General features: G+C 43.0%; 1 long non-coding RNA gene across 1 annotated transcript; it reads right to left on the reverse strand.

Annotated features, from left to right (window-relative positions):
• Positions 1-21471: 21471 nt before the first annotated feature.
• LOC307196602 lies at positions 21472-33492 on the reverse strand. The gene is made up of 3 exons (XR_013831183.1): positions 33027-33492; positions 29168-29274; positions 21472-21536 (listed from the first exon to the last, which is right to left on the reverse strand). It is a non-coding gene; the product is annotated as an uncharacterized lncRNA (long non-coding RNA).
• Positions 33493-72089: the final 38597 nt, after the last annotated feature.

Genomic DNA, 72089 nt, shown 5'->3' on the forward strand with positions numbered 1-72089 from the left:
GGGACCTGGAGAAGCACAGCTCGAGCTGACTGACAGTGGGAGCATGTGTGCTTCGGATCAGTGAGAACTTCACTGCCTCTGGGCAAAGGCTTCCGACATTATTTGTGTTGACATGCTTTATGTCAGTACCACATGAATTATGAGATGACAGGGCTGGGAACTCAAGGGTTCTGGAGCTCTCACCATGTGCTGGGGGACGTGCTAAGTGCATCACAAACTTGGCAAGGGATTTTAAGCCTTGAGTGGAATCGATGTCTACACCCGCTTTACTTTTCACCAAATTAAATATCTTCTCCTTTTCTTAGGAAAGTAGATAAAAATGTTTTGAAAAGACTTACTCTCCACAACAGCAGTTAATGGCTTAACTGGTTTTTTTTTTCCTTCGTGCTCTTCCAAGCCCTGAAAGGAATGGATTTCACAGTAAACAATATTGAAATATCAACTCCAAGTAGTAATGCTTAGTGAAAAACATTATGGGCTTTAGCAAACCTGGCTTCAGTCCCACATTCATCTCTTATCACTGGCCTGACATTAGGATTTTAGTCTTTCAGAACCTCTGTTCCTCATCGGCTAGAAGAGAATTATAATCCCTAAATATTGGGTTTACTATTAATAATAACAAGTAGTGAGAGCTAACACTTACAGACTGCTTACTATTTAGCAGAGCGCTTTCTCCATGTTCCATCTATGGACGCCTTAATGTTCCAGACAAGCCTGGGGAGTGGTGGGACATCTGACGGCCACCCAGACCACGTCCTCCCCATCTCTGGGTACACAGGCACTCTGTCCCCATCTCCCTACATGCTAGGGAGGCCATGGCTTCATGACACAGAGTGTTCGTGGAAGTGATGCGTGCCTCTCCAGACCTGGCCCATGAGACAGAGCAGCCCACACACTCCCCTGTGTCCGCTCTGGGGAAGGAGGAAGGACGATGGCCCAGAGAAAACTGGGAAGCACGTGTGGAAGACGGCAGGACATCCATCACCTGGGTTCCTGGATGATCACACAGAGGAGGTGAGTGAGTGCGAAATAAACTTCTACTGGGCTTGAGCCATGATGTGGTTGTTAGTCTACTGTTTGCCCCTCTAGGCTGAATGAGATCAGGTTTGCAAGACTTCTGGCAAAGAGTATGTACTCATTACAGACCAGCCGTCATTGCACCCTGTCTTCACTTCGAGATCAGAAAGGTGGGTGCATTGAAGAGGACCAAACACCGAGGGTTTAAGGGCCCACCCTTCCAGTGGGAAGCCCATCTCCAGTCCTGGGCTCGGGGCACTGCATGGCCCAGTTGGGGAGCTCCGGGCAAGGAGTAAAAAGGTCCAGAATGGATGCTCTTGTATTGCAAATGGGGTGCAGCTGGGACGACAAGCTTTCTTAAAAGCCAAACCAAGAAGATGATAGAAAAAGAGAACCAGTTCACTGGAGCCAACTCCTGGGGAGAGAGAACCAGGCCACTCTCCTGGGAAAATAATGGCCGATTCCAAGTTATACCTTAGCTGACAAATAAAGCTTTTGCCTGATTCAATGAGTAAAATACACAAGGCCAGCTGAGCCCTCGCTCTGCATGATTCACGTTTCTCAAGTTCCTGAAATGGCACAGCTGGCTCATGGGAGGTTGTTCCCAAATGCTTTTGCTAAGCAATAATAATATTTTCCTTATTTAGGGGAGTTTTGAAAAGTTATTAAAAATATATTAGTTGGGGCTTCCCTGGTGGCACAGTGGTTGGGAGTCTGCCTGCCGACGCTGGGGACACGGGTTCGTGCCCCGGTCCAGGAGGATCCCACATGCCGCGGAGCGGCTGGGCCCGTGAGCCATGGCTGCTGAGCCCGCGCGTCCAGAGCCTGTGCTCCGCAACGGGAGAGGCCACAACAGTGAGAGGCCCGTGCACCGCAAAAAGAAAACAAACAAAAAAAAAATATATATATATATATATTTTATATATATATTTTATATATATATATATATATATATATATTAGTCGGGACTTCCCAGTCAGTCCAGTGGTTAAGACTTCACCTTCCAATGCAGGGCGTGCAGGTTCGAGCCCTGGTCGGGGAGTTAAGATCCCTCATGCCTCATGGCCAAAAAACTAAAATATAAAACAGAAGCAATATTGTAACAAATTTAATAAAGACTTTAAAAATGGTCTACATCAAAAAAAAAATATATATATATATATATATGTCACAGAAAACAAATGTTCCTGCACATGTCCTGGAAGAGTCCTCACAGAACTTTATAATAATAAGACTTGACAGGGTCACAGCTCTCTCCATTTCACACATATCAATAAATGGTTGTCATTGACAAGGAGACACCCCAGGCGTCTCTTATCTCCCAGGCTGTTCAGCATTTATGTGGAGCCCCTTGATGAGATTTTCAACACCAGGAAGTGATGGTCCCATCTAACCTCCTACCACTTTGCCAAGGGATTTGAGACACTCGGTCCCTCCTGCCCAGAGGTTCTCCAATGTGGCTGCCACTGGGGCTGGACTGAGTTCCCTCATCAAAACCCAAGGAATAAATAAATATAGTTACCTGGAAATGTTAAGTAAGAGTGATATAAATTCCCCAAAACTGAAACAAATAACATGAAGGTTGGTTCAATAAGAAAGTTGCTGTTGAAAGCTATGTTTCTGATTCAATGTGTAAGTATAATTTGCACGTCTACACTAAGCCATTCTTGCTTGTTTGGTTTCCGCATCCCCCATAAAGAGTTCCTGCTATAGTTGAGATCACTTAGAAAACAGATTTTGAAGTTTTGAGTTCTAGCCTAAACCCTGAGATGTGTGACCACTTTACCATAGTTTCCTAGACTATGAAGTAAGAGCCAGCAGTTTTTGAGAACTAGGGTTGTAAAGTTATAAAAGTTGGAAAGCTGAAATGTAATCTTTTATAATATCTCTAACAGTGTGTATCCTACTTTTCCTATAAGTAAAGTGGGAAAACTTAGCTGTCAATGATAAAATAAGGGTTGCTGTTCGAATTAAATGAAAGAACAAATATTAAATTTACTTAGCAAACTATAAAACACTCCAGGAATATTTCTAATCTCGCAACGATAGTTACTTACCATGGACAGAATCAAATGGAAAAATATTTAAGTTTTCAGAGAAAAGCTAAGGCATGTAGAAGAGCATTTTCTATGCTCTACAAAATTGTTTCTGAATGCAAGATAAGGTGTATGCTGTCATCAGTATTATAAAAAGAAATGGTCCCTAGCATTGGGCCCCTGCTTAGTTTTTGCTAACGATGGACTCTTCTCCAATCCTTGCAGCCTGGCCCTCAGAGAGTGAGGAATAACTGTGCAAGATATTCCTTAGACCTCATGATGAGATGGGGAATCAGAAAAAGAGGAAGCCCGAGGGTCAGTCTTTGCAGACCCGTGAGCTATTTCATTTTTTAAATGAAGAATTCTGAGGATAGTGTAGTTGCTCCCAATGAGTCAGACAGGGGAGACTGGCTGGTTGCATCTCAAAAGGTAAGAAATGAAGGGCAATAAGACACGGCGACATTCACCCGGACCTGAAGGAAACGGGTGGTGGAAGGGAGATCTCTGTGACTCCTGTTGTCTGTGGATTTGGCTGTTGTCATCACTCCATTGGCAATTCACTCACAAATAATAGCTCTATTGAGCTCTGGCAGTCAATAGTTCTTACACTCTTTAATTCAGGCAAAGCTCCAGGAGAAAGTGTTGTGTGTTTAATGTTTTCAAATTCTATTCAGTTAAACCAGATTTATAAGGTGACGCTACTCCCAAGCCACTCCAGAGCACTCTCTTATGTCGTGTTCCGTCTTTGCTGAAGAAATATGCCTATCAACCTAAGTAGCGTTTTCTTAAAGAAGAAAAACTGCATTTGGTCAATTGGGTTCAAACTCTGACTTCCTAAGGGTTATCATTACAGCATCAACATCATTAGGCCACCCAGTTATCAGGCCACAAGCTACATACTATAATTCATGCAGAATCAAGAAATGCTAAGAAAACAGCATTTTAAGGCACCTCCCAGCCTAAAACAACAAATAGGACATAAACTCTGTTGCCAGGTTATAAATAGCTAACAGAAATCTCATTGTACTTGAGGCCTCAGATCCAGAAAAGAGTGGCTAAAGGTGAGAGGAGACCACATATTTATAACTCTTTTTCTTATTACACAACAATATAGTCTCACTGTAAAAACAAAATAGAAGCAAGTAAAAAGAAAATTTAAAAATACAACACCAGATAGAACCACTGTTGGCACCCCAGTATATATCTCTCCAGACAGATTTTTATTATCACACATACATATCCTTACAAGAATGGGATTGTAACACACATAATATTTTATAACCCACATTACCTTTTTTTAACTTACAACTTTGTGAACAACATTCTATATCAATAAATATTCATCTATAAAATTTTAAATGGCTGGATAGTATTTCAGTGTATAGGTGGACCATATTTATTTAATCAGTTCCATATCATTAGACAATCTTTAGTTTCAAATATAATAAACAATGTAAAATTAAAAGTCTTTTTTCTTTAAGCCTCAAGTACTTCCTCAGGATAGTGCCAAGTCACAGACTTTGTAGATACATGGCTAATACCTCTGACAGACAAATTTTCCACCAGGAAAACTGCACCAACTCACTCCCTCCCACCAACTCAACACAACCTCCTTGAAGGGAGTGTTCATGTCCCTATGCTGGAGACTATTACTTTCTATTTCCCAATATTGTAAGTTAAATATGCTAACACTACTGGCTTAATTTTCATCTGTTTACTGAGTAGCAAAGTTGAAACCCCTTTCCCTACTTCTCTTAGCTGTTGCATTGCATCTGGGTGTAGCCTTTCTCCAGAAAGCAGATTAACTTCACAAAGCAGGAAGGCTGTCTCCTGTGCCCACACTTCGTATGAATATAGAATCATTAAAAAGTAAGAACCACAAAACATACTGGACCTTCTGGGAATTCAGCAGGTTTTGTAAGCATAAAGGAGGCTATAGTTTAATGTATTCCCACTTGTCTATTTTTACTTTTATTGCCTCTGCTTCTGGTGTCATACCCATCAAATTAAAAAGCTTCTGCTCAGCAGAGGAGACAATCAACAGAGTGAAAAGGCAACCTACGGCATGAGAGAAAATACGTGCAAACCATATATATGTGTGACAATGGGTTAATTTCCAAAGTATACAAGGAACTCCTACAATTCATTAGCAAAAAACCTAATGACAGGATTTTTTTAATGGGCTAACAACTCAAATAGACATTTCTTCAAAGAAGACTTACAGATGGCCAACAGACATATGAAAATGTGCTCAATATCACTAATCCTCAGGGAAACGTAAAGCAAAACTACGATGAGATATCACGTCATACCTGTTAGAATTGCGATCACCAGAAATAAAAAGGCAACAAGTATTGGTAAGGATGTGAAGAAACTAGAATTCTTGGTAGGAATGTAAAATGGTGTAGCCACAATGGAAAACAGTGTGGAGATCCCTCAAAAAACTAAAAATAAAACTACCACATGACCCAGCAATCCCACTTCTGGCATTTATCCAAAATAATCAAAATCAGGATGTTGAAGAAATATTAGCATTCCTATGTTCACTGCAGCACTACCCACAACAGCCAAGGTGTGGAAACAAACTAACGGACACATGAATAAAGAAAACGTTGTACAGGGAGACCTACAAGATGGCGGAGGACTGAGACACGGAGATCACCTTCCTCCCCACAAATACATCAGAAATACATCTACACGTGGAACCACTCCTACAGAACACCTACTGAACGCTGGCAGAAGACCTCAGACCTCCCAAGAGGCAAGAAAGTCCCCACGTACCTGGGTAGGGCAAAAGAAAAAAGGAAAAACAGAGACAAAAGAATAGGGATGGGACCTGCACCAGTGGGAGGGAGCCGTGAAGGAGGAAAAGTTTCCACACACTAGGAGCCCCTTAGCAGGTGGAGACTGCGGGTGGTGGAGGGGGAAGCTTCAGAGCCGCAGAGGAGAGCGCAGCCACAGGGGTGCAGAGGGCAAAGCAGAGAGATTCCCGCACAGAGAATTAGGGCCGACCAGCACTCACCAGCCCGAGACGCTTGTCTGCTCACCCGCCAGGGTGGGCGGGGGCTGGGAACTGAGGTTCGGGCTTCGGAGGTCAGACCCCAGGGAGAAGACTGGGGTTGGCTGCGTGAACACAGCCTGAAGGGGGCTAGTGCGCCACAGCTAGCCGGGAGGGAGTCTGGGAAAAAGTCTGGAACTGCCTAAGAGGCAAGAGACCATTGTTTCAGGGTGCAAGAGGAGAGGGTATTCAGAGCACCACCTACATGAGCTCCAGAGACGGGCACGAGCCGCGGCTACCAGCGCAGACCCCAGAGACGGGCATGAAATGCTAAGGCTGCTGCTGCAGCCACCAAGAAGCCTGTGTGCGAGCACAGGTCACTCTCCACACCCCCCTTCCTGGGAGTCTGTGCCGCCCGCCACTGCCAGGGTGCTGTGATCCAGGGACAACTTCCCCAGGAGAACATACAGAGCACCTCAGGTTGTTGCGATGTCATGCCAGCCTCTGCCGCCACAGGCTCACTCCACATTCCAATTACGACTACCATATCCCTCCCTCCCCCCGTCCTGAGTGAGCAAAAAAGGCCTAATCAGCCGCTGCTTTAACCCCCTCCTGTCTGGGCAGGGAGCAGATGCCTGAGGGCGACCAACATGCAGAGACGGGCCCAAAGCCAAAGCTGAACCCCGGGAGCTGTGCGAACAAAGAAGAGAAAGGGAAATCTCTCCCAGCAGCCTCAGGAGCAGCGGATTAAATCTCCACCATCAACCTGATGCACCTGCATCTGTGGAACACCTGAATACAACGAATCGTCCCAAATTGAGGCAGTGGACTTTGGGAGCAACTGTAGACTTGGGGTCTGCTTCCTACACCTGATATGTTTCTGGTTTTTATGTTTATCTTACTTGAGTTTTTAGTGCTTGTTATCATTGGTGGATTTGTCTATTCGTTTGGTTGCTCTTCCTTTTTATAAAATTATTTTTTATATATTTATTTTACTTTTTTCTCTTTTTGTGAGTGTGTATGTGTATGTTTCTTTTGTGATTTTGTCTATTTAGGTTTGCTTTTACCATTTGTCCTAGGGTTCTGACTGTTCATCTGTTTGTTTGTTTTCTTTTTATGAGTGTGTGTGCATATGTTTCTTTATGTGATTTCGTCTGTTCAGTTTTTCTTTTACCATTTGGCTTGGGGTTCTATCAGTTCGTTGGGTTTTTATTTTCCTTTTTTTTCTTTCTTCCCAGCCATGTGGCTGGCAGGGTTTTGGTGCTCTGGCCAGGTGTCAGGCCTGAGCCTCTGAGGTAGGAGAGCTGAGTCCAGGATATTGAACCACCAGAGACCTCCCAGCCCCACATAATATCAATTGGTGAGAGCTCTCCCAGAGATCTCTGTCTCAAAACTAAGACCTACTTCCACCCAACGGCCAGCAAGCTCCAGTGCTGGACACCCCATGCCAAACAACTAGAAAGACAGGAAGACAACCCCACCCATTAGCAGAGAGGCTGCCTAAAATCATAATAAGGTCACAGACACCCCAAAACACACCATCAGACATGGTCCTGCCCACCAGAAAGACAAGATCCAGTCTCATCCACCAGAACACAGGCACCAGTCCCCTCCACCAGGAAGCCTACACAACCCACTGAACCAACCTTAGCCACTGGGGGCAGACACCAAAAACAACAGGAACTATGAACCTGCAGCCTGAGAAAAGGAGACCCAAACACAGTAAGTTAAGCGAAATGAGAAGACAGAGAAATATGCAGCAGATGAAGGGGCAAGGTAAAAACCCACCAGACCAAACAAATGAGAGGAAACAGGCAGTCTACCTGAAAAAGAATTCAGAGTAATGATAGTAAAGATGATCCAGATCTTGGAAATAGAATGGATAAAATACAACAAATGTTTAACAAGGACCTAGAAGAACTAAAGAGCAAAACAAACAATGATAAACAACACAGTAAATGAAATTCAAAATTCTCTAGAAGGAATCAATAGCAGAATAACTGAGGCAGAAGAACAGATAAGAGACTTGGAAGATAAAATAGTGGAAATAACTATTGCAGAGCAGAATAAAGAAAAAAGAATGAAAAGAATTAAGGACAGTCTCAGAGATCTCTGGGAAATTAAACACACCAACATTCGAATTATAGGGGTCCCAGAAGAAGAGAAAAAGAAAGGGTCAAAATATTTGAAGAGATTATAGTTGAAAACTTCCCTAACATTGGAAAGTAAAGAGTCAGTCAACTCCAGGAAATACAGAGAGTCCCATGTAGGATAAATCCAAGGAGAAATGCCCCAAGACACTTATTAATCAAAGTATCAAAAATTAAGTACAAGGGAAAAGCAACAAATAGCATACAAGGGAATCCCCATAAGGTTAACAGCTGATCGTTCAGCAGAAACTCTGCAAGCCAGAAGGGAGTGGCAGGACATATTTAAAGTGATGAAAGAGAAAAACCTACAACCAAGATTACTCTACCCAGCAAGGATCTCATTTGGATTCAATGGAGAAATTAAAACCTTTACAGACAAGCAAAAGTTAAGAGAATTCAGCACCACCAAACCAGCTTTACAACAAATGCTAAAGGAACTTCTCTAGGCAGGAAACACAAGAGAAGGAAAAGACCTACAAAAACAAACGCAAAACAATTAAGAAAATGGTAATAGGAACATACATATTGATAATTACCTTAAATGTAAATGGATTAAATGCTCCAACCAAAAAACACAGACTGGCTGAATGGATACAAAAACAAAACCTGTATATATGCTGTCTACAAGAGACCCACTTCAGACCTAGGGACACATACAGACTGAAAGTGAGGGGATGGAAAAAGATATCCCATGCAAAAGGAAATCAAATGAAAGCTGGAGTAGCAATACTCATATCAGAAAAAATGGAGTTTAAAATAAAGACTATTACAAGAGACAAAGAAGGACACTGCATAATGTTCAAGGGATCAATCCAAGAAGAAGATATAACAATTGTAAATATTTATGCACCCAATATAAGGGCACCTCAATACATAAGGCAAATGCTAACAGCCATAAAAGGGGAAATCAACAGTAATACAATAATAGTGGGGGACTTTAACACCCCACTTTCACCAATGGACAGATCAACCAAAATGAAAATAAATAAGGACACACAAGCTTTAAATGACATATTAGACTACTTGGACTTAATTGATATTTATAGGACATTCCATCCCAAAACAACAGAATACAGTTTCTTCTCAAGTGCTCATGGAACATTCTCCAGGATAGATCATATTTTGGGTCACAAATCAAGCCTTGGTAAATTTAAGAAAATTGAAATCATATCAAGTATCTTTTCTGACCACAACGCTATGAGACTAGATATCAATTACAGGAAAAAAACTGTAAAAAATACAAACACATGAAGAACCTAGGGGCAGGACAGGAATAAAGGTGCAGATGTAGAGAATGGACTTGAGGACATGGCGGGGGAAGGGTAAGCTGGGACGAAGAGAGAGAGTGGCATGGACTTACATATACTACCTAGTGTAAAATAGGTAACTAGTGGTAAGCAGCTGCATAGCACAGGGTGATCAGCTCAGTGCTTTGTGATCACCTAGAGGGATGGGATAGGGAGGGTGGGAGGGAGACACAAGAGGGAGGCGATATGGGGATATATGTATACATATAGCTGATTCACTTTGTTATACAGCAGAAACTAACACACCATTGTAAAGCAATTATACTCCAATAAAGATGTTAAAAAAAAGAAAAGAAAATGTTGTACAAACAATGGAATATTATTCAGCCTTAAAAAAGAAGGGAGTCCTACAACATGTGACAACCTGGATGCACCTTGAGGACATTAAGCTCAATGGAATAAGCCGTCTCAGAAGGACAAATACTGCATGTGAGGTCCCTAGAATTGTCAGATTCACAAGAGCTGAGAATAAACGATGGGTCCAGGGGAGAAAGAATTGGGCAGTGGTTCAACGGGTATGAAGTTTCATCTGAGCCAGATAAACAAGTTCTCGAGATCTAGTGTGCAACAATGTGCCTGCAATTAAGAGTACCGTTCCTTACAATTAAAAATCATAATAATTGGGCTTAGTACAATAAACTAAACTTTTTAAAAAGTAACAAAATCAAGGAGGTTATCTATTTTGTTAAGTATATAAGGACATTTGAAAGACTGAAAAGCCATCTTGAACCCGCTCTGAGGTGAGAAATGTTTAATAGAAGTTTCATGGGTTCAATAGCATGCCCTCCACAAATTCCTATCTCAGAGCCTTAACCCCCAGTAACCCCAGTACCTGCGTGGAGACGGCCTGTTGGAAATAGAGATATACTACAATGCAGGGCCTTCCTAAAAACAGATTCCTGAAAGTATGAAATTGTGTGTGAGATGAAATTCAGGCCTGAGAAGCATAAACATATTAGCTCTAGACCCATAGATACAGAATTCGGCCTACGAAAAAGGTTCCTATTTCCGTGTTAACTTATCTCCTGACCAGGCCTGTCTATGAGCTGCCTGATGCGTGCTGATTGCTTTTCTCCCTATATGTCTTTTTTTTTTAATTTATTTTGTTGAAGTATAGTTGATTTACAATGTTGTACAGCAAAATGATTCAGTTATACATATATATACACAATATTTTTCATATTCTTTTCCATTATGGTTTACCACAGGATATTGAATGTAACTCCCTGTGCTATACAGTAGGAACTTCTTGTTTATCCATCCTATATATAATCATTTCTACCTGCTAGTCCCAAACTCCCACTCCATCCCTCTGCCACCCCCTTCTCCTTGGCAACAAGTCTGTTCTCTATGTCTGTAAGTCTATTTGTGTTTCATAGATAAGTTCATTTGACTCCCTATGTGTCTTAGTGTTTCAGATGGAAGATCAAAAAATTAGGCCCATAGACACCAACACAAATGGAAACTCACGAAAAAGATCTTATACAATATATCCAACATTGGTATTTTCCTTATTTGATTGAATAACCTGTCACTTTACCCAGGAGATATCATTATTTTATTAAACTGAGATTTATGCTATTCATAATCTCTTTATTGAATTCATATAAAATTATTAAAAAGCAATACAGCATAGCTCATCCTTTTCTTTAAAATATACGTATTCAGTGTTTACACCCTTCAGATGAAGGGGAATGTTCTGAGCTTGAAATGAGCATCATCGCCCCTACCTCACGTTATGTATATACTGCTGAGGAATTGAGAAACTTCCTTAATAAAGACCATGGCAGGTTGCAGAGACTGACTTATGAGTTCTAATAACCACCATTTCAAATATTTGCATATTCAACTTGTTCAGAAGTTATGGATTAGTTTGCCTTTTATTCTTAATGGAAAACTGATCTGAAAGCATGATAACAGGATTTCCCTTCCCTGTTCGAGATTGTTTTAGGCTTAGGTGGAAGGAAGTGAAGCTCAGGGGCAAGGATGCTGGTGGTCACGGCAGGGAATATTCCAGGCTGCCGACGGGCAGTAGGCTGTGTCCTCTTCAGCCCAGCCTCGCTCCAGCCCCCTGTGAGCTGACAGCTGCCCGAGTCAGATGCCTCGAAACTCACCCTGGGCTTCCCTCTGACCCCTGTCCCCTGATCACCAACCCGGTTAACGCTGGCACCATGGTCCTTCCTCCAGCCTCATGGCCAGGGCCCAGTCAGCGGCTTCAGTCCCCGCTGGGGAACGGCCTGTGGTGTCTTCTTGTTTTCACTCCTCTCCATTTAATCCAGCTGTCCACACAGTTGCCAGGTCTTTAAAGTTAAGTTCAAGGGATAAATCTGGTCATACCGCATCCCAACTGGAAAATATCCAATGATGCTCTGCTGGCCATCAGTACCAGATCCACACTCTGCTGGCCCCTGCTGATCCTTTGTCAGCTGGCCCCAGCCTAGCTTGGTTAGTCCAAACTTTATCCATCCGTTTGGTACATGGGCCCATAGGATGAAGGGGCGTTGAGTTGGCCAAAAAGTTCGTTCGGCTAAGGAATGCATTGTTCAATAAAGTTCTTGGTGAAAATGAAAAGTGTGTCTTTTATTTTTACTTAACCAAATGAACTTTTTGGCCAACCCAGTTTGACTCTAATGTGTTCATATTTTGTAAGTTTTTAAGTAATTTGAATTTTCAACAAATATTATACAGTTGGAATGGCTTCTCTTCTTCAAAGAGAATACTGTATGTACAGGAAATAGAATTAAAACAAGGACAGGTTTTAATTACATGTTTAAAGATGATCATGTATGCACATGGATTTAGGAGGCAATAATTTACTACCAATAAAATGATATAAAACTTTAAAAGATTTTTATATTATGTGACAACTGGGTTCTTAACAGATGAACATACTTTTTATGCCAAGCTGCCGCATGGTTTGTACAGTTTACTTTGGATAGAAACCCGCTTTCTATACCTGACAGTGTTCTTTTCTGTTGTCTTACAGGGGTGGGTTATTGTCACAGAGACGCTCAATTAACATTTGGGGAGTTAGATTGCCAAGTTTTCCTTTTAAAATTCTCATACACATTCTTTATTCAGTTAGCACCAGCACTTCATTTGTTCTCTTTTCCTGTAGCAATCTTGGAGTAATCATTAAAATACTTTGTACAGTGGAAAGAAGAGGTCCTCGGCCCTGTGGGACGTAATTCAGTTGTTAATAAATGGTTCTGTGAGGATAGAAATGGTTCTGCTAGATTCTATCCATTGTGGGTGCAAAGCCCCGCATGTAAAATTGCACTATGATTGTTTTTATTAGAAACGAGAATAATTTAAATGGGAGACTGACGCCTCACTTGGCAGATTTCGACCACGGAATCTGAAGTTCTCACATGGGGAGTGACCAGTTAAGGTCCAGACGCCCTTGGGGTCAGGAGAGCGATGCTCAGAGGTCAAAGAGACCAAGGCTGCCTTCCGTGGGTTCACGAGGACGGATCCTGAGTGAATGCCATAGTGGGTGTTCAGTGGTCAGCGCGGTGCCTGGAACCTGGAAGCATTCACCAAACATCAGCAATTTTATACCTAATTTCTCTTTCTAGTTCATGTGAAAGGAAAACATATTTTCACAAAATTACAAAACCTCCACCTAATCAGTCTACAAGTTGACAAGGGGATTTGAGGGTCATTTTCTTTTCTTGAATATTCGAGTTACGATATCACTTTTGCCTTGTCCTTTCTATGTGAAGTGGCTGTGGGCCTGAAAGTACTTAAATAATCATTTCATTTGCCATATGTAGATAAAGATGTTGGTTCCACCCACAATTTTTAATCCTGTAATAGTTTCCAGATCAATTTTGAGTAACATATATTATTCCGTATAATAATCAAAGCAGACCCCATTTAGCACCAAAGATGCATCTTGAGAGGTTTCTGACGCTGTCAAAGCCACAGCCTCCAAGCCGGCCTCGTGTGGATTTATAGTTATAAATGGACCCTTAGGACTCTGACCTCACGTTGGTGCTGAGGAATCTATATAGATTTGACACGGCAATTTAAAATATAAATTAATTCCCAATCAAAAATAACTTTTAGGGCTTCCCTGGTGGGGAAGAGTGGTAGAGAGTCCGCCTGCCGATGCAGGGGATACGGGTTCGTGCCCCGGTCCGGGAGGATCCCACATGCCGCGGAGCGGCTGGGCCCGTGAGCCATGGCCGCTGGGCCTGTGCGTCCGGAGCCTGTGCTCTGCAATGGGAGCGGCCACAACAGTGAGAGGCCCGCGTACCGCAAAAAGAAAAAAAAATAACTTTTATATAGGGGTAAAATAGGCATTACTTTTGTTAGAAAAAAAGAGACTTGTCAGGGTTAAACGAAAAGGAGGCATTTTCACCTGTGCTTCCTGGAATTCCTTAACAGTGATCCCGTACCAACTGCTGCACTGTGCTGACGTGTGCTCATTTCCCAGGTGAGCATGAGACCACGCTATGCAGACAGCATCAGGGCACATCCCTACCAGCATTTGGTGCCTAAAACCGTCCTGGGAAGCAAGCAGAGCTTGAAGGCTTTGAATGTCTGGCAGCAGGAAAGCCAGGACTGGAGTTAAGATTTCTGAATGCTTAACCCTGTGTCCTTTCCCCCATATCACCCGGCCTCACAAAATACAGAGTCAATACAAATGTGTGTAAATCTTTTTCCTGAATTAAATTATATGCTCAAATTGATTTTTTTATTTCAGAGATGATTTATCTTAGTGCATGTTTGTTCTGTACTATTGGAGTCATTATTTCAGCTGTGTTGCCCTTTCTGTCTTCTCAGCCCCTTTTGTAAGCATTCAGGGTCTGTAAGTAAAGGAAAAAGATCGAGTTTAAAGAATCATCTCAAGCCCAACTTCCTCTCTTTAATCAGTCTTTATCAGAGTTTCTTAAATAGGGACATACCTAAAATTAATATGATCAGTAATAAGATAATGATAATAATTAACAATTAAATATAATTAATTACAATATATGTTAATATGACGTACATTAACATAGATAATACTAAGCAGTATTATATTATATATTAGAGGTATGTATAATACCAATACAATGCATTATATAAATATTGATACACAATAATTGTGTATAGTAATGCATTATAGAACATTAATATAGGACATGTAATATCAACATACTATCAACAGCATATTAAATAATGAATATAGTTAATTACAATAATAAATTAGTGTTTCTGAAAAATATCAATATGATTAATAATAATATGGATAATAATTAGTGTGGTACTCTCTCTTTGAAAAGTCAAATGGAACTTTTCCACCTTATTTCATACACCCTCTCAGAATCCTTGTCAAGTTCCTGGCTGGGGTGGGAATGGTTACAATGGGACAAACCAAAAAACAAAGGCTTCTCTTAGGGCGCGTCTCATGGACGAACCTGACCTCGAACCTGCGTCTCCATCTCTGAGAGCACAGAGCCTGACGCCAGCCCTTGAGCCTGCGCAGTGCGGCTCAGCACGCCTGCCTGCTTCTCCTGGGTGGTCTCATGCCTGCTTTGAAGGAAACGACCTCACCATTTACTTTTGAACACCAATTGCTAGACCTTAACAATACTGAATGCCTTGCTTTTTATAATCCATTTGAGCATTCCATTAATCCCATCTCGCCGCCCTGCCGCACCCATGTCAGACTAAATAGCTTTCGGTTTGCTTTCCCAATTCAAGTGCCCAAAGCTGGTGCCTTCACGTTTTCTTTGGACTGAGAAAGTTTGCACATGAGTTATTTTTCCTCTGGCTGGTTAAATTCTGCTGAAATAGTGCAAATCAGCTGTCAAAGTTTTTTTTTTTTTAAACAGCAGCATTCAACGAAAACCAAAAGAAGTAACAGAAAACAGGAATACTACTGGCAGGTTTACCTCTCACGGCAAGTAGTATCTTCTGCTAGGACGAAACACTCACTTCAAGTCCTGAACAATTAGACAACTTTGGGAAGGGGAAGGAAGGGGGAGCGCTTGGTTTAGTCTGGCTCATGGCATTAATGAGACATTAGGTGCAAGGACTCGGGGGGGGAGTAGAATAAAGTATGTATTTGTCATGTGTAAGCATGTGCGTGTGTGTGTGTGTATGTTTGATCCCAGGATAACACATGTATCCAACACACTTATTTAGAATGATTTATTTTTTAATTTAATTTTTTTTACATCTTTATTGGAGTATAATTGCTTTACAACTGTGTGCTAGTTCCTGCTTTATAACTAAGTGAACCAGCTATACATATACATACATCCCCATATCCCCTCCCTCTTGGGTCTCCCTCCCTCCCACCCTCCCACCCTGCCACCCTCCCTACCCCACCTCTCTAGGTGGTCGCAAAGCACAGAGCTGATCTCCCTGTGCTATGCGGCTGCTTCCCACTAGCTATCTATTTTACATTTGGTAGTGTATACATGTCCATGCCACTCTCTCACTTCGTTCCAGCTTCCCCTTCCCCCTCCCCGTGTCCTCAAGTCCATTCTCTACGTCTGCATCTTTAGTCCTATCCTGCCCCTGCGTTCTTCAGAACCTTTTTTTTTTTAAGATTCCATATATATGTGTTAGCATACAGTATTTGTTTTTCTCTTTCTGACTTACTTCACTCTGTATGACAGACTCTAGGTCCATCCGCCTCACTACAAATAACTCAATTTTGTTTCTTTTTATGGCTGAGTAATATTCCATTGTATACATGTACCACATCTTCTTTATCCATTCATCTGTCGATGGACACTTAGGTTGCTTCCATCTCCTGGCTATTGTAAATAGAGCTGCAATGAACATTTCGGTACATGACTCTTTTTTTTTTTTTTAAACGGGATTCATATGACAAAGTAAGCTTTACTGAGATTACTGAGGAAATGGTGGCAAGGCAGTGGTTTCTTTTTTTTTCTTTAATAAATTTATTTATTTATATTTTTGGCTGTGCTGGGGCTTCGCTTCTGTGTGAGGACTTTCTCCAGTTGCAGCGAGCGGGGGCCACTCTTCATCGCGGTGCACGGGCCTCTCACTGTCACGGCCTCTCCTGTTGCGGAGCACGGGCCAGAACTTGTAAGTGCCCTGCGCTCACTGCTCCAGAAAATGAGAGCAAAGGGAGGCTCCAACTGGAGCATAAACGCTCGGGAAAAGCAAGCGCAGGCCCACAGCGAAGGAAGATGTCGCAGAGAAAAGAGAACCAGAGGTCACTCCACGTACGGAAAGGTGGACAGGGAACGGGTGGCTTTATTGTCATCTTCCCACCCAAAGCCTTGGCTCTAAGCTTGGCACGCATGCCCCTCGATGACCTGTTGCACAAGCGCCAAGCTCATCCACCTTCACCCACATACTCCACCGTAATTACTCCCTGGTTCTTTGTCACCCTCGCTGCTCCAAGTGTGGCTAGTGGGACAGCATCCCACCGCAGAAAAGCCGACCCTGGGGCTGCACCTCAGACTCACTGAAACAGTCTGCTTTCACAAGACCCGGGTGATGTGTGTGCACAGTGACATTTAGGAAGTGCTCTGGAGAACGTCCTTAAACCCGGGGGCATGTGCACCTGCTCCAGCCCCAGGGCTGGGACCGCTGTCTCCTCTGGCAAAAGCTCTGTGGGTCTCCGGCCAGCTTGCATGTGTCTGGGACCCTCAGAGCCACGGAACCAGTGTCATGGGCTGGCCGTCATTCAGGTCCAGGGCTCTGATCCACTAGATGAGGGAAACGAGGCCAAGGGGCTTGGACGAGGTCCCAAAGTGGGGATCCAGGAGAGGGAAGCCTTCCAACCTCCTGATTCTAGTTTACGCTGGGCTCACAGTCATGAACAAGGCTCAGGAGAGGGTGTGAGAAGACCCATAGAGAACAAACTAGTGGTTACTAGTGGGGAGAGGGAAGGGAGGAGGGGCAGTATAAGGGTAGCGCATTAAAGAAAAGCGTTATTGTGGGATTATATGAAATTATGTATGTGAAACTTTTGAAAACTGTGAAGCACTATAGAATTTAAAGAATCTTCCCTTCAATAAAAAAAAAAAGTTACCAAAAAAAAAAAACCCACCTGTAAAGGTGACTAGATAGATAAATCCAACAGTTGGCATAGATATACTCTGTTACCATTTTCTTCTCCTAACTCACTTGAAAAAGAGCTTCACAAAAAGCATAATTTTAAAACTGTGTTGATTATTTTGGATATTCTGAGTCCCTGGCATTTCCATATGAATTTTAGTATTAGTTTGTCAGTTCTGCAGAAAAGCTAACTGGAATTTTGATATGAATTACTTTAAATGGTGAGTTGAAGGGAAGGACCCAAGAGAAAGTGTGCAGGAGCTGGAGATGTGGAAGAGAAGCATGTGTTGGCGGAGGGAGGTCTGCTGGAGGGTGGCTCAGAGGACACGAGTTCCGCCCAGGACAGGAGGAGAGAGAGGGACAGACGTGGGAGTGAGTCGGCCGAGGTGACGCAGGGCACACCAGCAGCACGAGCAGCAGTCCCCTCTTCCCTCCACAAATGTCATCCGGCCCAAGCGGGGCATCCCATCTCCCTCCAGGCACCACACACACAACCGCGAACAAAACAAAAACCGCTCCCTCCTGGAGCTTATGTTCTACTGATGGGGGGCTGAGGAGAGGGTAGGAAGGAGGTGGGTGAGGACAGGCACATTTTAAAACAAAGTAGCGAATGCTCAGCATCATTAATCATTAGAGAAACGCAAATCAAAACTACAATGCAGTATCATCTCACACCAGTCAGAATGGCCATCATCAAAAATCTACGAACAATAAATGCTGGAGAGGGTGTGGAGAGAAGGGAACCCTCCTGCACTGTTGGTGGGAATGTAAACTGACACAGCCACTGTGGAGAACAATATGGAGGTTCCTTAAAAAACTAAAAATAGAACTACCATACGACCCAGCAATCCCACTCCTGGGCATACACCCTGAGAAAACTATAATTCAAAAAGAGTCATGTACCACAGTGTTCACTGCAGCTCTGTTTACAATAGCCAGGACATGGAAGCAACCTAAGTGTCCATCGACAGATGAATGGATAAAGAAGATGTGGCACATGTATACAATGGAGTATTACTCAGCCATAAAAAGAAACGAAATTGAGTTACTTGTATTGAGGTGGATGGACCTAGAGTCCTTTATACAGAGTGAAGTAAGTCAGAAAGAGAAAAGCAAATACCATATGCTAACACATATATATTCAATCTGAGAGAAAAAAAAATGGCTCTGAAGAACCTAAGGGCAGGAGAGGAATAAAGATGCAGATGTAGAGAATGGACTTGAGGACACAGGGAGGGGGAAGGGTAAGCTGGGATGAAGTGAGAGAGTGACATGGACATATATACGCTACCAAATGTAAAATAGATAGCTAGTGGGAAGCAGCCGCATAGCACAGGGAGATCAGCTCGGTGCTTTGTGACCATCTAGAGCGGTGGGATGGGGAGGGTGGGAGGGAGGGGGACACAAGAGGGAAAAGACATGGGGATATATGTAGATGTATAACTGATTCACTTTGTTATAAAGCAGAAACTAACACACCATTTTAAAGCAGTTATACTCCAATAAAAATGTTAAACAAACAAACAAAGTAGCTTCTATAATATGTTAGAAGGTGAAATGTTACATGTAAAATAAATGAGCAGGTAAAAATAAATGACCCGGATGTGGGTCATTTTGGAATTTTGGAAAAGATGGTCTGGATGGGACTTTCTGGGCAGGTGCCTTTTGCGTCAAGTCCTGCAGGTTATGAGGCTGAGCTCTGGGCTGTTCTGTGCCCCTGCAGAGGTTGGAGGCGACGTCGTTCTGGGCAAGGAAACCCCCGCTCTGAACTATGTGTGTCTGGGGTGGGCACCCTTGCTGCTGTTGGCTGTAACCCAGGCTCCCTTGCCCGGAGTGTCACCCTGCCCCAAACCCCATCCATCTAACTAGCTAGCCCTCTTCCTTCAAGACTCAGGAGGACAGGCAGGTCTCCCAAGAAGCCTTCCCACCCCTCCTCAGGGGGATCTGCACTGGGGGCCCTTCTGTCTCCACTCAGCACCCACTCTAAAATCATCGGCACCTGGATCAGTGCAGCAAACACTTGGGGTCGGGATTCTGTAGGAAACTGTGGGATAGACAGATAAGAGAGACAGAGAGGAAGGGGAACAAGGGGAAAGAGGCGGGGGAGAGAGGGAAGTTTTGAGAGAAGGAGGCTGTCGGTGACCTGTGAGATCACGAACCGTGGGGAAGGAGTATAACAGGGAACCGGCTGTGATGGGAACCCATCTTCCTGACTCACACCATCCCAATCCATGCTCCAGAGATCGACCCACCTTTCCAAATGATACCTCTGATGCTTTCTGTCTCCTGCTCAAAAATCTTCAGTGGCTCCCCTTCGCCTCCAGACCAAATTAAAAGTGCTCAACCCCAAAGCGAGACTTCCGTAATTCGGCAAAGCTCACCTCTGACAACGACTACGGCTCAGGTCACGCTGGGTCCTGATTGATTTCACTTTCCACGGCCGGGACTCTTGCTCTCACTTCTCCTACCCCCACCCCCACCCCCGCAATGTACCCTGAGCCGACCCTGAAACCCTATCCCTCCTCTTGACCAAGTTCAAATAACTGATGCTTCCTAAGCCTCTAGGAGCCCGTCCTCCTTCCCAGCCTCACTCCACGTGTCTCTAACCTCGTCCTGGCCCTCGTCCGACTCAAATGCAGCCTACGTATCTCTGATCAGTCACAAGATCCAGAGCGATGAGCACACTTCACTCACCTTTGTTCTCCTTCGAGGCTCAGCATAGTATCAGATATTCGATAAGCGCTTTGTACATGAATGAATGAACCAACGTGATTCAAGGGAGACAGACTGGTGGATTCGCAGAGACGGCACAGAATTAGAATTAGGAAGACATGGCTCATGGCTCTTCCTTCCTTGAACAATCACTTCATCAGTTCTAAAAAGTAGCCCCTCTTGCATAAAGTGTAGTCTCTGTAATATATATTCTCTAAGGTTCTAGTCTTCGAAAATTTTCTAATCCACATGCAGCAAATACTCCAGATAATTGAAAGTTGGTCTCACAACAACCTATTTCAACATTTTTTACAAGGTGGGTTTAATCACTCTGCATTACAGGAAGAAAATGAATATGACTCCATAGATGTATAAAATCTATGAGGCCAGGAAATCCCCAAGGCGTGTGACAATCCCAGGATTCGTATATTCTGATCATCAAAATCATGACGATAGCACCCAGACACAGAATTACCCAAAGCACAGAGAGCAACATTGTCCACATTCAGGGGGTGGGAAATGAAATGCAGCCCGACATTCCCTTTCCAGGAAGTGTGCCATTTATCACAAGCCAGCACGTGACCCTGGGGTGCACCTCACTGGGGGGGGCGGGGGATGGACGGGGAGGGATGCTTGAGGGTCACACTTCTGCTACATCTGTGAGGTTTCCCAGAAGCCTGGGCTCAGCCACCCCTGGAAGCAACAGAGGCCAAGGCTGCCAGCAGGAGCTTGCAGACCTTCGAGAGCAAGCCGGAAAGCGGAGAGCGGCATAATGATCAGCCTGCAGAGGGGATGCTGGTCCCCCTTCCAGCCTGCCAGCTGCAGGGACCGTCATCTGCTCAGGACAAATGAGGGGCTAAGACAGAAGGCGTGAGAGATTCTGGGGAACCTAATGAGGAAAGGACAGATCATAGGAGGAACCTCGTGCGTTCATCTTCCAGGCAGTAACTACCAGCACCGGGCTCCTCCTGCACACCCAAAGGAGAGAGAAGAAATCCACGCTCTCTGTCAGCCAGGAGACAGTCTCCATATTCTGTGACGGGAGGAAATAGGTTCCCTTGGGAAATTAAACCAGCCATTTGGTGAATCTTCAGGAGAACATGCAATTAAAATTACCTTTTTTTGAAATGAAGTTTCCATCTCTGTGCTCTGTAGCTGGCAGCTGGAAAAACCCCTGGAGGCAGATGTGCCTCCTTTCCCAGTCATTTCGTAACCGGGGAATCATAGCCCTCAGTGGGAAGGAGAAAGCCTGTGTGGTTTCTCTCTCCATTAAGACCCTGGGCTCAAAACACAAGCAAAAGTGATCACATCACTACATTAAAGGAACAAGTATTAGCAAACTCTTATTTTCCCAGGATGGAGATCTGTTGAAACTCTTGAAAATAAGCATTCCAACATTTCCGAGATACCATCTAAAGATTTGCAATCCTGAGGAAGTTCCAGAGAACTGTAATTACAGTGAATGTCCCATTCACCGAATTTTAAAGTTGGCAGTTAAATGACAAAAGCCCAGGAATTCCGATATGATTAAAATCTTGATGGCTGTCAGAGCAGGAGGGAAAATATGAATAAGGATAAAAATGGAACCGTTTCTGCTCTGTTTAAAATCTTATTTACTCTTACAATTGCTTCTCTTTCTCCATCTTTCTCTTTTTCATTCTCCTTGCAAATTTTACAATTTACATTAATTTTTATCAGATTTTAGCAAAATTTTAGAAGTTAGCATAACCAACAAAGGAGGTGGTTTCCATTCATACGTTGTTTGAAATGACCATTAGCTGCTTTAAATTTTTTGAAGATTATACTACAAAGTTATAATTCTCATGTGTACCCTAGTTTTTTAATTCATTCATTTTGATTCTGATACTATGTACTTGCACAATTGCTATCATTAAGTCTAATTATATAATTAGCATAACATGTGTGATCATGTAATTAGAATGTGCAATTACATAATTACAATGTGTAATGGCATCAGGGTGTAAATATCCTTCTGAAATGTCAGGAAGAAATATCTCCTGTTTGCTCAAGAGGTAGTTCTTAAAGTTCAGTTTCACATATTTTTTTTCCCCAGGTTGGAAATTCAAATATTATTTGAATCAAGCACTTCAATTATGCTTAAGGAAATAAAAGCTCTATTTTCTCTTCTTTTTATATCTTTTCTAACTGAAGTTCAAGGTAAGAAACTTTGCAATGTATCAAAATTATTCAACTGATCATCCCACATTATTTCAGTTGAGAAAATAAAATGATTAGAAATCCTAGAAAAATGAACCAATCCTTAAAACGTAAACACTTGGGTCTAGCAAATTTCTATCTAAAAATGTCATATTTCTTTTAATCACTGGTCATGTAATAACTGCATGCCAGGCATTGTCTGGAGGCATCACAGTTTTCTCAAAGCCCAAAATATACGATCAAACAACTTATTATTTTCTCCCAAACCTGCTCTTTCCCCTGCATTACCTATCTCACTAGTTCTTAGACTTTCGCTTGCATCAGAATCACCTTGAGGACTTGTTAAAACAAATCTCTGTGTCCCCTCCCCAAAGTATCTGATTAGGTCGCCCTGGAGTGGCCCACAGCATTGGCATTTCCAGCAGCTGCGCAGGGACCCTGTTGCCACTGGTCCAAGGACCACACTCGAGAACCCTTGTCTTATCCATCATCTTATCCATCAACAAGCTTCCCAAGCAAGAAGCTTCGCAGTCATTCTTGACTACACTTTGTCGCTCACCCACCACGTGCTCGCTTGGTCAAGTCCTATGGCTGCTAACCCAGGAAAGTACATCCTGAGTCACCTCTCGACCCTTCTCTCCATCTCCACTGACCCTGGCTTAATTCAGCCGTCATGCTCTCATTCCTTCCCCCTCAAACCCACACTGACACCAACTTGACGACACTTCATCACTCCCTTTTTAAAAATGTGCGCTGGTCCCTCATGGCCCAAAGGATAGTTATACTTTCTTAGCCTGGCCTGAGAGGCCCTTCCGTCTTGGACACTAGCTTCCCTTACCACCCTACTGTGTTCCAGCCGCGTTACAACACAGCATCCCCTGCATACATCACTTCTCTGCTCCTTTGCTAATGCTGCTTCCTTTGTGCGGGTTGGAGATCTAGGTGGACCCTGACCTATCACTAGAAACTAAGAAACGAGCAGATCAGCATCACTCCAAGGATGTAGAAACCTTGATTCCAAACAAGTCCTTGACTGAGTCAAGGCACGGAGACAAAATGAATAAATGTGGTGAAAGCAGTGGGGGCTGATTAAAGAAAGGGAAGGAAGGGAGGGCAGTTCTTTTCACCACCGCTGTGTGCCAGGAGCTTTACCCCTGACTCCACTGGGACTTCACGAGCCTCTGTTTCGTAAGTTGCATTTGCTACAAGAGAAAATCGAAAGCTGAAGAAAACGATGCAACTTGTTTAAGGTCAAATCCTTAATAAGTGGCACAATCAAGTTTGAAATTCATACCCTTATAGCAAATACACTGCCTGCGTCCGTAACTCAGTTATTTAGCAAATTTCCACTGTGAGTGAACTCATAGTCCACGGAAAAAACACACTCAAACAGTGCCGAGGTGCCAAGTGGTGTGGACCAGGGAAGCAGTCTCTGGGGGACCTGTCACAGGGCGCTGTCTCATGCCCTGCCCTTGTGCAAGTTGTAAGTCCTACAAAGACACAGAGCCTGTGGTTCAAAGAGCTTGGAGTGTCTGCTAAAAAACTCATGGGAGGGCTTCCCTGGTGGCGCAGTGGTTGAGAGTCCGCCTGCCGATGCAGAGGACACGGGTTCGTGCCCCGGTCTGGGAAGATCCCACATGCCGCGGAGCGGCTGGGCCCGTGAGCCATGGCCGCTGAGCCTGCGCGTCCGGAGCCTGTGCTCCACAATGGGAGAGGTCACAACAGCGAGAGGCCCGCGTACCGCAAAAACAAACAAACAAAAAAACCCTGCCTCACGGATTGTAGACTCACTAAATAAAAAAAGAACACACATCCAACATCCTATGCGTTTGGTTTATTGCTTTAAAAATCCTCAGATAGGGCTTCTCTGGTGGCGCAGTGGTTGAGAGTCTGCCTGCCAATGCAGGGGACGTGGGTTCGTGCCCCGGTCCGGGAAGATCCCACATGCCGCGGAGCGGCTAGGTCCATGAGCCATGGCCGCTGGGCCTGCGCGTCCGGAGCCTGTGCTCCACAACGGGAGAGGTCACAACAGTGAGAGGCCCGCGTACCTCAAAAAAAAAAAAAAAAAAACTCATGGAATTTCCAAACACAGTATCAAGCTGGAACAAGGACAAATAACATAGCACATTTAGTTCCAACATCACAGGACACTGTGCAGGATTAGAAGAAATTTGGTGTCGACAGCATTTAATTTGTGAAAGATCTAGGGATTTCTCTCAACTGTAAATTTGGCAAGAGCCAGCAGCATGACATGACTCCTAAAAAAATAAATAAAAATAAAGTTGTGCTTGTTTTCAAGATGGCCCTGTGTTCAATCTTTAAAATGGCTATTCACCAAGGCAAACATTTTTTTTATGATAAAGACTTATCCATACTCAACCCTGAGAGAAACATGCCCATAGTTTAGAAAGGAAAGAAGACATCGGGTGATGAAGAGGGTTAAAGCCATGAATCTGCTGGGCTGTCCATCCAGACACATGAAAAAGCAGGTACCAAACAGGCACCAGCGCTGCCTGACATGAACTGAAGGGCCAGAACCAACGGAGATGATTTGGCTCCTGGGATGGGGCTGCTTCACTCTGGAAACAGAAGGAGAAAAGGCTGCAAGTACTGCCTGTGGCTGTAATTTACATGATAATTCATACCTGAGAGGTGAAAGGGAGAATAGATACAGCTGAGGCATGAGGTCCTGAGCCACGTACCTGGCTCATTCAAGGATTGCTCTGACTAGAACATGAAGCTGGCCACTTTCTGTGTCCCTTCAGTTCTAATGTCTGATTAGAAAGAACCACAAGACATCTAGGGAGGGGTAAGCACAGATGGAGATGGGGAAAGAGAGAGCAGGAAACTAGAATTTCAAGACAAAAAACAAAACAAAAGAATACTAAGAAAGATAGCCACAAATATCAATACTCAGGCTGTGAGTATTGTAAACAAAATGCAAATAAAAGGGCAATAAAAAAGAGAGTGTAAAATTAGCATATTTGAGATCCTGAGGAGGTAAAGGAAGGCGTAACAGCCATAAAAGTAGAATAAGAATTTAAGAAACAACTAAGAAACAAGCAGATATGAAAAAGAACCAACTGGAAATATTGAGAATGTAAAACATGTTCATTAAAATAAAATTTTGTGAAAGTAGCCTACCTCTAGACTGGATATGTCAGAGAAATAGCCAGTAAAAGTTAAAGCTACCTTTGAGTCATTCACCTAAATATGGGATAAAAAAATGAAAGCACAATTAGGAGATGTGGATGAAAGTTTAAAGGGTTCCAAAACTCATCTGATAAGAAGTTCCGGAAGAAGAAATAAGACAGAATCTGCAAGAAGGATATTTGAAAAGACAAAAGCAAGTGTTTTTTTTTTCAGAATCGAAGATGAGAATCTTCAGATTGAAAAACCACCAGCTATTGAGCATTATAAGATAAAATAAATTCATATCGAGGTATATTCAAGCGAAACCTCAGAAAATTAAGGGTGAGAAAATCATGAAATCTTCCAGGGAAGACAGGCTGCCTTCCAAACAATGACAATCAGATTGTCAGCAGAAATGTCATCAGTAAAAAATAGATGCCTCAAATCTTCAGAGGGTTGAGGGAAAATAGTTTCAACATAAAATTCTATACCTAGTTAAACTATTTTTAATATAAAGAGCAAAAAAAGGCACTTTCAGCATGCAGAAGTCAAGACGAGTGGCTACTTACACACTCTTGCTGAAAGATTTCCTAAACAGACATTTAACGAGAAGAAAAGTGGACACAGAGGGAGGAAGTGGGATATAAGATACCACGGTGAGCGCATGGTTTGGAAGAGTATATTAGTATCCATTTAATTATTAGATGAAAACCAATCATTTAAAAACTAAATTTTGTGTTAAGAATATGGAACAACTTACAAATAACAGCAACAAAGAAGATGGGAAAATATATTTGATAGATAAATCAGGCTAAGAGATTTTAAAAATTAAGTATGATGTTAAAATGCAAAGGTACCCTAAAAAGGTAGAAATACAGCTGATAGGTTTTAAGAAAATAAATAAAACAAAAATAATTGTTTAAAAACTATAGCAGCAACAATAAAAAAATTAGCAAAGGAGAGAAAAATTACAGTAGTTTGGTTAAAATATATAAGATGTTAGAAGTAATTAATTTGTCATTAATCATAAAATATTCAAATTTTTAAAAACCCATTATCAACTTGGACTTACTTTATAACTCAGGACTAAGATGTTTACAAAAGACACAAAGATAATAAACCCACAAAAAAGGAAGAAAATGTAGGAAATGGATGAAGATTAACCAGGCAAATAATATACCAAGAGAAAGCCAATGTAGTAAAATTAAGGATCAAAATTAAAATTTAAGTAAAAAAGCATGGAAAGTCATGAAAAAAACATGATAAAACAATAGAACAATAAGATATAGCAATTATGCCCCTAACAGCAACTTCAAAATATATCAAGGAAAAACTGACAGAATTACAAAGAATAACAAAAAAAAAAATAATCATGAGAAAATTTGACACATCTCTATCCAAAATTGATAAATAAAGCAGACCTGAAAAAAATAAGTAAGGATCTGTAAGATGTGGGGAAACAAATGAAATTAACAAGGTTGTTCTAACAGTATTTTTCATGGAACTTGACAAATTGATTCTAAAGGTGAGATCAAATATAAAAAGTTCGAGAATAGCTCTGAAAATTCTGAATAGGAAAAATGAGGTCAAAGCTTTCCCTCCAGATATTAAGAATAATTGAGATAGACAAATGGATCACTGGTACAAAAAAAAAGGTCCCAGACTAACTCATGTGGTTTACTGGAGTGCAACAGAGGAAGTATTACAAATCTTTGGGAAACAGTGTTAGCATAACAATTACCCACAGGTAAAAAATATAATACTAATAAAATTAAATACCAACTTCACATTATACAATGAAATAACTGCTCAATGGCCGAATGAACTATAAATGGAAAGAAACTTAAGCTATCAGAACAAAATATTAGTGAATATTTTTATTTAACATGAATGAGAACGGTGTGTTGTTGTGAGCCCCTGAAAATTTACAGGCTTTGTTATTGCTAAATAACCTAGGGGAACAGTCCTATTCAGGACTGAACCAGGGAATATCGGGAATTTCAATTATATCCACAATGTGACACAGAATGAGACCATGACACACAGGAAAACCAGGGCGCACGTTGAAGGATAGTTAAGCAAACCAAAGCCATTTCGCTGGAAAGAAAAGACTCAGGGGAAACCTATCACCAAAAAACTACAAGCTGTCAGATAAAAAGGGTTCAATATTTTCCATATTGTGTCAAAAGGCAGGACCAGAAGTAGTGGGTAAAAATTGTCACAAGGCAATTCAACATAGTGTAAAGAAGAACTTTCCAACAAACAGAACTATTGCAAACCAAGGCAGCCCTCACCAGTCCCCAGGAAACAAGAGCTGGTGGGATTTTCTTAATAACACCTCACAGATGTGCTCACCATCACTCTCCCACATGTAACATGTGCATGTTACATTGTATGTGTACCACACACCATTTCCATTCCCCACCCAGAGAGTGTGTTCCCTAAGTCAATCTCACACAGTTGCTTGGAGAAATAAGAAGAGACTGACTCATGGGTATAAAACATGTCAAAAGACTGAAAATTCATCTCACCTTTTAATGTAGAAGAGGCCACTGAGAATGAGCTACAATTCAAAGACAAATATGGAATTTTGAGGAATGGGTTTGGTAGATGCAAAAGATGCAAAATATGGGTTTTAACTCTCTGTGGTCTTGCACTGAAAAAGGTCAAAACCATTCATAAATAATAATCATCATGGTACCTGATGGAGTAAATGCTCTAGAAATGTGAACTATTTTTACTTGAAATCAAGCAGATGTCACTTGTTAGGGATCTACCCTTGGTCTACAACTGTTATAACACCCACTGCTATGATTTGTTGAGTTCTTGCTGTATGTCAGGCACTGTACTAAGTGATCTGCATATATTATCTCACTTAATTCTGTAAATGACACCATTTGACAGGCGATGAAACCAAGTGTTAAATGAAGTAAACGATGCAAAGGGTGCTGACCAGTGACAGAGCCCTCAGTCTGGTTCTGAAACAGGTGCTTTCACCAGCGCATCACTTATACTCACGAAGCCCTAGTTACCTCATCTACTGAAATGGCAAAAATACTGAGGCTGTGAAGTAGATTACATGCCATGAGTCCTCAGAGCCCCTGGCTGCCTCGCCCCTTTTCTCTGCACCTGCGGGATTTAAGGTAGCCTTTAGCACAGGGGCAGGACCTGTTGTTTTCACTCCCTCATCTGAGACCCGCTGGTGGTGGCTCCGCACACAGGAGCCACGTGAATTCCCCTCAATGACGAGGACACATCCAGGGCAGGACCGGCACACGTCCACTCTTCCCATCCCTGTTCAGTTCGCCAGAGCTCATGTCCTTCAAAGCAAGTAGAACAAGTGAATTTCTTCTGAAAAGATGGTCCAGACCAGAAATGGGATAAAATGCAAATGGGATAAAATGCTGCCAAACCCATTTCAGGTGGTGAAGGTACTGCCGGTGGATACATCCCAGAGCACGATATCTGCTGTCAGAACTGAGGAGAACTTTTGCCTGAGGCTGTAGCAGTTTTGATCAGCCCAGCCTCCAGATTTTCACAGACACAGAGGAAAGAAGACTCTTCTCATAGGTGATCATATTAAATCTACTAACAGCTTATTACCTGAGTCTGCAACCAAGCAGTGAGAGTGGTAGGCTGGTCATGATTCTAGGCTCTGCTCTAACACACAGGTCTCCTTGGTTGAGACTTCTTCTTTCTGGGTTGTTTTCCTATAAAAGAGGAATTGGACGCCATCATGCCTGAGCTTTTTTCTAGTCTGAATGTATAGGATTCCAAATGAATACTTATAACAGACTGAGTAAATAGGCCATAAACAGACATGCAAACCTTTAACTGAGGTTTGTCTGGAGGGATCTTAAATGCCATGTGGAGTGGAGCTCTTGGTGACAGGCAAGGGTACTGTCTGGTTTCCGTGGTGGACAGTAAAGGAGGAACTAGTGGTCCTCCGAGGCCAGTAGGGCAACCAGCCTGGTAAGGCCAGGGCGGGCCCCGCCATGTACTAAAGAACCCTTGAATGTCACAGTCTACTGCTTACAAAGCAAAGGGCCTTGGCAAATCAACGTGTCCCAGGATGGGGGAGAGGAATAATTTCAGGTGGCAGAGTGATGGAGGGCATTTTAGAGCAATTTCCTAAGGAAATGTGCTCTTTGGCAATGGGCGTTCTGCTGAGACCAGCAACCCCTAAGTACCCCAGTGACATTCTGGGACACTTGAGCAGCTAATGCTCTTCCAACACCTGATCTGCTAAAGGACCATTGTGCAGGATGACAAATGGGCATAGGGAGAAAAAAAGGAATATTCAGTAGAATGCACTCCTCCATGACAAAAACCTGGCTAGTCATTCGGACACCCTGGGAAGCTTCTTAAACATCAGATCCCCAGGCCCCGGCTCAGTAGAATTCCTGGAGGTAAAGCTCATGAATCTGTTGGAAGGGCCTGCCTCCCAAGTACTTCTGGTGATGAGCTGTGGGTACTTCTTCCCCAGATGCCCCAGTCTTCAAGTGAAGGATCTCATTATAGACGGCACCTGGCACGTTCATCCACACTCAACAGGGAAAGCAAAATGGGTATGCCAGGGTTCATACCTTCCTAAAATTCTTCCTCAAGAACCCTCCACATTTAGGAGTAGAGAAAACTCTGGGTCCAACCCACTTCCTTACCCCTCCTGGATGACCCTGCTCTTCCTGTGTGCTCTCCTGAATCCCCCAGCATCTAACCTGCCAATTTCAAAACACAGTGTCCTCAACATCAACAGGTTGGGAATGAATGAGTCTGAAAATGTGAGAGGATACATATCTGAAAATGCCTATGTGCTTGCTGCTATGTGCTTTCTTGCCTTATAGTCCAGAAAAACTGACATTAGGAAGACATTTTCACACAACTCTTGGACAAGGCTGTATTCCTTAGCCCTGTCTGTGGGTCCTGGGTCACTAAATTATGGGGATTAGAAACCACCCCCTCCCTTACAAAATATATACAAGCTTCCATCTCCAAATCAATGCTTTTTTCCCTCTGAAACGTTTGCATTCAATCTGTCTACACTGGTTCTTTATGAGCTTGTTCATGGTCCTAAGACTTCCTTCAATCCGCTAATTCACTGCCCCCTCCCTCACTCTTCCATCTCATCAAATGCCTCTTGTTGGGTAGAAATTTAACAAAATGCTGGGAATACAAAAATAAAAGTATTATTCCTCTCTTAAGAACCCTACAACCAAGATGAACAGAAAAAAGAAAAAAGAATATTTTTTAAAGTAAAGATAGTGTAAGAGACTTCTGGGATAACATCAAGTATATTAACATTCACATTACAGGGGACCCATGAGGAGAAGAGAGAGAGAAAGGGGCAGAGAAATTGCTTGGAGAAATGATAGGTGAAAACTTTCCTAACCTGGGGAAGGACACATTCAACCAAGTCCAGGAAGCAGAGAGAGTCCCCAACAAGATGAAGCCAAAGAGTTTCACACCAAAACACATTATAGTTAAAATGGTAAAAGTGATAAGGACAGAATCTTAAAAGCAGCAAGAGAAAAGTAACTGGCTACTTACATGAGAACTCCCATAAAACTTTCAGCGGAGTTTTCAGAAGAAACCTTGCAGGCCAAAAGGGAGTGTCATGATATATTCAACGTGTTGAAAGGAAATAATCTACCACTGAAAATACTCTGCCCCACAAAGCTATCATTCAGATTAAAAGGAGAGAGAAATAGTTTTACCAGCAAGCAAAAGCTAAGAGTTCAGTGCCACAAAACCAGTTTTACAAGAAATGTTAAAGGGACTTCTCTAAGTGGAAAAGAAACGACCACGGCTAAAAATGTGAAAATTACAAAAGGAAAAATCTCATTGGCAAAGGCAAACAACAGTAAATATAGTAGATCAGCCACTTATAAAGCTAGTAGGAAGGTTAAAAGACAAACTAGTAAAATCATCTATAGTCTCAGTAAGTAGTTAGTTACGAGATACACAAAACAGAAGATGTAAAATATGATGTCAAAAACATTAAACATGGGAGAGAGGTAAAAATGCAGGGTTGTTAAATGCATTTGAACTTAAGAGATAAACAACTTAAAATTATCATGTATATGATTATTTTATATAATCATAGATAGATCGATAGATGACAGAGATAGAGAGATAGATAGATATAAGCCTCATGGTAACCAAAACTATATAATAGATATCAGAAAAAGAGGAGGGAATTCAAACATAACCCTAAAGATAGTCATCAAATCACCAGGGAAGAGAGCAAAAGAAGAAGAAAGGAAAAAAAGAACTACAAAAACAAGAAAAAAATAAACAAAATGACAATGAGTACATACATATCAATAATTACTTTCAATGTAAATGGACAAAATGCTCCAATCAAAAGACAGAGTGGCTGAATAGATACAAAAATGAGACACATATTATGCTGCCTACAAGAAATTCATTTCTGATTGAAAGACACACACACACTGAAAGTGAGGAGATGGAAAAAGGTATTCCATGCAAGTGGAAACAAAAAGAAAGCTGGAGCAGCAATGCTCTTATCAAACAAATAGACTTTAAACAAAGACTGTGACAAGAGACAAAGAAGGACACTGCACAGTGATAAAGGGGTCAATCCAAAAGAAAATATAACCATTGTAAATACATATGCACCCAACATAGGAGCACCTAAACACATAAAGCAAACACTAACATGAATAAACAGAGAAACTGACAGTAACACAATAATAGTAGGGGACTTTAACACCCCACTTACATCAAAGGATCATGCAGACAGAATTACACTATGGGTATTTACCCAAAGAAAATAAAAACACCAATTCAAAAAGATACATGCACACCAGTGTTCATTGCAGCATTATTTACAATAGCCAAAATATGGAAACAACCTGTTTCCATCAATAAATGAATGGATAAAGAAGACATGGTATATATGTACAATAGAATATTACTCAGCCATGAAAAATGAAATATTGCCAGTGACAACAACATGATGGATCTAGAGGTCATTATGTTAAGTGAAATAAGTCAGACAGAAAAATACAAATACCTCATAAGCTCACTTATAAGAGGAATCTAAAGAACAAACAAAACAAAATGAAAACAGACTCATAAATAAAGAGAAAAAAATGAGTGATTGCCAGAAAAGAGGGAAGTGGGGGTGGGTGAAATAGGTGTAAGGGATTAAGAGGTACAAACCTTCAGTTACAGAATAAATAAGTCAAGAGGATGCAATATACAGCATAAGGAAAATGGTTGATAATATTGTAATAATTTTGTACAGGGACAGATGGTTACTAAACTTATCATGGTGATCATTTCATGATGTATGCAAATGTCAAATCACCTGAAACTTATATTTCAACTGTATTTCAATAAAAAGAACCTTATAACTTCTCTTCTCCAAGTCTACCAGGTTGAATCACGTCATTAAAATTAAATACACTCTCTTGTGTAATACATAAAAAATATTCACCTCCTCTTTCTGGGCCTCAGGGAGTGTGTCTAAGGAAGTGGTTCTGAAAGCATGTTCTTCGCAGACCTCGTTCAGGGCACAGCTGGAAAAGACAGGTTCAGCTGAGCAGCTGACTCCCAGCTTCCCTCCACGTTATCATCTTTACCAACCAGTGTATGACCTGGAGCTGATTGTTTATGATGTGCTTTCAAAATTACGGGTGTAGGTTAGATGTGAGGATCCTTCCAGAGTCTGCATTCTATAATTTTGAGATCATATAAAAGGGCCAGATCTGCAGGATATCTGCATGAAGAAGAGTTTGGATTGATGATACAGGTAAGAGGCAACCACGGTAAAACACAATTTTAGGGCTACATATGCTGAAATGACAGTATGAGTTTTGAATTACTCCCTTGAAGCGAAGCATGGGAGGCTGGGGGAAGGTGTCCAAATGGTTTCACGCTACCAGAATAGATTCTAATGATCACCTGGCAGCTTCCAAAATTATGGTTGTAAATGTGGTTATTTTTATCAGTTGACACTCATCAAAAGGAAATTCAATGTGCTCTGTATTCGTTAAATGCTGATATACACATTCCATGACTAAATTATTCATCATTCTATTATTTTAAGTATCCACGTGAATACTGCATGCCAGATACTTAACAGAAAGCAATCAAGTATTTAAATGTTTGACCTGTTCCCATCACTGCCAAGAGAAAACAGCATTTTTAAGTTTTAAAAAACAGAAAAAGTAGAGCTCAAAGTAATACATACATTAAAAATTATTTTTATTAGTTTCCAAATGGCAGGTTGAGAATTTGTTTGTCAAATGGCTTTGATGATATAAATTCTAGGTAGAATATTTGGGATTCTCTGGTTCCCAATATCACACTGGAACAGAAATTCATCAGAGTGTAATAGATTTGCAAGAAATTTTCATCAGTCTTAAATTACCCATGCAATTTTTAAAAATAAGGAAACATGCGGATGGGTAAAAGTGTTCCCATTGCCATCATTTTGAGGGCAAGCCTACCCACGTTGCCAAGGCTGGTGGCTGAAGTATTCTGCCCATTCTTTGTTCTATGAGTGGACACAGTCTCAGGTAAGGACTTTATTTTTATGGAAGATTCAGTGATTCTGACAAGGCAGTCTTTTTTTCCCCTTCCATTTATGACAACGTGCATAAGATGAAAATTAGAGAGAAAAATGGATTTTGACTGAAAACTAAACTGGCAAATGTAATTACTGTCTCCAGTGCAGTATGGGCTTGGATGCCCTCTGCCCTAATCGGTCAAAAGTCGCTGTCAGACCACCGCCGGCCCCTACCCTGCAGGCTCAGCCCTGATGCGAGGCTCCAGGCTCCCGGGAAGGTGCGTGCTGATGCCAGTGGGAAAGGTGGACACGATTCCTGGGTCAGTGGCCATGAAGCAGGGGGCAGCCGTGCTGCTCGAGAGCACTTTGAAGAGCTCTTTCTGAAGAGCTCTTTCTGCCACTTTTCTATAAAACTTTGCAGACGAGCACTTGGTTAAAAGAGCGAATGCATAGAGGTGGACCACGGGCGCGGGGAAACTTCCTTTAGTGCCTCTGCCAGTGTGCAGAGGTGGCCTGCAGGGGCTCTGGCAGTTCTGTCCTCCCCCTGCAGGAAGCCGGGGCAGCCACTGGCCGAGGCAGGCAGAGGCCACTGCAGGGACGGGGCAAGGGGCAGACTAGCTCGGCAGGAGGTCTGAGGAGTCACCTGCTACCCGCACCTAACACAGAACGTGACCTTGTTGCCCAGTCTCCAGAGGGGACAATGGGAGAACTCTCTCTTCTCTCAGTTATGAATCAGCGTGGGCCACGGCTGGGCAGTCTCTGCAAATGTGGGAGGAGCCCCCTCATCTGAATCAGCTAAGGAGCGTTTGTGTTCCCAGGAGAGTCTAATCCGTTCACCAAATGATGACTAATGGGCCTCTGCAGGGAGAATCCCAAGACAGAAAACCAAAAACAGTTTCAACACCTGCAAGACAAACAGTAGTCAACTACGCTTCACGTTAGAAAAAGAAAGGTCCACGGAATGCATTTACCAGTACTTATCTTGAAGGATTTTCCCTTCATGCTGTTCCTCTGTTTCCTGCCTCTGCTCTCTCTCTCTCTCGCCTGGACTGCCCGCCCCAGGCCTGGCCCTCAGCCATCAGAGCACATGTCACCCGGCCCACTCTCGGCCAGCTGGGCATCCTGCCCCTGGAAGCCGGCCACGCACCCTCACACCCTCCCGGTGGGTCCCAGTGCCACTCTCACCTCTCTTCCCTCTCGACCCTGGGCTCTGCGTTTGGCATTTCAGCCCTCCCCCATCCATCCCCTCCTGGTGACCCTGTCATCTCCCACCAGGGGCTCGGCACGCCCCCCCCCCACAGGTCACGGTCCCCTGGGGCAGCAGCACACCCACCATGTCCCATACCTGCTGTCCTCTTTCCTGACCCCTCGCACAGAAAGGTCCTGCCCGTGACCCTCCACGACCCCGCCTTTCCTCTGACTCGCCTGCACTCCATCCGCAGGTTTACAACCTGGTGCCTCTCCTCTCCACTTCAAGCATGTCGTTGAGTTTCTCCAACCGAATGGCTGGAAGTAGAGACTGTTTTTATTTCATCAATTTATTCATTTATCAAGCGCTGATGGAGGGCCTGCTCTGGGCCACAGGCTGCACGGCCATGGGAACACAAGCATGACAAACAAAGCCACGGCCAGGTGCTCCCAGCCAAGTGAGGGACGCCAGGAAGGAACCCGTGCGTGCGAACCCTGTGACACGGACTCAGTCCTCATAGTCTCTGCGGAGCCCGGGGTCGGGGCCGAGGCTGGTCAGGGAAGGCCCCCAGGGGCAAAGGAGGCTGCGCCCACCCAGGGCTGTACTTGACCTGAGCGCACAGCGGGCCCTGAGAAGCCGTGACCTGACTGCTGGGCGCAGAGGGAAGGGAAGGCGGGGCCACGGGAGGAAATCGGATCCCGAGAACGAAGGTCCCCCCTGCAGCCTGCTGCATCCTCAGCACACAGAAGGGTCTGAGCGGCCTCTTCCTGACTTGCCTTCTCCTGGGTTTCCTGACAGCAAAGGAGCTTGGTTTACAGACGTTGTTTTCTATATACACGACCAAATGTGAAATGGATGGCTGGTGGGAAGCAGCCCCATAGCCTAGGGAGATCAGCCCGGTGCTTTGTGACCACCTAGAAGGGTGGGATAGGGAGGGTGGGAGGGAGACGCAAGGGGGAGGGGATATGGGGATATATATATGTCTGTGTATAGCTGATTCACTTTGTTATAAAGCAGAAACTAACACACCCTTGTAAAGCAATATACTCCAATAAAGATGTTAAGAAAAACAAAACGTTGTTTTCACAGTAAAACCTACCCATTGTGACCCACCTCCTTCAGGAGGGCATCCTTGACCAAGCAGAGTGAGGTAACCCGAACACACCCGAGCAAAACACGCATAAAGCCTGCGGTCGGGATTCTTTCTTTCTTTGCTTTCTACGTCATCAATGAGATGGAAAGGAGAGGTCGTAGGGGGTGGGGAAAGAACACAGAGTCTGGAGTCAGGAACCCTGGGTTTACATGCCTGCCCTGCCCCTCACCGCCAATAAGACCTTGTAAGTCACTTCACTTCTCACCTTTGGTTTCCTCATCTGGAAATTGGAGGCAATACTACCTCCTACTCCAGCTGTCATGAGACTCAGATTAATTCTTCATTCGAAGCTCAAGTCTGACATGAGCGTGTGTTCTGAGTGGGGGGCACTCTTCCCATGTGGCTCCGGATCACGAACCCCGGGAATGAAATAAACTTGATCATTATCCTCGTCTCCTGAAGAACGATGGCCCCTGACTTCACTTTAAGTCTGAAATAGTGTGATGGTTAAATTTATCCACAAGGTGCCCAGATTAAACGTTACTTCAGGGTGTGTCTGTGAGGGTAGCTCCAGTGAGATTTGCATTTGAATTGATGGACTCAGTAAAGTAGACGACCCTCCCCAAGATGGGGGCTTCATCCAGCCCAGTGGGGGCCTGGGGGGGAGCAGAAGCTGAGAGAGGGGTTCCCCTGTCTGTGCAGCTGGGACACGGGTCTTCCCCTGCCCTTGGACTCAATTACTTCACCATCTCCTCGTTCTCCAACTTACAGATAGCAGATCTGGGATGTCTCAGCCTCTGTAATCACAGGAGCAATTGCTGTGATTAGCTCTTTGTATTTATGATAGATGGGTAGATAGATAGATAGATAGATAGATAGATAGACAGATAGACAGATGTCTTCTATCGGTTCTGCTTCTTGGAGAACCCTGATGAACACACCTGAAGACACATCTTCCTCCTGTCTGAAGTCTCTGAGCTCTGAGCTGTCTCACCCGTGTCCCTGTGCCCTTGGAAAGCACAAGTGGCCTCACCCAAAGCTCTGGGTATGGGGGCAGCAGGAGGAAACCGGACTCTCTCCCCTCCATCTCTGTGAAGAGTAGAAATTGCTCTTCTTCTTTGCATCCCTCCTGCACTGTCATGGGCAGAAGAAGGAGCTGCCCAGCCTGGGCTCCAGCGATGAGTATCTGCGTGAGGGTGGACCGAGGCCCCAGTGCTTCTGAGGGCACCCTCTGTCAACTCACAGGTGGGTCGAGACGCCCGTCACAGTGAGCTTCTCACAGATGGGGAGACGCTGTGCTCTGATGGATGGAGCCATCCATGTCACTGGACTTGACTCCGGTCTCTCCATGGGGCGTCATAATGAGGGTGCAGCCTGTCTCCACAGGTCACCTCCCACACCGTCTCAGTCCAAGATCCTCTCAGCGTCTTGCGCAGGTGAGGCTGCAGCTGCATTGGAGCTTAAAAGACCCCCAACCCAGCCCACGTCTGTCCGTTTTCCTTGGTGTAACACTCCTTATTTTCTAAATTCTCAAAGCCATCATTTCCTTCCACCTCTGAGCAGCCTAAAATAACTTTTTATCTTCAAACAGTTGGGGAGAGAGAAAACTTTCCTCTACCCTTCTAGGTTCTTCTGGCTGGTCTAACAATTCAGTTGACATGAGACAGATTAACAGGAGAAAATCAAATTTAATTTCATACGTACGGGAACCTCACATACACGAGAGGGTCTGAGACATTAAGGTCAAATGGGGTCCACATACCATCCTGAGCTAAGGACTGGGATGGGGCCTGGGGCTGCCAGGTCAGAGGCTCGTTCACAGCACAGTGAGCAGAAGAGCAGACGTCGGGTCATTGGAGCTTGTCCTGCCACACAGCTGGGGCCACGTGGACAGAATTTCTCTCCAGTAGTAACTCTTTTCTGGGAAAATATCCCCAATTTAAATTCTTCTAGGTAGTTGAGGGAGGTACAATACTTTCTCTTGAACCTGCAGGGTCTTGATTGCCTTTAGGTCAAAATAATCCTCATGCCAAGAGGGACACATCTTGGGAAGGCCTATTCTGAACCCTATGACCCCAAATAGTTTGTTCTCTAGCAGGGGTTCCAGGCTTCACGACATTTTTCCCAAATAATAATAATAATCTTAATCTATTATTCCTTTTCATAAACTAAAATCTCACACAAAACCCAGAGCACTCTGGTAAGTCCCCACCTCTTAGGGAGGGTGGGATTCCATACATGCTCGCTAGCTAAGGAAAATCTCTTGGCTTCATTTTTAGAGCCTGTGCTTCACCCACACACACAAACACACACAATTTTGTTTATTTTCAAAAATAACTTTAAATCAAAATATTTAAAATAATTTTTTTCAGTGCACATGCTGGGATGTGTGCTTTGACATTGAGTCTTAGTTTAATGTGGACTCTGAGTCCTGGCATTGCATGTGGGTATCTTTTGGGAACTGTTATTCTGCACATCACAGGATCTTATGTATCTTTCCCCTCAGTTTAATGCAAACACTTTTGAAGACTACCTGCCATATCACCATCATTCTGGACAGTGGCAGGAATATAGAGAGACATGGACATGACCCCCATTGTGAGTGAGGAGCTCGCGAGTGTGCAGTGGAGACTGAAGCACACACTAGTTTAAGAGTCAATGAAAGAAAAAAATTGGGAATGTGTGACAAACTGTTACTGGTGGTCAGGGAAATTGCGACAAGGGTGTGCTAACCAGCTGGTTCTTGACAGATAAGAATTTGGGAAGACGGGAGAACAGAGAGAAGGGTGTCCAAGCTGATGACATGAAGTTTCAAAAGGACTCAAGGAAGATGAAGCAGACTGTTGTTTCTGGGACATAGGGTGTAGGGAAAATACGGTGGGAGAAGAGGCTGGGAAAGGAGCCAGTCAGACCTTGGAAGAATCTGAAAACTAAAGCAGGACAACCTACCTTTATTCATCCAATCCAACTTCCTTTCTACAAAAAGTGATTCAGGATGGCTACATGAAAGACAGCTAGACATCTTCTGATAATAATATGAGTCTTCTTTTAGGGATCTTCTGGGTTTCATGAAAATTAGTAGGGAGCATCAGAGGCAAAATAGTTTGAGAATAAGCAATATTCTCACATTAAGAATAAGGAAGTAATAATCAGACTGAATTCTAAGTCTTAATCATAGGCCAAAACTATGCTGAGTTGAAAACACCCAACCAAGAGGCAAATTCAAAGACTAATGTTTAATAGTTAAGGATTCTTTTAGTAAATGCTACTCCAAGGAGACCAGACTAAGCATATTTGATCTACTCAAAATGACATTTCAATATCAAGAAGAAATTGTAAACATTTCATCCAATCTAAATGACTTTTGGTAAAGAAGAAGTGTGACTGCTGTTATTTGCTTCATCTTCTCTAAATAAAAGGAGATTATTGAATACATCCATTGGGAGACCAACAGAGCTGGAGACCAGAATATACATCCTATTCCGAAGAACAGAGAGAGGAAAACCACTAGTCATTTTTGAACATTTTTCAGGCACTTTCCAAATGCTATTTTATTTATCCTTCTACAAAAATCCTGGAGGAGATTAGTATTCCTCTTTTAAAAATGAAGAGATTGAGGGTCAGAGTAGTCTGTCCAGGGTAACATTAGGGTGCACAGAGGAGGCCTGAGACTGTTCTGGCACCAGACTTTATGTTCTGCCACCATATCACCTCCCTGGAAAAATAAGAGTCAGTGCCAGAGCACAGAGGCTGAATAGTAGCCATAATCATCATCATCTATGGTGCTGCGTTCTGGTGTGACACTAAGTTACAAGCACTGAGACAAGGCAGATCAGTACTCACCCTCCACAGGAAAAAGGATCCATGGACAGGTAGTCACCAGAGCCCACTGACACCATCAGGACTAGCCAGTGTCATCCATCCATCTATCTACCCATCCATCCATGCATGCATACATCCATTCAATTATCCATCCACCTACCCATCCATCCACCCATCCACCCAACCATCAATCCATCCACCCACCTATCCATCCTTGTATTCATCCATCCATCCATCCATCCACCCACCCACCCATTCATCCATTTATCCACCTCTCCATTCATGCACACATACATCCATTCAACTATCCATTCATCCAACCAACTATCCATCCATTCACCAATCCTTCTAACCACCCATCAATTCATCCATCCACTCACCCATCCATCCAACCTTCCACCATCCATGCAACCATCTGCTCAACCATCGATCCATACATCTACCATCCTCCCCTCCAGCCACCCATTCAGCCATACATCCATATACCCAAAGTGAGCTTTATACAAGTGAAGCAACCAAAACAGACTTTCTCAGAAGAACAGTGCTAGAAGGGAGCTCAGAGATTACTTTTCCCAACCCCCTAATGTTTAGACTAAAGATCTGAAGTCCAGAAACACTGAATGATTCTCCAAATATTGCACAGCTGCTGAGTAAGAGTTTGGACTAAACCTCAGCTGCAAGCTACTCCAGCAGATGGCCCAGTAGACCTCCCAGGAGGGAGGAGATTGGGTCAGACTAACATTGCAATCATAACGATCTTTGGTATTTTTAAGATAACGATTGGCCAATACTTAGTACTCTTCCTTTCATTTGAAATAAGCAACATCAAACCAAAATAAACCCTCACAAAGTGTCCAAGATTCTTTTAAATAATGTATGATTGTATGATCTCACTGATGTAAAATTATAATATGTATGTAAAGAAATGTATAAAAGGTAGTCACTGAAATATTAATAAGGGTAATCTCACTTGGTGGGATAGTTACTTTCTTCTCTCAGTTTCAGTATTGTTAGAACTGTCCCACATTATTTATATAATATTTTTAAGCACAATAAATTTAAAGCAAAAAAATAAGCATTGTTGCATAATTTAAATCTTGTACAAATGAATTCCCTAAGGGTCTAATTGCACATCACAAGAATGCCTATAATGGCTGTGTGAAAATGGACTGATAATCAGTGAAAACGCACTGATTTAAACCCAAAGACTACAAAGAATGCAGAAGCTCCCTCTAACAAGGGGCTTGATGATCTTGAAAAACAGACCAGAGGTTTTGGTACCCAGTTCTCTTGTTATGGTCTGATTGAGGGCACAGATGATTGACTCCAAGACAAGAAATATTTATGGTTCAAGGGTTGCTAAACAACTACCTAGGAACAGGCTTCCACACACTTAAAAATAATTGGGCACAGAGGAAACTACAAGACAGCTCGTCTGTGCCACCTGGAAAACAGCACTCATTTGTACAACCAGCAACAAAAACAGCCCCTTATTTTACCTTGTAAGAACTGTAACAAAGCTTATCTCTTTGGCTTTTACCATATCCTCATAGGTGGTTTGAAGCAGATATAATTATGCCAGTTTTACAGATAAGAAAAACTGAGACTCAAAAAGATAAAAATATAGGGATTTCAAAGCCTCTAAAGGAATTAGAAGGAGCGTAGGGGCTTCCAGATAGGGAGTCAGAAGGAAGATGGGAGCTGGGCTTAGTCAAGGCTTGCCTTTGAGGACTACAAAGAGGAGGGAGCACATGGAAACTAAAGTCCATGGTTGTTAATCCAGGCAAGCCGTGTGGCTGACAGAGCACTGGTGCTCTGGCCAGGTGTCAGGCCTGTGCCTCTGAGGTGGGATAGCCAATTCAGGACATTGGTCCACCAGAGACCTCCCAGCTCCACATAATATCAAACGGCAAAAGCTCTCCCAGAGATCTCCATCTCAATGCTAAGACCCAGCTCCACTCAACGACCAGCAAGCTACAGTGCTGGACACCCTATGCCAAACAACTAGCAAGACAGAAAGACAACCCCACCCATTAGCAGAGAGGCTGCCTAAAATCATAAAAAGGTCATAGGCACCCCAAAACACACCACCAGATGTGGACGTGCCCACCAGAAAGACAAGATCCAGCCTCATCCACTAGAACACAGACACCAGTCCCCTCCAGCAGGAAGCCTACACAACCCACTGAACCAACCTTAGCCACTTGGGGCAGACACCAAAAACAACGGGAAATATGAACCTGCAGCCTGAGAAAAGGAGACCCCAAACACAATTAAGTTAAGCAAAATGAGAAGACAGAGAAATATGCAGCAGATGAAGGGGTAAGGTAAAAACCCACCAGGACAAACAAATGAAGAGGAAATAGGCAGTCTACCTGAAAAAGAATTCAGAGTAATGATAGTAAAGATGATCCAAAATCTTGGAAATAGAATGGATAAAATATAAGAAACGTTTAAAACGACCTAGAAGAATTTAAGAGCAAACAAACGATGATGAACAACACAATAAATGAAATTTAAAATCCTCTAGAAGGAGTCAATAGCAGAATAACTGAGGCAGAAGAACAGATAAGCGACCTGGAAGATAAAATAGTGGAAATAACTACTGCAGAGCAGAATAAAGAAAAAAGAATGAAAAGAATTGAGGACCATATCAGAGACATCTGGGACAATATTAAATGCACCAACATTCAAATTGTAAGGGTCCCAGAAGAAGAAGAGAAAAAGAAAGGGACTGAGAAAATATTTGAAGAGATTGTAGTTGAAAACTTCCCTAATATGGGAAAGGAAATAGTCAATCAAGTCCAGGAAGCACAGAGAGTCCCATACAGGATAAATCCAAGGAGAAACATGCCAAGACACATATTAATCAAACTATCAAAAATTAAATACAAAGAAAAAATATTAAAAGCAGCAAGGGAAAAACAACAAATAACATACAAGGGGATTGCCATAAGGTTAACAGCTGATCTTTCAGAATAAACTCTGCAAGCCAGAAAGGAGTGACAGGATATATTTAAACTGATGAAAGGGAACAACCTACAACCAAGATTACACTATCCAGCAAGGATCTCATTCAGATTCGACAGAGAAATTAAAACCTTTACGGACAAGCGAAAGCTAAAGGAATTCAGCACTACAAAACCAGGTTTACAACAAATGCTAAAGGAACTTCTCTAGGCAGGAAACACAGGAGGAGAAAAAGACCTACAATAACGAACCCAAAACAATTAAGAAAATGGTAATAGGAACATACATATTGATAATTACCTTAAATGTAAATGGATTAAATGCTCTAACCAATAGACTGGCTGAATGGATACAAAAACAAGACCTATATATATGCTGTCTACAAGAGACCCACTTCAGACCTAGGGACACATACAGACTGAAAGTGAGGGGTGGAAAAAGGTATTCCCTGCAAATGGAAATCAAAAGAAAGCTGGAGTGGCAATTATAGTATTAGACAAAACAGACTTTAAAATAAAGATTATTACAAGAGACAAAGAAGGACACTACATAATGATCAAGGGATCAATCCAAGAAGAAGATATAACAATTGTAAATATTTCTGCATCCAACATAGGAGCACCTCAATACATAAGGCAAATGCTAACAGCCGTTAAAGGGGAAATCGACAGTAACACAATCATAGTAGGGGACTTTAACACTCCACTCTCACCAATGGACAGATCATCCAAAATGAAAATAAATAAGGAAACACAAGCTTTAAATGATACATTAAACAAGATGGACTTAATTGATATTTATAGGACATTCCTTCCAAAAACAACAGGATACACTTTCTTCTCAAGTGCTCATGAACATTCTCCAGGATAGATCATATCTTGGGTCACAAATCAAGCCTCGATAAATTTAAGAAAATTGAAATTGTATCAAGTATCTTTTCTGACCACAACACTATGAGACTAGATATCAATTACAGGAAAAAGTGTGTAAAAAATACAAACACATAGAGGCTAAACAATACACTACTAAATAACCAAGAGATCACTGAAGTAATCAAAGAGGAAATCAAAAAATACTTAGAAACAAATGACAATTAAAACACAATGACCCATAACCTATGGGATGCAGCAAAAGCAGTTCTACACAAGAAGTTTATAGCAATACAATCCTACCTCAAGAAACAAGAAACAACTCAAATAAACAACCTAACCTTACACCTAAAGCAATTAGAGAAAGAACAAAAAAAAAAAACAAAGTTAGCAGAAGGAAAGAAATCATAAAGATCAGATCAGAAATAAATGAAAAAGAAATGAAGGAAGCAATAGCAAAGATCAATAAAACTAAAAGCTGATTCTTTGAGAAGATAAACAAAATTGATAAACCATTAGCCAGACTCATCAAGAAAAAAAGGGAAAAGACTCAAATCAACATATTTAGAAATGAAAAAGGAGAAGTAACAACTGACACTGCAGAAATACAATGGATCATGAGAGATTACTACAAGCAAATATATGCCAATAAAATGCACAACCACAAAGAAATGGAAAAATTCTTAGAAAAGCACAGCCTTCCGAGACTGAACCAGAAAGGAAGAGAAACTATAAACAGACCAGTCACAAGCACTGAAATTGAGACTGTGATTTAAAATCTTCCAGCAAACAAAAGCCCAGGACCAGATGGCTTCACAGGCGAATTCTACCAAACATTTAGAGAAGAACTAAGACCTATCCTTCTCAAACTCTTCCAAAATATAGCAGAGGGAGGAACACTCCAAAACTCATTCTACGAGGCCACCATCACCTTCATACCAAAAGCAGACAAAGATGTCACAAAGAAAGAAAACTACAGGCCAATATTACTGATGAACACAGATGCAAAAATCCTCAACAAAATACTAGCAAACAGAATCCAACAGCACATTAAGAGGATCATACACCATGATCAAGTGGGGTTTATCCCAGGAATGCAAGGATTTTTCAATATACACAAATCAATCAATGTGATACACCATATTAACAAATTGAAGGATAAAAACCATATATGATCATCTCAATAGATGCAGAAAAAGCTTTTGACAAAATTCAACACCGATTTATGATAAAAACCCTACAGAAAACAGGCATAGAGGGAAGTTACCTCAACATAATAAAGACCATATAGGACAAATCCACAGCCAACATCATTCTCAATGGTGACAAACTGAAACCATTTCCTCTAAGAACAGGAACAAGACAAGGTTGCCCACTTTCACCACTATTATTCAACATAGTTTTGGAATTTTTAGCCACAGCAATCAGTGAAGAAAAAGAAATAAAAGGAATCCAAATCAGAAAAGAAGAAGTAAAGCTGTCACTGTTTGCCGATGACATGACACTATACATAGAGAATCCTAAAGATGCTACCAGGAAACTACTAGAACTAATCAATGAATTTGGTAAAGTAGCAGGATACAAAATTAATGCACAGAAATCTCTTGCATTCCTACACACTAATGATGAAAAATCTGAAAGAGAAATTAAGGAAACACTGCCATTTACCATTGCAACAAAAAGAATAACATAACTAAGAATAAACTTACCTAAGGAAACAAAAGACCTGTATGCAGAAAACTATAAGACACTGATGAAAGAAATTAAAGATGATACAAACAGATGGAGAGATATACCATGTTCTTGGATTGGAAGAATCAACACTGTGAAAATGACTATACTACCCAAAGCAATCTACAGATTCAATGCAATCCCTGTCAAACTACCAATGGCATTTTTCACAGAATTAGAACAAGAAATTTCACAATCTATATGGAAACACAAAAGACCCCGAATAGCCAAAGCAATCTTGAGGAAGAAAAACTGAGCTGGAGGAATCAGGCTCCCTGACTTCAGACTATACCACAAAGCTACAGTAATCAAGACAGTACAGTACTGGCACAAAAACAGAAAGATAGATAAATGGAACAGGATAGAAAGCCCAGAGATAAACACTCACACATATGGTCACCTTATCTTTGATAAAGGAGGCAAGAATATACGATGGAGAAAAGATAGCCTCTTCAATAAGTGGTGCTGGGAAAACTGGACAGCTACACGTAAAAGAATGAAATTAGAACACTCCCTAATACCATACACAAAAATAAACTCAAAATGGATTAAAGACATAAATGTAAGGCCAGACACTATCAAACTCTTAGAGGAAAACATAGGCAGAGCACTCTATGACATAAATCACAGCAAGATCCTTTTTGACCCACCTCCTAGAGAAATGGAAATAAAAATAAACAAATGGGACCTGATGAAACTTAAAAGCTTTTGCATAGCAAAGGAACCCATAAACAAGATGAAAAGACAACCCTCAGAATGGGAGAAGATATTTGCAAATGAAGCAACTGACAAAGGATTAATCTCCAAAATTTACAAGCAGCTCACGCAGCTTAATATCAAAAAAAAAAAAACAACCCAATACAAAAATGGGCAGAAGACCTAAATAGACATTTCTCCAAAGAAGATATACAGATTGCCAACAAACCCATGAAAGGATGCTCAACATCACTAATCATTAGAGAAATGCAACTCAAAACTACAGTGAGGTATCACCTCACACTGGTCAGAATGTCCATCATCAAAAAACCTACAAACAATAAATGCTGGAGAGGATGTAGAGAAAAGGGAGCCCTCCTGCACTGTTGGTGGGAATGTAAATTGGTACAGCGACTATGGAGAACAGTATAAAGGTTCCTTAAAAAACTAAAAATAGAACTACCATACGACCCAGCAATCCCACTCCTGGGCGCATACCCTGAGAAACCATAATTCAAAAAGAGTCATGTACCACAATGTACATTGTAGCTCTATTTACAATAGCCAGGACATGGAAGCAACCTAAGTGTCCATCGACAGATGAATGGATAAAGAAGATGTGGCACATATATACAATGGAGTATTACTCAGCCATAAAAAGAAACGAAATTGAGTTATTTGTAGTGAGGTGGATGGACCTAGAGCCTGTCATACAGAGTGAAGTCAGTCAGAAAGAGAAAAACAAACACTGTATGCTAACACATAAATATGGAATCTAAAAAGAGGGGAAAAAAAGGTGCTGAAGAACCTAGGGGCAGGACAGAAATAAAGACACAGACATAGAGAACGGACTTGAGGACATGGGGAGTGGGAAGGGTAAGCTGGGACTAAGTGAGAGAGTGGCATGGACATATATACACTACCAAATGTAAAATAGATAGCTAATGGGAAGCAGCCGCATAGCACAGGGAGATCAGCTCGGTGCTTTGTGACCACCTAGAGGGGTGGGATAAGGAGGGTGGGAGGGAGACGCAAGAAGGAGGAGATATGGGGATGTATGTATATGTACAGCTGAATCACTTTGTTATACAGCAGAAACTAACCCAGCATGATAAAGCAGTTATACTCCAATAAAGATGTTAAAAAATAAATAAATAATTTTTTTTAATTTTAAAAGAAGATAAAAGTATACTCAGAGCAATAGTCAGAATCAATACATGAAGGTAAATTGGAGAAGCTATTTTGTGTCAGAAATTTGGTTCAAATCTAGAACTTCTTAACTCCCATACTTTTTCAAATGCTAATTTCCAAATGTTTCCTTATTTTGCTGTCCCCAAAACATAATCTTTGATCTGGAAAGAAAGTAATAATAGCCAACAGGATGTTTGGTGGCTGCTGACTCTTAAGCCACATCCCAGGACCCTCATTCATCCCCTGGGACCATATTCAACCTCTAGGAAGCATGACCGTGAACCTCTCCAAACAGTGCCTCTGTTTTCCTGACAAGTAGCCTGTTGTCTGGAAGTTGGCAGGAGGCGTCAGCCACCGCCTGCCGTGTGTGCACATTGCTTGAGGGAGAGGTGATCACAGACTTAGCTCTGGGTTCCTGCAACTCTCCCCACTGGGCTGGGCACACACAGCACTCACCTGAATAACCTGGATGAATCATCTGAATAGTGTGCACTGAAGGGCCATTTGCCTCATAACCAATAGGAGGCAAGTGGGAGAGAAGAGACTGAGTGAGATAGAATTTCCTCTCCAAATTCTCAGCTTTCTGCAAACACCCCCAATTGGCTTCTTGGTGCTGAAAACCCATTTATTCCCTGGGGTCTATTCCATTGCCTGGTGGATTGAGGAATTTAGTTTTTATGAGTGTATGTGTTTGTGTGTGTGTGTATAAAATTTTTATTCGTATATAACAATATATTCTATGTCATATATGTATAATTGAAAAAGGAATATATAATATAATTATAAAGATATATATATGATATATACATACAGATTCCTGGGTGCTATATATATATATATATATATATATATATATTAGTCCATATTTCTGGACAGCTATATATTTTTTTCTGTGCAATATATATCTTTGGATTTTTTAAAAAATAGACTTTATTTTTTAGACCAGTTTTAGGTTCACAGCAAAACTGAGCAGAAGACAGAGTTCTTATAAACCCCCTGACCTCACACGCACAGCCTCCGTCGTTGTCAGCATCCCCACCAGATGGTACCTTTGCTACGGGTGATGAATCTATACGATCCCAGCATTACCACCCAAAGTCCATAGTTTACTTCAGGGCTCACTCTTAGTGTTGTACATTCTATGGGTTTGGGCAAATTTATAATGACAGACATGTATCCGCCACAATAGTATCTTACAGAATGTTTTCAGTGCCCTGAAAATTCTCTGTACTCTGCCTATTCATCTTGTCCCCCTGCCTAACAATCACATATATTAAGAGCTATTCAGTTAGTGATAAGGTTTGGAAATCACTGGTTTGGTGAAGTCTTTGCAGTATATGTGAAGAGCTACATAGCATACTACAACTATCCGATGTACCCCTAAGCACCAGGAAATCTAGAAACTGAGGTTTTACAAAGTTGGAATCTATGTAATATCAGGAATTGAAGGTAGAAATAATTTTCTTTGAAGAAACTTATCAGGAAGCCCATGATATTTGGATGTTCCTTCTATATTTTTACAATTTCTCTAAACTCCATGTGGAAATAAGTTCCATCCTGCACATTGGTGCTAGCTGGTTTCCACTGCTGCCTGGAGAGCCGCGCTGACAGGACTCTGAGGCTGTGAGCTCATTCGGTGGGTAGCGGGAGGGCCAAGACTGTGCTTCACCAACAGTGTTTATAACAGCATTGGATGGGGGTGTCGGTGATGGGGGCACAACAGCACGAGGATGTAAGGGGAAACTTACATCCTTCTTCTCGTGCTGATGACTATTGACCTTAAAATTAAGGCCGACTTGCACACCCCTGTTCATTGCAATATTGTGTTATACACAATAGCCAAAAGGTGGAAACAAACCTCTTGGTTTGTTTCATCAACAGATGAAGAGATGAACAAAGTCTGGTCTATGCATACCCTGGAGTGTTATTCAGTCATAAGAAGGAGTGAAGTTCTGATGGACCTTGCAAACATGATGCTAAGTCAGACAAGCCGACACAAAAGGACACATACTGTGTGATTCCACAAATGTGAAATGCCTAGTATAGGCAGATTCATAGACACAGGAAACAGATTATAAGTTCCCAGGCGGGCAGGGAGAAGGTAAAGTGGAGGTGCTGTGGTTTAATGGGGCAGAGCTTTTGTTTGGGGGGATGGAAATGTTTTGAAAAGAGGTATCAGTGATGGCGGCACAACACTGTGAATGTGATTAATGCTACTTAAAAATAGTTAAAATGGCAAATATCATATTAATTTTACCTAGTGTTTAAAAATTAATACTATGATATACTGAAAGCATTGAATTGAACACATTACAGGGTGAATTGTGAGGTATGTGCATTCATCTCATTGCATCTCTAAGCAGACCAGCTGCTAAGAAGAAAAGGAAGGCTGATTCTTGGGGATCAGCATGAAATATGGTCATTAACCCTTTGCCTAGTGTTCTGGGTTTGGGGTATAAAAATACCATATTTGCTTGAAAGGTACTGAGCATGTCCCTACAAGATGCAATTACTAGTTTGCAAATATAATTATACGTCACACTTGCTTTGGGAGCTGGTGAGCATCTCACAGGAGAGGTGAGTGCTCCATGCAGCCCCTACGTGGACGCTTACTCCCACTTGTAAGAACGTTCCACAGGCCCTAGAGGTGCTCACCAAGCATCATGCTGATCCCGAGAGAAACTGTTACTAGTAAGGAGTAACAGCTACTAGTAACAATTACTCTAAGAGTAAGTGTTGCTAGTGATTATGTGAGTCATCCATCGATTCATTAGAAGAAAACATTTTTCAGAAATTCTTTCCCAGATGATCCAGGTAGAGTCACCTGGGATAGTGAATATCCCTGAATAAGTTGGGACGTCATTGTCTAAATATTAGTAAGATTCGTACTGGATCATTGCAGGCTCCCTCATCCTCAGAGTTCATGCAAAGAAAGAAAATACGAAGAAAAGCACAGAAATCAAAGTATGAGGAAAATAAATTTGAAAGTGCTGAGACAGCCTAAGGAAGTTAGAGAGTCCCAGACTGAAAGTTCTTCCTACAAGAAAGCAGAGTAGAGGCTGAACTCCCAGACGACCTGATTCCGCCGCTAGCTTAGCTCTCTGATTTGATTACTTCCAAGCTTTCACAAAGCCTTAGTGGTCATGACCTTGGGATGCCAGGTAGTTTCATTTTCTGTAACCTGAAAGAGCAGCCTCTTGGCATGGACAGATGCTCACTCCGCAGCAGGACTGTGGGCACAAGACTGAAAGTGAATGAAGCAGCTTGCACAGACCCATGATCCCTGGCCCTCTGCTCAACGGGTCCCAGATGTGCGCCGGCATCACCAGCCACGGGGATAATGATCTGCACGTGCAAGTAATCGAAGCCTGTGAGGCAGCAAATCGATGGAGGCCCCTTCAGCCATGGGACCCCTAGCATGGGATCACTAGTCTGCTAATTTGCGCAAACTGACCTTTCTCTCTTGGTTGTTAAGTCATAGCAAGTCGTTCTTCTAGAACCAGGTTTCGCAGTGGGTTTCACGAATATGACGGTGACAAACTTACAGAGTCCCTGCCACACGACAGAACGTTACCTAGCCGATTTCAGTGAGCCCTGTGGCTGATTCCAGAGGTTTAGCACTCATGTTGCATGGTGGGGAGGGGAGGTTGGTGAGAGGAGGGGACTGAGGCACAGAAGTGCCAAGAGGCAAGGAGACCTCACCTCAGGAAGGCATTAGGGCCGCATCTGCTCCCAGCAGCTCCCGCTCTGAAAGGCCAGCGTTGAATGGGCTTGATTCCAGGGGTCCAGGATGGGGCAGGAGTCCTAAAAAAACCTAAGGCCGTTCCTAGAAGTTCCCCTGAAGTGGTCTCGCTGCCAGCAGAGCTGCCCAGGGCAGAGGTCCAGCCCCACAGGGGCCCCCGCAGTACCCGCACCCCTCTCCCACCTCCCTCCTTTCCTCCCCTCCCACCTTCCCTCCCTTCCCTGTGCATCTGAGCACCCAACATACATCTGATGCTCGGCAATGAACAAAACAACGTCCTCGCCTTGTGACACTTACGTTTTAGTTGGAGAGACACTTATAAGTAAATAAATAAATAGCAGATGCATAATATAACCTTATGGAGAGATGTGTGCAGTGAAGCCAAGCAAAAGAGGCATAAAGAGGTGGAGAAGGTCTGGGAGGAGGTGGTCCAAGTGATAGGCGTGGAGTCTGGCTGAGGATGCAGAGAGCTGGGATGCCTGATGAGGATGAAGGAAGCGCCCTTACTCCATGCCTCCCCCGTCTCCGGGTCCCCCTGCAGCCAGGAGAAGTGCTCCTGTGGAAAAGGAACCTCTCTGTGTGTATAACTACACAAGAGAGGACTCTTTTCCAAGCCAAGGTGAGAGGAGCATGTCGCCTACGGATGGTTTACCCAGCATCAGGCCCAGAGTAGACAACAAATGTTTGCTTAGTTAATTAGTGAAAAGTGTCCTTTGGAATCAACGAGATAGGATATTTGAAACCCCAGAAAATCTGATGCCTAAGGTTGACATCACAGATAACATGTTTCTCACAGTCCAGAACAAAGTCCCTTCCTGTGACTGACAGATGAAAGGGTGAATTCCTAGCTGGCAATCTTCTGAGCAATGCTTCTGCCGGTGAAACTGTGTTGTCCTTCTTGTCCCAATCTTTGCAGGTCGGGTAGGTGCAGATGGTTTCCCCCAAGAAGGACTTGAGGGCAAGCAAGGCTGGTGTGTCTCCGGCATCAGCCCCAGGTCTCGGCAACCAGGACGGGTGTTCACTCCTGCTTACCACACTTACCTCCCTACCTTCCTGAAGTCTCCTGACTCCTGACCATTTAGCCGTAAACAGCCTGTGCTTTACATGTGAATCCCTAGTGCCTGCCTGTGTTTTGATGTTGGTGATTTTATTCACCATTGTTTATTAACCAGACACCAGGCAAATCAGCAAAGGTGCACGCCTGAGCAGTGGGTCCAGGTTCTTGACCTCACAGAGCTTAGAATCTAAGTGGGAGTTCCCAGCCCTGGATGCATTTTAAAATCACCTGGAGAGCACTTCTTAAAAGACATCCTGAACTACTCTACATAAAATAGATAAGCAACACGGATCTATGGTACAGCACAGAAAATTATACCCGATATCTTGTAATAACCTGTAATGGGATATAATCTGCAAAAAAACCCCTGAATCACTATGCTGTACACCTGAAACTAACACAATATTATAAATCAACTACTTCAATAAAAAAATACATCCAGCACCACCCCCTTGCAAAGAAATCAGTTTTCCTGTGGTTGCAACCTAGGCACTGGTATTTTTGAAAACACTTTGAGATATTTGAATGTACAACCAAGGTGACCTAAAGACTTTCCTTAGGGTGTACAGGCATGGATGCATTTGAGGAACTCCATTCCCAAACCCTCAACTTCTGAACATGGGTTTTCTTAATATGTATCGACTTGAGATCAAGCCCATGGCTCTGTTTTCCATCAGACCTTTCACAATACTCTTATCCCACCTATGGAAGAAAAGCATGACTCTCTCCCACTGAGATGGAAAACCTTCCAGGGGTCAGACAGAGGGCAGTCCTAAATATCGATGTAAGGCCCAGGAAAGTGAATGGTTCTAATCATCAGGCAAGGAATCCTACCTCAAGTCAGATGTTTTCCAAGTCTTTGTTTTCATCAAAATTAAAGGAGGATTTGATTGACGTTAGTCGATACATCGTTATAATATATCTTTCATAATACATAAATTAGTAATTTTTTGGCTTCTTACTGAAAAGGAGTTCAGAGAGAGGAATAGCATTACTGTGAAAAGAAACTCCTACTTTCATCAATTTATTTCTGAGAACAACATTTATCACTATTCACATTTATAATAAGAGTAAATAAGAATAGAATTGATGGTGAGTCTTCTTGTCTTCTAGCAATAAGTTATATTACATATGAATACATGAACTAAAGTGGGAAAAATAAAACACACCCATCAGTTAATAGAAGCATTTCCTATACTTGACTTTTTATATTTAATAAGTGACTAATATATTTAGATATTTTAGCAATTTTGCACTAATAATTGTTATGATGATAATTTAATTTCAGAAAAAAATTTAATACTTTCAGGTTTAGAGTCAAAGGAAATTTTTTTAAATCAGTCCATATACATATATTTGTCATAAAGAAATAGGAGAGCACGATCAATAAAACACTTTGGTTCTTTAAAGTATTACATTAAGGGGGAAAATAGAACGGAATTATGAGCTCAAGGAGGAAAAAATATGCAATATTTCTAATTAAAGAAGAGAACTGTTCATGTGATTTTTAAATCAGCTGGTGGTATCAAATCTCTATGTATTCAGATTCCATTAAAGAAAAGTATTATATAATAGTTATATTTTCAAATGTTGATATTTACAGACCCTGGAAACTAATTCCTTTGTAAATATTTTGAATTATGATGAATGAAAGATTTTAGATTTCAACCTAAAAATGTATAGATGCACAATTTTTCTAAATTATTTTTGAGTGTACATGGACAAAAATACATGAAGCCCCCGGGTCAAGACTCTTAACTATCAACCACCGCCTAATGTGAACACAACTGATGTTTCCAAGTTCTAGACTATCAGTTCTTTGCCTGGTGCTTTTACTCAACTTTCATATAAGGTGAATGCAGCATGATCAGCCATCTTTTGAAAAAGAGTGACTTACCTGAAATCACAGGAATCCAGTGAGAAGGTAAGTATTAGAACCTTGAAACTCTGATGCCCCATCTTCCCAAAGCCCAGGGGGCTGAGTTATTTCTGCCAGAGAATAAGAAATAAAGGTCAACAAAGCCCAATCAAGGATCCACCTTTTCTATGAGGTGGTTTCATTCACCTTCTAAATATGAGATCCATTTCCTTTTCTGCTGAACCAGTTAACCAGAAAATTGTCCTAATAAGGACTGAAAAGAAGCAGACTTCAAATATCATAAGACTGAATCAGAGACGATGTTTAAAAATTCTTGTAAACCTGATTATATGGCTCCCAGAGAGGGTAATAAGAGGAAAAGAATCACAGAGAAAATAGAAATGACAGCAGAAAGCTTAGAAAAAAAAGTAGATACAGAGCATAGTACCAAAAAGTTAGGTTTTAATCATCTAGCAAAAGCACTTATTTGGAGTACCACACTCATAAGCACTGCAGACTACCAGCGGACCACTCTACCTGCTTGTGTACAAATGTGTACAAGTGAGCAGCGAAAGGTAAACGGAGCTTCATGTCCACAGGCAGGAAAACCAATCGGAAATGTTACAGAGTCCTGTTTATTGACCCTGGTGAGTGTTAATTATTTGTTTGCATTCACAAATACGCTTGCATTTCAGCATTTGTCATCATAAGGATTATTCATAGTCAGTATGTTCATAGACTTCCGCTTGTAAACAAAGTAATCGTGTTTAAACTAAGAAATATCTTCCTAATCCAGTTGCCCTGGAACGTTGGGACAGAAGGCAAGGTGCCAAGGAAACCAAGCAGGTGACAGGAGGGAGAAGCTGAGTGGAGGTGAATCCCCACGGAGGGAGAGAGTTAGGGTTTGAAGAGACAGCAAGGAAGTAACCTGATGTGCTGATATGAAAGACTATTTGTAGGTGTCAGCTATGGGCTGAGTACTTGCGTCCCCGCCCCCCCCCAGAATTCGTAGGTTGAAAGCGTTACCCCCGATGTGATGGTGCTAGGAGGTGGGGTCTTTGGGAGGTGATTAGGTCATGAAGGAGGAGCCCCAATGATGGAATTGGTGCCCTTGTAAAAGAGGAAGAGACACAAGATCTCTCTCTCTCTCTGTCTGTCTCTCTCTCTCTCTCCACGATGTAAGGACACAACAAGAAGGCTGCCATCGGCAAACCAAGAAGAGAGACCAGCCTCCGCCCCTGACACTGCATATACCGGCACCTTCACCTTGGGCTTCAGACTCCAGAACTGTGAGGAATAAATCTCTGTTGTGTAAGCCACCTGGTCTGTGGTATTTGTTATATCAGACTGAACAGACTAAGACAGTGCCCAAGGCCACAAATTTAAACAGAAAAGGAATATGAGAGCATTGGGATGATTCAAACAGATAGGATTATATATGGGTGTCTTTTACTTTTTTCGTTGTTTGTTGGTTGGCTTTTGTTTAAATCCCTACCTGTTCCATAGAAGCTATTAGAAATAGCTTAAGAAATACAAAACGATGAGATTCTATTTGGCAAAAAATCTGCTAACTGCACGTATTTTTACCATAGTCAGTTTAGAGGGAAAAAATGATGTACTGAAATGTATGCTTAGGACGCTTCACAATTACTAAAACGGAGCAGTTCTGAACTTCCCCAGTAACCAATGAATAAAAAGACATTTACGTTTTAGATGATGTTCATCAAGTTAGAAGGTCACACAGAAGTTGCAAGTAGACTCCAGGGGAAGGAAAACTCTAAGGAATCAAAGGCAGCACTGAATAATGATAAAGCAAAAAATTCTCCAAAAGACATAACAATCCCAAAGAAATGGGCACAAAACAAGACAGCATGAAAATATGCAAGGTAAAAACTGATAGAACAAGGAAACGAGACAATCCACAAGTCTAGTTGGAGATTTCAACACCACTTGTTCAGTGATTGATCTACCAACGCCACAGAAAATCAGTACATTTAGAGCTGACGTAAACAACACTACCAATCACCTTGAAGCAACTGACATGTATAAAATCCTCTGTTCAAAACAGAACACACATTCTTCTCAAGCTCAGTTTGGAATATCCACCAAGACAGGCCACGTTGTGAGCTGTAGAATACACATTAACAAATAGAAATCATACAAGATATGTTCAGAGATCACAATGGACTTAAGTTAGAAATCCGTAACAGAGAGATAGCCGGAAAATCCTCACATATTTGGAAATTAAACAACACACTTCTAAATAACACACAGGTCAGAAAAGAAGTCTCAAGAGAAATCTTAAAGCATTTTGAACTAAACAAAACCGATGATATAAATTATCAAAACTTCTATAATGCAGTAAATCAGGGGTTAGAGGAAATTTTATAGCATTAAGCACATATATTAGGAAAAAAGAAAGTTCAAAATCAATAACCTAAGATTCTACCTTAGGAAACTAGAGGAAGAAGAGCAGTTTAAGCAGAAAAAAAAGAAGTCATAAAAATTGGAGCATAAATCAATGAAATATGAAACAGGAAAAATAGTCAACAAAATCAAAAGCTGGTTCCTTGAAAAGATCAATAAAATCGATAAAACTCTAGTCAGGGACTTTCCTGATGGCACAGTAGATAAGAATCCGCCTGCCAATGCAGGGGACATGGGTTCGATCCCTGGTCCGGGAAGATCCCACGTGCTGCAGAGCAACTAAGCCCGTGCACAACCACAACTACTGAGCCTGCGCTCTAGAGCCCGTGAGCCACAACTACTGAGCCCACATGCTGCAATTACTAAAGCCCACTCGCCTAGAGCCTGTGCTCTGCAGCAAGAGAAGCCACCACAAGGAGAAGCCCACGCACCACAACAAAGAGTAGCCCCTGCTCTCCACAACTAAAGAAAGCCCACGTGCAGCAATGAAGACCCAACACAGCCAAAAATAAATAAAATTAAATCTTAAAAAAAAGAAAAAACTCTAGTCAGACTAACAAAAAAAGTGAGAGAAGACATAAATTACCAATACCAGAAATGAAAAACGGGCCATCACTACAGATTCTATGGACATTAAAAGAATAACAGAGAAATACTATGAGCAACTCTACACCCCCAAATTTGTGAACTTAGGTGAAATAGACCAATTAATTGATAGATACAAGCTGTCCTTAAGTCCACAAAGGTGAAACAGATCATCTGGATAGGTCTATTATCTACTAAATAAATTCACTGGTAAATTCTACCAACTATTTAAGGAAGAAATTATACCAAGTCTCCACAATATCTTCCAGAAAACAGAAGCAGAGGGAAACATTCATAACCCCGTCCATGAGGCTGGCACTACCCAAATACCAAAACCTGATAAAGAGGTTACAAGAAAGGAAAATTACAGACCAAGATCCTTATGAAGAAAGATGAAAAAGCCTCCATAAAATACCAGCAAGTCAAATCCAATAAAGTATAAAAAGAATTATGCGCTGAGACCAATGACTTTGCTCGAGGTATGCAAGGCTGGATCAACTTTTGAAAGTAAATCATGGGAACACACCATAGCAACTGGCTAAAAAAGAAAAATCATATGACCATATATCAACTCATGTAGAAAAAGCATTTGACAAAAATCCAACCACCATTCAGCTTCTCGACAAAATTACCACGGAATTTTCTTAACTTGTTAAAACATCTACAGAAAAAAAATACACTTAGCATCATGTTTAATGGTGAGAAACTGGACACTTTCCCCTTAAGTTTAGGAGCAAAGCAAGGATATTCCCTCTCACCACTCCTATTTAACATCATGCTGGAAGTCCTAACTAGTGCAAAAAGACAATAAAAGGAAATAAAGACATAAGAAATGAAGGAAAATAAAAATAAACTATGACCAAATCAGCTTATCCCAGGAATACAACATTCCTCTACCATTTAAAAAGCTATTAATGTAATTAATGAGATTAATAGATTCATAACAAAATAAATGACAAACGCTAATGATTAGCCAATAGATGTGATGAAATAATTCAATAAAGTTCGATAGCCATTCAAGATAAATATTCTTAGCAAACAAGGAATAAACTAATAGAGGATGTTAAAAACAATTGCTTGGAAGAAAAGCCAACAAGAAAAGAAGAAAAAACTGAAAAGATAAAAGATGGAAAAGGAAGAACATTGCTCATAGAAAGGCTAAAAGAATAAATAGTTAATTTATTAGGATTTAAGGGAGTTTAGCAAGTTTGCTGGACAAGAAATCAATATGTAAATGTCGGCGACATTTTTGCAACCAGCAATAAATGTTAGAAAATATAAACCTATAATTCTCCACAGCAACAATAACAAAAACACCTAAAGAAGAAACTCTAGCAAAAGATGTATAAGTTCTTTATGGAGAATATTAAATGGCATTGAAAGACATTGGTCATCTTTTCTGTGGTCTTTTTGTGACCACTGAGAACTATATCTTTTTTGAAATGATATATTTTAACACATAAAACACCTAATAACTAGAGGAGAATGCCCACATTCATGGATAGGAAAGCTTGACACTATAACACACACTCCACATGTTACTGACACCACTCCCACCAACAGGTGAGTGTACATTCCCTTCCCTTGAATCTAAGAGGCATCCTGTGATGGGCCCCACCACAGAGAATGGTGGAAATGATGCTTTTGTGGCTTCCAAGGCTAGATGGTGAAAGGATGCAGCTTCAGCCTGGATCTCTTGGGACACATGCTTTGGAGCCCTGAGCCAACATATAGACGGTCCAGCTACCCCGATGGTGGGGAGACCACGTGGAAAGATTATGGAGAGGGAAGTGCTCGGGAGCCCCACCTGGGGCAGCGCTCAGCAGTTTGCATCTGCCCAGCCCTGGTGCCCAACGTGAGTTCTGAGCCCTGGAGCTGCCACCAAGGAAAGGGGAGATGAGCCACCCCCACCAGACCCCACGCAGACCGCCGATCGGTGGGTACAATAAAGACTTGCAGCCACTAAGCTTTGGGGTGGTTTGTAACACAACCATCATAACAAGAAGGACATTCTCAGCCCTTTGCTTTCATCAGCTTGGCACATTCTGGGGAAAAAAAAAACAACCTTGCAGAACATTTAATAGAATTGCTTTGAATTGGGAATAAATGTGGACATCTTTCCAATGCTGAGTCTTTCCATCACAATGTACACCACGCCAAATCCTTTTCTCTGTATCTGTTGAAGTGATATATGCTTTCCTCCCACTTAGTCATTGAAATGTGCTGAGTTACATATATTTTTTCCTAATGATAAATGTCTTTGCATTCCTATGATAACCCCACTTTGTCAGAATGTACTTTTATATACACTTTTGGAATTGGTTTGCTAATATTTTACTTAAGAAAGTTCAGTCTATGTTCATAAGAGATTAGTATAATTTTTTTTGATAGGACATCAAGGTAATATTGAGCACGTAAAATGAACCGGCACTTTTGTCTTCTTATTCTGCTCTCACAATTGGAATGCGTATCCCTTGAACGTTTGCTGCAACCTTCAGAGAATTATCCTTAGGCTTAGTATTTGGGGCGGGTGGTTTGTTTTAGGATACATTTAAACTACTGCTACAATACCTTTAATGTTAAAAGTATATTTAGATTGCCTATTTGTTCTTGTCTCAGTTCAGGTAAATTTTATGTTTTCTAAGAAGTAAACTAAAACATTTTATCTTTTTCCATTCTTGAATAATAGTTTACCCTTGTATAAAGCTCTAAGTTGATCATTATTTTATCTTAGCACTTTGAAGATACTTTCTTTGTCGTATCTTCTGTTGTTTCAGTTGACACTCTGCTGTCCTCCTAACTGTAGCTTTTATGTAGGTGACCGGTCTTTTCTGTCTTCTAAAATTCTCTTTGTCTTTGGTGTTCTGCTGTTTCATTATCAATGTTTCCACATGCAGATTTATGGGCTGCTTTGGGCTTATTGGAAATCATTGCATCTGAGTTGTCATGGTTCTTTTTATACTGTATACTCGTCAATATTCCTTCCATTTGTCTCTGTTTTGAATTTCGTCGTATGTGTATTTGACCCTTTCATGGTCCCTCAATGTCCCATCCTCTCTTGTATTTTCCATCTTTTCTTTGCTCTACAATGTACTCTGCAATTTTCTCAGCTTCACATTTCAGGTCACGGATGTATTGTTTCATTTCACTGAAATCAACCTGATCAGTTTTTTTGTTTTACTAAGCTTATGTTTTATTTCTAAAAGTTATGTGGTTTATTTTGCATATCTGCTATGCTAGCTTCATAATGTTTTTTCACTTACTATGTTTCACTGCGTTTTTGAAGCTCCCTTTGACTTTTTTATTTTAATCATCTTGAGGAGCAGACCCTCCTTGACCCTGGTCATGCTGACGTGTTTTGTAATTGTGGATTGTGAGCCTGTTGTACGTGGCTTCACCTTGATACGCTGTGCACCCTGATCGAGGTGTGTCTCCAGATGGTTTATGCTTCCTTCTGCCAGGCATTTCACCAGCCTGGCCAGCCTGTATTACTTTTCATGTTCATTTCTCAGTCCAGATTCCCACATCATGGAGAGAATAAATTCAAAGCTCAAACCTACATAAGGCCCATGGTTACAAAATCTCCACAGAAATTTTGTTTTCATCCCTCCTCAAACCTAGATCAAGAAAAACAATGTTCCTTTATTTTCTAGTCTTCAATTTAACATTTTTTCAAACATCCAGAAAAGTTGGAAGAATAGTGTAATGATTGCACATCTACCCACGACTAGGATTGCAGGTGGTCCTCCCTATTGTCAGATCTATGACCTTCTTTTTATCCCCCCGAATATCACAGGACCCAGCACATTCGGAAGCACCCCAAGGGTTTTTTGAATGGAACTGAGTAAATGAAATCACACCCCTATTTTATCATGATCAAATCCACATGTACGTACTCTATTTTGCAATTAAAATTTTGCAGTTTGCTTTCAGTCCTTAGTTCCAAATTAAAGAAGTGACTTTGAAGAAACAACCCCTTGTGTTTGTCTGTACCAGACAGCCTACTCCATCACCGTTTGTGGTGTCTCTGCGTGAGCAGGAACCAGGGGCATCAGGTCCGGTAATGTTACGCCAGATAAGTTTTCCTGGGGCAACATGGGCTGTTGATATTTCTAAAGGGAAAACGCATCTCTGCTTTCCTAAACTGCCATCTCTGCAGCCTTGTTGACCGTGTATCCTGATATACACACGAGCACCCATCACCAACTGTGATGGACGTCACAGTGTCAAAAGCCTCAGAGCCGTGGATACATTTGACATCCGAGCCGCACATGCTGCAAGTTTGATCCTCAAAGCCCCAAATCAAGTCCCGGGCTCAGGCACTGTCCCAGGCAGCACTGCCCAGCTCCAGCAGATGGCACTCATCCTGGCACACAGGGCTGCCTCTTACCAGCCAGCGTCAACCCGCGATCCCAGGTGTAAACTGGACGGATTTTCTTTACGTCTGCCAGGGCTGGCAATTCCAAATAAGCAGGTTCTTGAAAACAATGGCTTTCCTTTAAAAAGTTGTTTGGGATCTTTATTTTTTGGTTCCCCTCCCGATGTCACTCACACACGCACACACAGGTCTCACGCCTGCCGGTCACGAATGCCCTCACTCAACTCACCCCTCTGGTCCTCCTTCCCTTCTTGCGCTTCCCCCTCTTCCCGGACCCCTCACCCACTGTCCTCGAGGCTGTGGTGGCATTTGCTGCTCCGGGTCCCTGGAGGAAGGACTGAGGGGGACTGATGGGGGAGCGCCCGCTGATGTGCACCCACCCGTGTGCCCCCGCAGGCCTGCGCACCCTCGGTGGGTCTGTGCACGCGACTGGCCGAAACACAGGTGGGACAAGTGTGGGTGGGAGGACGTCACGCTGAGCGCCACACGGAGCCCCATCCAGTGCGGGGATGATGTCGCTGTGACCACAGGCTGGAGGGGCACCTGCTTCTGCCCTGAATCCCTCTGGCTTCTTCCAGGTTTGGGACCATGTCCAGAATAAGCTCTCGAAAAACTGTTATCCCCGTGGGTAAATAATTCGTTGGGTAAAATGCCAATGTGGATTCAATATTCTACCAGTAAGTGTGACTTGTTTGCTCCACCTCTGCCCGTGTGGGCACCAGAACGAGGAATGTGAAGGGGAGACAGGAACTGGCGTTTGTCAGACAAAGGCCTCATGCCCTTCCCCATCCTGGGCTCTGGCTTTGAGGCAGACTGGACCACAGGGCAGCAGCATCCCATGGTGGTGGGGGCGGGGGGTGTCCATCCTGCTCCACAGACAATGCAGCAAAGCTTGGAGAGGCTGAGACGCTGACCCAGAGCTGGTGGGAGGTGACGGAGCTGGGATGCAAGTCCAGACCCACAGCTCTGGCTCCTCCAGTGACTCCGTCCTCTGGGCCAGATTCCAGACCTGGATTCTGGTCCTGATCTGCCATGGACCCAACGTGTCACTTCATTTTTCTCAGAGCCTCGGTTTGCTCATCTGCAAAAGGGAAAGATAAACACCGCGCCCCAGTGAGACTGTCGTCAGATTTAAATGAGCCCACCTCGTATGTAGGTACAAGATGAGCTGGGGCCGCACACAGGGAGGACCCGGCAGATGTGACAGAAGTGCCTGCCGGCGCTTTCCTGGCCACACCTGGGAGGAACGCAGTGTGGTGCAGGGAAGTTAAGGAAGCAGGTGGTGGACACAGAAGGGAGGAGCTACGACTTGGAGGCTGGAGAGTGGCAATTTGTGTAGGTGTCGGCCTCCGAAATCACTGCCCACCACAGCAACTCTAAGCACGCGTGTCCTGCGACATCTAACGGTCCCCGAAGTGGCCGCGAGGTGGCCGGAACTGCTCCTGCCTCGTCCCTGCAAGAGCTGGGCTGCTGAGGGCAGAACTGAGTCCCCCACGTCCGGCCCAGAGTCTCTGCAAAGCTGCTGCAGCAGAGATGGTCAGATGCTTGGAAGAGTAAAGCCTGTCTGCATTCTGGCTTGTCAATCAGCAGAAATGCCTCTGTTTCCATGCCCATCAATACAGTTTCCAACCATGAACAGGCCATCTGCACGTGTAAATAGCATCCAACCTGAGTCTCTCCATCTCTCTGTCCAAGACCGCAGGCTCTGGTCCTGTCCTCACCACCACCAGGGCTGCGCCTGCCACGTGGCTGCCCCGAGAAAACATTTATGAAGGAAGAAGAGCGTCTTCTTTTGAGCACTCACACCCTATGTCCTCTGGTTGTCATTTGATTTATGCAGACAAAGACAGGTTTGCCCTTTGCTTTTGCGTATCTGACAAGGCCTAAAGACAATCCAAACATCGTACCGGCGAATCACCCACGAGCTCATTTCACTGGGCTTGAACAGAAAAATCTACCCCTCACCCTACACACAATTCTGGATTCCCAGCTGTGGAGCTCGAAATAATTTGACGACGTGGAAACTTGAAAGGTGATATTTCCTTTAGATCAAGAACATGCTGCTAGGTTGAAGACAGAGAGGAAATGCACAAACTGTTCCATAACAGTTTGTAATATTTTTCTTATTTTTTTCTATTTGTTTCTTTCCAATGGTTCTAAGATATATTAGGCTGCTTATTGGTCATGATGTACTTATATAAAGAGCTTTCATATCTTGTGGAGCTCAGCTGGCTCCAACAAAAATCTATTCGTCGTGACTAAGTAAGTAAGAGAGATGTTTTTGCTAGGGAGGACTCGCTACATTGCATTAGTTTTATTTGGAGGAAAGAAAAAAGGCATTTTCATGTCTGAATTGCCATACATTTCTTTTGCTCAGAAAACAGATTGACTGATTGACGTAGGAAACATTCACGGAAGCTCAAGGGATTAAAGCAAGAAACAGCTATATGTGTCTGCTATGAAAAAACAAATGAAACAAAGCCATGACTTTGGTTACTTTGGATTTAACAAAATTTCTTTTTTGGAAATTTTGTTTTCCTTCAGAATGAAGACTGAATAAATACAATTGACGTTGGGGATCAGGAGACTTGCCAGACACGCACCTGTGGGCAATGCAAGGGACCTTTCTGAGCCTCGCTCTCCCCTTCTGAATAACACCTCCCCGCGTTACCTCATCGCTATGAAGACAGAAGACAAAACACGGAGGAGGAAGAGTTCATTCAGTGGCTGTTGTTGTTTTCTTGGCATCTTCATTACTACCATGATGATGAGGATCAAAAACTCAAACAATTAAGACATGAAGAAGGAAAAGCACACTGAGCTCAACTCCTGGACCAGCAGGTGTTCGCTAAGTGCGGTTGTTGCTTCCCTTGCGGGTGACACTGCCTTCGCGCCCCCGGGAAGCCCGCCCCAGGCTGTCTGGAAGCTGGCATTTCCTTTTTTTTAATTTAATTTTTATTTTATATTGGAGTGGAGTTGATTTACAACGTTGTGTTAGTATCTGCTGTCCAGCAAAGTGATTCAGTCATACACATACATGTACCTATTCTCTTTCAGATTATTTCCCCATGTAGGTCATCACAGAGTATTGAGTAGAGGTCCCTGTGCTGTACGGTAGGGCCTTGTTGATTACCTACTTTACGTACAGTAGTGTGTGATTTCCTTTGTAACCTGGTATCATTTCTCTTCGAGGGGCATCTTTCTTTCGGGAGATCAGTCCGAATTGAGGGAGGTAAGGATGCCTCCTGACCAGGCTGGGCCCAGATGGCAGGACAGCCCGGGTCCCAGAAGCCCCAAACCCATCTGCTGAACACACTGGGGGATGCGGCAGACACGGCCATCCAGCTTCAGCTCGTTGAGAAGGGAGGCACCTGCCACCAACGCGCGATGGTGAGGTCTGTCTGAGCGCCTTCCCTCCCTTGTGTCTGTCTCCTCCTGGGCTCTGCGCATCCCCATGTGACCGAGAGCCCTTCAGCCGCTCAGTGTCTTTGGTTCCAAGACCCCTTCAAGCCTCTAGCTTCTCCCTGTCCCTCTGTCCTCTCATCCCCCTGGGCCCCGATCCCTCTCCACCACCTGGCTCTCTCCAGCTCCATAGAGCCCTCTCTTTCCTCCTCTACTCCAAAGTGTCACTGTTGGAAAACACGAGAGACTAAAATTCAAACAGTAAAGAAGATGAATCATGACCTGTCGGTGACTCAGTGCAACAGCTGCAGAAAAGTATCACTCAGCCCCCAGCCCTCCCCACCAGGCCAGAGGGGCCTCAGTACGGAACCCAGTCCCACCGCTAACCACAGGCACAGGAGTGACAATAACGCAACGGTTTTACACACTAACTACTCCAGGGCTACACAAAGCACTCTGAATTACCTTCCTTCACCCTCACAGTGGAGAAGCTGGCCTGGGCGAGCCCAAGGACAGGGGTGCCCTGGTGGGTGCCCCCAGCGCTTGGCTTCCCGAGGGGAGGTGCGTGAACAAGACAGTGTTTCAGTCAGACCCCCCTCTGCTTTCCCAGGGGCACGGAGGAAGGTGACAACAAGCCCCTGCTGGGCGTCGGCCAGGATGCCAGGCCTGGAGGTTCTGGGCAAGTCACTCACTCTCAGGACTACAGTGGAATCATGCTAGACAAGCTTTATGTTATTTTTAAGGTTCCTATTAGGTCTTTACGGGCTTATACTTTATATCGAGAGAGCTTCATCTAATGAGTTGTTATTATCTTTACATGATGTAGGAGCAAGTATCAGCATAATCGTCGGCAAACATTTATTTCAGTCTGTCCAGCTTGATAGCCAGGTTGAGTGTGTTATAAATCAACACCGCCCACGAATACGTCCGATTCTCCCCGTTCTGCAAATGTAGGATCGTGCTTCCTTCCTCTGAAGTTGGACAAGGTCACCTGACTCACTTTGGCCGTCAAGGTATGGGCAGAGGTAGCTGTGTTTCTTCCAGACAGATGCCTTTAAAAACTAAGACAGGATTCACCATTTCCCCTTCCCCTTGGCCTCGTGGCAGGTGATGTTCCAGAGCCACTGCCCACCAGGCTGGGGTATATGCTTGAGCGAGAGAGACACCTCTGAGGCGGGGGGTGAGGGTTGCCACGCAGCATGGTCCAGACTGTCCTGGCTGATACACTGAGCATCTTCCAAGTGCCAGGCACAGTTCTAGGCTCAGGAGATGCAGCTGGTCAGGGCAGCTGCTGTTGGAGAGAAGCAAGGCCCACTTGGTGAGAAACCAGCACCGAGGTCTTTCAGGAAGACAGCTGAGGAGCTGAAGGAGGTAGGATGGGACAGCCCAAGACGCTGGGCTGTGGTGCGTGGGCGTCAGGAGTCTGCATCCACGTGCGGCCAGCAGAGAGAACCTGGCCTCCTCTCGGTGTCACGCTGCTCAGACAGCAGGCCACACATTCACAGAGGGGACTGTTGACGTGTGTGGACGCCACGTGCACTGGCCAGTCCATCTACAAAGAGGAGGATAGTGACCCAGAGCAGGCAGGACACTCAGTTCTTGCATGCAGTCTGGAGACATTCCTCCGAATGGGTCATCTCCTGTACACAGAGCACACTGGGTCCTGAGCGCACCTTCGCTGGGAATGCAACAGTCTACCTGGACGAAGCGTTCACGCAGCCACGCTTAAGGTTTTCAGGGCAGCTTCCATGCTACACAGCTGTTTGGCTTGCACTTCTGAGTTTGAACCAAGACACGGGGAAGAGTGAATGCCGATGAGAACAGCAAGGAAAGCGAGCAGAGAGCAGACAGAGCACAGCAGCCCTGACCCTGCAGCTGGTCCTAGACTTCATGCATCCTTATGTTACATGTATATGTTTATTTAAAGTCTCCAAAATATCTCGCCCCTAACCACACACGCAGCACAACATGCTACTGATAAGGCAGCAGGTAAACAACTAGTGTTTTGCATCCTGAAATGAAAATTTTAAAATGCACAGTCCTTTCTATTTCTAATTAGTGCACTATATACAACCCAGGATGACGGCGAATTGATAAAATATGGAAATGAGCCAACAATTCATAGAATACATTAAAATTTCCATTTAAACTGTTAGTTAAGCTGTACACATTTGTAAATGTAAACATTAACCCTCAGGAAAAAATAGTTTTTAAACTATAGCATAATTGGAAACTCCACAATAATACATAACAGAGCAGGGATCGTTACACCGAAGGGTACCCTACCGCTATAAATTTGAAAAGAATGTTTCCACAGAGTTGTTGCTTCCTCTGAGCTGCTCCAGCGACACTTGCCCTGGGTCCACGTAAAGCCCCGTTTTCATTCTCTCCTCCACATAGGCAGCTGTGCGTGCATCCGTCTCCTTGGCCAGAAGGCTATGCCCCGAGGACAAGAACCAAGCCTCCATCACCTTGGCATCCCTACTACGGCCCAGCTACCTTCACACAGCAGGAGCTCGCTGAGGTCAGTTGAACTGACTGAAACTCAGCAGTGTGGAATTAAACTGAATTGAACTGAATCGAACAGAAATGGTTTACACGTAGTGCTCTGATGTCTGTGGATTTCCATCTTAGAAGCTAAGTAAGTACATCCCAATTTTCTCCTCTTCAGCCTCCACGCAGATGAAGTGCCTCAGGCCAACCAACGTGCAAGCAGGATCGAATGGATTAGAAGATGTTCAGGGCTGGAATCGTCCACAAACTGAGCAAACAGTGTTGCCTGTCCACACCATCTTCCCACCCAGGAAGTGTTAAAGCCCCACGCCTGGATGGAGGGACGGTGCACCTGGACCCATTAGGCCAGCCTCCCTCACCCAGCTCCCCTTTACACAAGACGCTCTAGGCTAACGGGAAGTCAAATGATGGCGGATCCTGGCTCTTTCAAAAAGCTGCCATTGGGGACTTCCCTGGCAGTCCAGTGGTTAGGACTCCGTGCTTCCAGTGCAGGGGACACAGGTTCAATCCCTGGTCAGGGAACTAAGATCCCACATGCCTTGCAGGGGCGGGGACAAAAAAAATAAATTTAAAAAAAGAAGAGTTTAAGAATTATTTTTTAAAAAAAGCTGCCATTACCCATTATTATCATCAGTTTCTCCACAAATCATGTTAGAATTTATGCCAGGAAAATGCTGGCTTTCATGAAAAGCATAGTTAGGGGTGTTTCATCTGACAATGAAAAACATAAAACCTATTGACTATTTTTACCCAGTTTTGCCCACAGTGCTAGGAAGCTTAGAGCTGAACATAATTTTCAAGAGAGGTGATCCTCTGCTAGCCAATTCTTGGTGAGTTATTGCCACTTTTCTGTTATTTATTTCCTTACTTCTCTTTTTAAAATATTTATTTATTTATTTATTTGGTTGTGCCGGGTCTTAGTTGCGGCAGGTGGGCTCCTTAGTTGTGGCAGGCGGGCTCTTTAGTTGTGGCATGCAAACTCTTAGGTGCAGCATGCATGTGGGATCTAGTTCCCCAACCAGGGATCAAACCCGGGCCCCCTGCGTCGGGAGTGCGGAGCCTTACCCACTGCGCCACCAGGGAAGTCCCCTTCCTTCTCTTTTCCTGTATTCTCTGCTGGCATTCATTGGAAATAACCGCAAGTTCTTCTTGATAATAACAGTAAATAATTAGTCATCAAAACAGAACAAATATTTGAATTATCTTAGAGCTCCTGGGCAAGAAAAACTGTGCTGCATATCCAAATGTTGTGATCCGTTCCATCGTTTCTTCAGATCACGTCAAAACACATGAACTAAACATATCTAACCAATTATATTGGGAAAATAGGATTACAATTGCAGCTTGAGAAAAGACAAGTGATTTGGCAAGGAGTATTAACAATTTTCCCAAAGGCCAATGAATTAATGATCTATAAATAGGAACCACACTCCCACGCTTCATCAGATTCTCTAATTCCCTCTCCAAGAGACAGATCAATTAATAAGAAGGACAGAGGAGGGAGAAGGAAGGAAGGAAGATATTGTGATGTGAGTACACACTGTGTACCAAGTGACTGTGTGTACAGTATTCCACATATAGTAACTCTAAAGAGTAGGTTTTGTTCTTCTTATTCTGGAGATGAGACTCATTTTACTGAAGCTCAGAAATAAGTGACTGGCCAATGTCACAAAGTTGTAAGAGGGCATCAACATTCCATCCAACTACAAGTGTTTCCCTTCAAAAGACTCTGTGATGCCCATTAAATGCATGTAAATGTTCAAATGTTCTAGGTTCTTCACATTTTTATAATATCTCATTCCTCCACTAACTGTGAGCAGTAGTTAAAATAGGAATCTGCCCATTTTGGAAGGAAAGAAATTGGGGCCGGGGCTTCCCTGGTGGCGCAGTGGTTGAGAATCTGCCTGCCAATGCAGGGGACACAGGTTCGAGCCCTGGTCTGGGAAGATCCCACATGCCGCGGAGCAACTGGGCCCGTGAGCCACAACTACTGAGCCTGCACGTCTGGAGCCTGTGCTCCACAGCAAGAGAGGCCGCGATAGTGAGAGACCCGTGCACCGCGACGAAGAGTGGCCCCCGCTCGCTACAACTAGAGAAAGCCCTCGCACAGAAATGAAGACCCAACACAGCCATAAATAAATAAAAGCTGAGCTGATGTCCTTCTTCACTAAAGTTGCCTCCTTAATTCATAAAAAGAAAGAAACTGGGGCCAAGAGGTTCAAGTGCCTAGGCTGGCTCCACCCCAGTATGGCATGGTAGAGCCAGACCGTAGGTTCTCTACCGTCAGGGGCGCAACAGCACTCAGGTTCCCTGAACCTGTCCTGCAAAGAAACTAGAACGTGTGCCCCCAAAGGCCCACCTTCCTGCTGCCCATCCCAGAGAAGGATGGGGTCGAACGTGTCTGCCTGAAGGTTATGCTCCCAAGAGTGTTCTGGAACAGTATTCTAAGGCTCTTTCCCTCACTCTGGACTTGGCCAACTATTCCATTTTAAAGGTTTCAATAAGTCCTTGGGGATAAATGCAGAAATGAATTCTCTCCTCCGGGGGCGATTCCAATGCTTCTAACCTGTGCACCAAGCTCCTAAGCCTCGTGAAAATTCCCTTCCTCCTGGCCGTTCAAAACATAGCAGAGTCGAGAAGAATCTAAAAGTTCCTGGAAAGAGGAGGTTAAGTGAATGTCTGATGGCCTGCAAGAAGCAATTAAGACTCGAGCGGAAAGTTCAAGTTGACGCTAAACCTGCCTGTCCCCAAGTCCCTGAAATCCCAGCGCTGCCCTCACCTCAATATATACTGACATATTTCCAATGACGAGTGTTCAGCAGCGTAAACACCGTAGGCATTTCCTAAATCAATATTAATGGGAGCCCTCAGGCAATCAACATGCAGTGTCCGCTACAAGTGGCCGCAACCCCCCAACCGCCAATGAACCCAGATATTCACAAACTCTCTTCCTGGACACAAGCTAAGCTTTAAAGCGTGTGAGTAGGACTGCTCTCTTTTCATATATATTCATTCGCAGAGGTAACCACCCTCAACACCCCTAACACAAATACGCCCGGCCCGCCACTCAGCGGAGGCTTTGGTTAAACACAAGTACACTAAGCAGGCCATCGTTGTTGTGTCTTTCATTCTTCACAAGTTTAACCGAGCTCCATCAGGTGGTTCTAATAAAACTGTAACCATCACACCTGTGAGTAGTTGAGTGGCTAAAAGCAAAGGCACCAGAGCCAGCAGGAGTTCAACCAGGTTGTGCTACGTAACTAGCCAAGGGATTTCTGCGAGCCCTTTGACCTCCCTGTGCCCCAGTTTTCTCACCTGTAAATTAGAGATCATTCGGAGTAGCTCATGGGGCTGCAATAAGGGTCAAATGAAATTGTGGAAATACAAGACCTGACACAGGCCCTGCACAGAGAGAGGATTCAATTAATGGCGCCTACTGTCGTTAATCTATCGGGAATACGTTGATTCAGGAAACGGAAGTGACCTTTTTCTCCTCACTTGAAAGTCGAGGGTATGGTTTGGATGATGTGAATGGTGTGGTTGGCACGGACAGTTTGGGTGGAGTGGGTGGTGTGGACGGTGTGGCTCTTGCGGACCATGTGGACGGAGGGGACAAGCCCAAGTCTTACAGAGAAGGAGTGGGGAGGAAAGGGGGCAGGGGACGCAGTAACCAGAAACTGTCATAGTGGGCTTCTTGTTTTCCACAGGTCTTTCTCATTCACATCCTTGGTCTTAACAGTTTAGGGAAATAAAGTTCAAGAAAAACCTCCCATTTTGTGGCTCTCCAAGGAATGCTGGAGTAAGAGTAAAGCATTGAGGAAGGGGCTCAATTACATATACGCCAGGCTCCTTCCCAAGATTGTCGTTTTCTAGGTTCTGTGCTACAGCAGTGACATCCACAAAGATAATACAGATAAGTCAGTCCATTACATGCCTTTCACAGTGAGGTTCCGACTTGGGAATTCCAGCTATTTGGACCAACCCATACTAGATTGTGTTATAAAGACATGGTGGGTTATGTTAGACCATTTTAGGGAAGAGCGAAGGGAATGTGATATTTCTTAGATAATCCATCCAATCAACCCAGAGAAAGAAGGAAGTTTAAGGAATTTTCAGTTTGAACTTGGTTCTGCCCCCAAACCCTAGGAGGTAGAATTGGAAGGCCTGCCCAAGGGCAAGGGGTACTGGGGATCAGAGACACTGAGTAACACCTCCAAGGTCACACAGATCACAAATGGTGGTGGCAGCAGTGGAATACAAATCTTTTTTTTTTTTACTGCCCCAGAAAGTAAGAATGACCCCAAGTTTCCAGGGACCCTCGCTGCACCAATGATGGGGATTGGCTGAGACTAACCAGGTGGGAATTTATTCCAAGTGCCTTCAATAGTTTCATATGAAAGTTATATATGAAATTTCACAGTCTTGTATGAACTAAAGCCGCTGTTTCCAAGATGAGTTGCAAGAT

The sequence above is a fragment of the Stenella coeruleoalba genome (assembly GCF_951394435.1).
Source record: "Stenella coeruleoalba genome assembly, chromosome: 13".
Classification (NCBI taxonomy): Eukaryota; Metazoa; Chordata; class Mammalia; order Artiodactyla; family Delphinidae; genus Stenella; species Stenella coeruleoalba.